The 72,089-nt window shown below is 38.3% G+C and overlaps 1 protein-coding gene across 1 annotated transcript; it reads right to left on the reverse strand.

Annotated features, from left to right (window-relative positions):
• Positions 1 to 18,897: 18,897 nt before the first annotated feature.
• Positions 18,898 to 49,773, reverse strand: GAL3ST4 (galactose-3-O-sulfotransferase 4). Its single transcript, XM_053718264.1, has 4 exons — positions 48,967 to 49,773; positions 22,969 to 23,079; positions 22,244 to 22,553; positions 18,898 to 21,122 (listed from the first exon to the last, which is right to left on the reverse strand). Exons 2-4 carry the CDS (start codon positions 23,073 to 23,075, stop codon positions 20,295 to 20,297), a joined length of 1,245 nt encoding a protein of 414 aa, XP_053574239.1. The 5' UTR covers positions 23,076 to 23,079; positions 48,967 to 49,773; the 3' UTR covers positions 18,898 to 20,294.
• Positions 49,774 to 72,089: the final 22,316 nt, after the last annotated feature.

The raw sequence follows: 72,089 nt of genomic DNA on the forward strand, positions 1-72,089 counted from the left end.
TCCGTACGCTTGCCGCAGAGGTAGGTTGGAACAATGAAGCCCTTGTTGCCGCCTTCTTTCATGGGCTCTATGATGTGATTAAAGACGAAGTTGCTACCAGAGATTTACCAGAGGATCTGGTGTCTTTTTTGATCCTAATTGACATTAGACTCAGAGAGATGCTCTCTTTCAAGGAGCGCTTGCGGAAGCCTCCTGTTCCGTTGTCTCCTATGTGTTCATTCCCACCCATGCCTCCCTCTCCTTCCATGCCTCCTGGTCCCGAGTCACCAAGTACTGCTGAGCCAATGCAGCTGGGATTCCGTGGCGGAGAGGGCCTTTAGGAGGAGGGAGGGGCTCTGCCTCTATTGTGGGTTACAGGGCCACCTTTTGAAGTCTTGTCCTACACGGCCGGGAAACGCTCACACCTAAGATCCTGTCGGGGTCAGACCTTGGGTGGTTTATCCTCGTCCCCGGAACCGCTTAAGGAGAAACCTTTGGTCATGGTTTTCCTTTCCTGGGTGGACTCCTCCATAGTTACTCAGGCTCTTGTTGACTCCGGTGCTGCGGGCAATTTCATTAACAGTGCTTTTGTATCAAAGCACTCCATTCCTGTTTTGCCTTGGTCCGTTCCACTTGCTAGTGAGGCCATTGATGGCAGGCCCCTTCAGCCCACACTCGTTACTCACGAAACTGCTCTGTTGTCCATGGCTGTTGGGGCTCTCCATTTTGAAACCCTTCAGTTCCAGGTGATAAACTCTCCACATTTTCCTGTTGTTCTGGGTTATCCCTGGCTCCAAAAGCACAATCCCAGTCTCGACTGGCGCAGGTCCAAAATTTTGTCGTGGTCCCTGCAATGTATTTCCACTTGTCTTCGGAAACCAGTTAAAGTCTTGTGCACGGGGCCATGTGTACCCTCTGTCTATTGCAGAGAATTGTGCTATGGAGGAGTATGTTGCTGATGCTCTGTCGCAGGAGATCATCCGCAAATCCTGCTCTCCTGCAGGGGCTGGCTTCTTCTTTGTGAAGAAAAAGGGTGGCGAGTTAAGACCATGTATCGATTATAGGGGTCTTAATCTTCTTACCATTAAGAATGCTTACCCTATTCCACTTATTACGGAACTCTTTGACCGCCTCAAGGGAGCTACGGTCTTTACTAAACTTGATTTGAGAGGAGCGTACAATCTCGTTAGGATTAAGGAGAGCCACAAATGGAAAACAGCATTTAACACCAGGAGCGGACATTATGAGTATCTTGTAATGCCCTTTGGCCTATGTAATGCTCCTGCTGTTTTTCAGGAATTTATTAATGATGTCCTACGAGATATGTTGCAGCAGTGTGTTGTGGTGTACTTAGACGACATCCTCATACACTCACCCACACTTGAGGCTCATTGTTCTGATGTTACACGGGTTCTTCAGAGACTACGTGAGAACGGCCTGTTTTGTAAATTCAAGAAATGTGAGTTCCATCAGACTCAAGTAACCTTCCTAGGTTATGTTATCTCTGTTGCAGGGTTCTCCATGGATCCTGACAAGTTATCTGCAGTTCTGCAGTGGCCTCACCCTGTTGGTCTTCGGTCTATTCAACGTTTTTTGAGGTTCGCCAATTACTATAGAAAGTTTATTAAAAACTTTTCTTCCTTGGTCAAACCTATCACAGACATGACCTGTAAAGAGAATGATCCACTCCATTGGTCTCCTACCTGCCTGGTAGTAAGAATGTTAGGGCTGATGCCCACTCTTGACAATTTTCGCCTCTGTCCAAGGAGGAGTCTGTACCTACTCCTGTTATACCTTCTGACCATATTTTGGCTACCATACGTACTAACTTGACTTCTCCCTTGGGGGAGGAGATCCTGGCTGCACAAACCAATGCACCTCCTGAGAAACCTAGTGGTAAGTGTTTTGTTCCTGAGAATCTTCGAACTAAACGTTTGCACACTTACCACTATCCTAAAGCCGCAGGTCACCCAGGCAAGAACCAAATGATTTGGTCTGTCACTCAACAATTCTGGTGGCCAGCTCTTCGTTCTGATGTTGCTGCATATGTTTCCTCCTGCTCAGCTTGTGCACAGAATAAGACTCCTCGACGTCTTCCTGTGGGTCTTCTTCAACCTATTGCTAATGGTGAGCATCCTTGGACACATCTTTCCATGGACTTCATTGTCGAGCTCCCTGTTTCCAATGGCAATACTGTTATCCTTATGGTGGTTGACCGGTTTTCTAAAATGTCACATTGCATTCCCTTGATGAAGCTGCCGTCCGCTCAGGAGCTTGCTTCAATTTTTGCCTGGGAGGTCTTCCGTTTACATGGGTTACCCAAGGAGATAGTGTCGGACCTGGGTAGCCAGTTTGTCTCCAGATTTTGGCGTTCCTTTTTTGCTCAAATGGGGATCCAGCTTTCCTTCTCCTCGGCATATCACCCTCAATCCAATGGGGCTGCGGAACGGTCTAATCAAGCTCTGGAACAGTTCCTCCGTTGCTATGTCTCAGATCACCACAATAATTGGTCTGAACTGTTACCTTGGGCAGAGTTTGCTCGTAATAGTGCTATTAATGCTTCCTCCAAGTTATCCCCGTTCATGGCGAATTATGGGTTTCAACCATCCTTGTTGCCCGATTCATTCATGTCTCAGGGTATTCCAGCTTTGGAGGAGCATCTCCGGCAACTCCGTTCCATGTGGGTGCAGATTCAGGATTGCCTTCATCGTTCTATGCAGCGCCAAAAGTTCCAGGCTGATCGTAGGCGTCTGCCCGCACCTTCCTACCAGGTTGGTGAGAGAGTTTGGCTGTCCTCCCCTCCAACTTGAACCTTCGTGTGCCTTCCAATAAGTTGGCTCCCCGTTATGTTGGTCCTTTTTGAATACTCCGACAGGTTAATCCTGTGGCCTACGCTCTTGACCTTTCTCCTGCTATGCGCATCTCCAATGTTTTTCATGTCTCCCTCTTGAAACCATTGGTTTGTAATCGGTTTACCACTGTGTTGCCTCATCCCCGTCCTATCTTTGTTGACAACCATGAGGAGTATGAGGTGAGCAGCATTATTGACCCTCGTATGTCCAGGGGCCGTGTACAGTATTTGGTTCACTGGAGGGGCTACGGTCCGGAGGAGCGTTCTTGGGTTGCCTCCTCTGATGTTCATGCTCCCGCCCTCCTCTGTGCCTTCCATGTCCGTTTCCACAATAAGCCCTTTGTCCTCCCACGGGGGAGGGGTCGTTGAGGGGAGGGTACTGTCAGGGTTTTTTCCCTGTTGTGTTTGCCATGTGCTGCTGGCAGCCATTTTACTCACCTCTCTTTCTGACTATGGTGCATTGTGGGGGATGCTGCTCATTTCCTGCACTTCCTTTTATGGCCAGACTGGTGTGCTTCATCCATGTGAGACAGGATGCAGTCTCAGAATTGTGATGTCATCACTTATTATTTAAAGGGCCTCTGTTCAGTATGCTTTGCCTTTGCGTTGTCTCAGACCTGTTTGTGAGTGTTCCTGTGTATTACCTGGCTGCCTGACGTCCTTCCTGGTTCCTGATCCCTGGCTTGTTCCTGACTCTGCTGTTTTTCTTGTTCCTGATTCCGGCTCGTCTGACTATTCGCTTTGGCTCCTGACTCGGCTCGTCTGACTACCAGCTCTGGTTTTGACTCCTGGCTTTTTATTTGACTTGTGGACTTTTTATTATTTTTTGCTATTAATAAAGGTGTGATCATTTTTGCACTTCTCATCTCAGTCTGATTCCTGGCACCCTGACAGGTACTCTGGGCTATATTATATTAGGGATCCTATCACTCCATATAAGCACTAAAATTAGACAAGTGACCCTACTTTTGAAAGAGGAAAGGCTCCTCTTTCAAAAGATGGGGTCTCATGTTCAGGTGATCACAACAAGAAAGAACCATAAACTTGTATAACAAAACCAGACGGTTGGGTAGTCTCTCACTTGCCTCCACAATACGTAGAGGACCATGAGAACCCTTATTTGAAGGCAACAATTCTCCTCTTTCAAAAAGTTGGTAATGTGTCTATCCAGCTGTCAGGATATTGTCATAATAATTACTAATACCTCACAGCATTAGTCCTATTTTTGTGGGTCCAGCAACTCAAAGAAATCCCTTATCTCCATCTTCTCCATAGAAATATTTTACTAGATCCCTCATTTTAAAGATGATTTTTCTTCAGATTTTCACTTTAAAATAAGAGGTTTCACCTAGCAACAATCACTAGCCACATTCTTTGTTGTTTTTTGATTCTCTGAGCTATTGAAAATGCACGTTTACAAATAAGAGCGATAATTGGGTAAGCACAAGAATAGTTGGCATTTTGTAAAATTATGCATAGGTATGATTTTTGCTGCAAGTATTTTATATTTGGAATCTTTAAAACATTTATGGCCTTTAACTTCCGCCCCCCCCCTTTTTTTTTTCTTGGCCAGGCGTTATGCTACCGCCTGGCAAACCCCCTCCCCTACACTCACCCTAACTCCCTTATTTGTCCCCCTTCCTTGCCTCAACATTATTTCCCCACCTCAATGCCCCAGGCTAGGCCTTATACCCCGGCCTTTCTTTTCTCAGGGCTGGCAGCGGTGGGTCCCGGACCTTCAATGGCACCGGCCACCACAGGTGAGGTGCCTGAAAAATGTTGATATGTCTGGAGTGAGTGGACGAGTGGATGCGGGGCAGGTGTCCATCTTGGAGGGGCTTAGGGTGCTTATAGCCCAGGTGGAAAAACAAGGGTCAGCACCGGGAGGTGGAACAGCGGCAAGGGCCTGGTTGGGAGAGCCAAGTGGGGCGGGAATGCCGGGGGCCACCCCAGTAGGGGGTGCAGGCCAAGGGAGCCTGAAAGTCTCGGAAGAGGCATTTCGAAGTCCTTGCCTTTGCTCCATAGGGCCACTTGGACTGCAATTGGCGGCAGAGATAAAGGAGAAGATATGGAAGAGGGAGTTTTTGGAAATTTTCTCCCTCTTACCGTTGGACCAGTTTGTGGAGATTAAGGAGGATCCCAAGGCCGAGCCGGGGAAAAAGGAGGAGGAGGAGGAGAGGAAGAAGAGGTATAGGAAGCTGCCCAAAACATTTGCTAATTGGTCAAGGGCTTTTTGTATCCTGGCCAGTGTCACGGCTGAAAAGTTTCCAGACCAAGGATCACCTATTTTTTGCTACTATGACGAGATTGCTTTGGCATACAGAACCTATGGTGGGATGGCGTGGTGGCGGTATGACGAGCAGTTTCGTCAGCGTATTGCAGTCCAGCCTGACCTGCGGTGGGACGACCGCGACATGGGGATCTGGCTGGAAATTATGACCCCACTTCAAGGGAGCCAGTCCTTTCGGGGAACAAGTAGAAGTTATGGAAGGGGCCAGGCCAGCGGAACCGCAGTGACAATCAGAAAAGGATTATGTTTCCAATTCAATGAAGGGGCATGCAGATTCAGAGCGACATGTAAGTACAAGCATGAGTGTTCCAATTGTGGGGGCCAGCATTCCCAGAGTAGGTGCTTCCGCAGGGGGAAATATGGGGGACAGGCCAGTGAGTTGGCCATTCAGGGCGCGGACCCCGGTGAGGGTAGAAGGGATGGCCCCGTGGCTAAAGCGGTATGGTGAGAGTGGAAAAAGGGCAGAGGCGGAATTATTGTTAGAAGGTTTCAGTTTTAGTTTCGTTATTCCTTTTGTGCCCAGGCCAGAGACGCAAGTAGTTAGAAACTTGAAGTCGGCCAGGGATTTTCCGCGGGTGGTGCAGAATAAATTGTTGAAGGAAGTTCAGTTGGGACGGATGGCTGGGCCGTTTTGTGACAGGCCGTTAGACAACTTAAGGGTGTCCCCGTTGGGGGTGGTACCAAAGAAGGCGCCGGGCCAGTTTTGGATGATACATCACCTGTCTCACCCGAAGGGGGAGTCGGTTAATGATGGAATTGACCCAGAATTGACGGCGGTCAAGTATGCGTCTTTTGATAAGGTGGCGGACTTGGTTTACAAGGCAGGAAAGGGGGCCTTGTTGGCAAAACTGGACGTGGAGGCTGCCTTTCGCCTGCTCCCGGTACACCCGAGTTGCCACCATCTGTTGGGTTGTTTTTTTGAAGGGGCTTATTTTGTTGATTTGACTTTGCCAATGGGCTGTTTCATCTCCTGTTCCTATTTCGAGAAATTTAGTTGGTTCATTGAGTGGGTAGTGGCGCGACGGGCGCAGTGTCGGTCGATAGTCCATTACCTAGATGATTTTTTGTTTGTGGGTCGCGAGGGTGGGGAAGAGTGCAAAAAACTGCTGGAAGTGTTTGGACAGGTGGCGGCAGAGTTTGGCATCCCGTAGCGGAAGAGAAGACGGAAAGGCCGTGTACGTCCTTGAATTTCTTGGGGATAGCCATTGATTCGGTCAAGATGGAATGCAGCTTGCCGCCGGATAAGTTAGATGACCTGAAGGGAACCTTGGCGGCTTTGATGGCAAAAAAAAGGCGATGCTGAGGGAATTGGAATCGCTTCTCAGGAAGCTGAATTTTGCGTGCCGCATCATTCCAGTAGGTAGAGTGTTTTCCAGGAGCCTTTCCTTGGCATTGGCAGGGGTGAAAGAACCGCATCATCATGTGCGCCTTTCCAGGCAGCATAGGGAAGACTTCAAGGTGTGGATGGAATTCCTGGACGGTTTCAACGGTAGGGTGTTGATACCGCAGCCTAGGGTGTTGGCGTCTGACCTGGAGCTGTTCACGGATTTGGCTGGGGTTATTGGTTTTGGGGCATACCTCGGGGGGGCGCTGGTGCGTAGGGCAATGGCCAGAGGACTGGGTGGAGGTTGGCCTTACAAAGAACATAACTTTCATGGAGTTGGTCCCATTGTGGGTCGCGCTGAAGGTGTGGCCCCGGGAGCTGGCAGATAAGAGAGTTACTTTCCATTCTGATAACATGGGAGTAGTTCTGGCAATCAACCGGTTAACAGCTAGTTCCCCTCCAGTTATCCACCTGTTGAGGATGTTTGTGCTGGAGTGCTTGAAGAACAATGTGTGCTTTAGAGCTGTTCATGTAGCAGGGGTGAACAATGAGATAGCTGATGCTCTTTCACGTTTGCAGTGGGATCACTTCCGAACACTTGCCCCAGCCGCAGAGGTCGGAGGTAGGAGACCCGTGCCCGAGGAGACTGTGGTCGATGGCGTTTCCAACTTAGCAGGTTTGGTGAGGGGAGCATTAGCTCGGAACACTTGGAAGGCCTACTGGCAGGTATGGAAGCAATGGTGGGGTCTTATGAATGAGAGTGAAGAGAGGGGAGAGGTGATGAGCAGGCTGGATCTCTTAATCAAGTGGATGATGGTTTGGAAAAGGGGGGGGCTCTAATGCCATGGTACAGAGGAGGTTGTCTGCATTGGCTTTCCTGTTTCGGCTTCTGGGTTGGGAGGACGTTACCAAATCCTTCATTGTCCGGCTGGCGACCATGGGTTGGGCAAGAGGCAAGGTGGTTACAGATGCTAGAAGGCCGGTGGTTTTCTCAGTTTTGCAGGCAGTGGTTCAGCGGTTGCAGGGGATATGTGAGTCCCATTATGAGTGCTTACTTTTCAGGGCAGTGTTTATTTTGGCCTTTTTTGGGGCTTTCAGGCTTTCGGAGCTGGTGAGTGGTAGTAGAAGGGTAGCAGGGGGGATTCATCTTGATGACGTCTGGCTGGAGGGGTGCAGAGTGCATGTATGGTTGCGCAGATCTAAGACAGATCAGCAAGGAAAGGGCAAGCTGGTTAGCCTAGGCGCGATTGGCGGGGACTGTTGCCCGGTCTCGGCGGTAGCCAGGTTCTTGGAAGCAAGGGGTAAGGTGAGAGGGCCCCTGCTGGTGCATGCAAACGGGGCATTCTTATCCCATTACCAATTTGTAGTGGTGTTTAAGAAAGCACTGAAGGAGGCGGGTTTAGCGGCAGCTGAGTTTGGATCTCATTCATTCCAGATAGGGGCAGCTACCGAAGATAGCTTATTGGGTTTGGGGGACCAGGTTATAAAGAGTATTGGGAGGTGGGAATCTAGTAGTTTTAAATCGTATGTTCGCCCAGCTTTAGTGCTGTGATAAGTAATGCAAACTTTTTCTGTTACAGGTCCCATTTCATGTTGGATAATCGGGCACTCTTACATTGCAAGGGTCAGAGCGGCTGCAATGAAGAAGGAGAAGGGGAGCCAGTTGGGAATCGACCCGAATATGGCTGTGTAAAGGTGGTTTGGCTTTGGAGGGATGAAATGGGACTAGGTTTTGATTAGAGTGGTGGAGTACGCCAGGCTTTTCCAGCCGCCAGGTATGTTACTGATACATGCAGGGGGCAATGACCTGGGCTACCTTCCTCAAAAGACATTAATGGAGATGATTCGGAGGGACATGGAAAGACTTTTAGAATTGTTCCTGGGGCTGTTGTTGATATGGTCAGAAATAGAACCTAGGTGTTCATGGAGAGTAGCATGGGACGAGGGGAAGCTGGACACTTCTAGGCGTAAGATTAATAGGTCATTAAGTGGCTTTGTGGCTAAAGTCGGGGGAACTTCGATCAGGCATGTAGAGTTTGAAGGGGAGTCGGCAGATGTTTTTTCTCAAAGGATTTGGTGCATCTGAACGAGGTGGGGGTGCATCTTTTTAACTTCAATTTATGTGAGGGGGTTCTAAAGGCCTTGCAGCTTGGTGGTGGGCTGAGGCATTGAGTGCCTAGCTTGTGGTGGGGGGTGCTTGCTGGGTGGATTACGTGGTTGGTTAAAGAGGTACCCCCTGGGGGCAGGGGAGGCTAATTGTTTAGAAGGTGGACAAAGCCTGAGGGCTTGGGGAGGCAAGCACCGCCTGAGGTTCTGGGGTTTCAGTTTAATTGGGTTAATAATTGTTTGAGATATTTATGGTTATTTATATGTTTTCTAATAAATGTGGAGCTGCGGCCTTTACAACCCATCTTCTGTGTCTGTGTGGTTCATTTATTAGTCTTGCAGAATAATACATATGAGGGTCAAGCGTGACTTCAGAGACCTGGTTAACTGTTATGCTTGAATAAAAAGTGGAAAAACCCCATCAAAACTGTATTCAAATGCACAGTTACAATAATAATAACTGTCGGATAAAAAAATATTTAAACAAATATTGGATGAAAAAGTTATAACGTCTCAAAGATATGAGGTCTTAGGTGTTGGGGGAAAAATTGCTGCAAGGGGCTTTAACATAGCGAGACATAATTATACATCTCTAAATTTGTATGTATATGTATGTATATACAGTGTATATATATATATATATATATATATATATATATATATATATATATATATATATATATATATATATATATATACAGTATATATATATATATATATGTCTGTACATATGTATTATATGTGCATATATGTATTTACAGACATATATACACATAAACACATGTATACATATATAGACATATAAATAAAATGCATTGCAGCCCTTTGCAGTCAAGTAGCTGAAAACATGTAAAATCACATTTATGCAATCATATTTGTTAAAGTGCTTAACTATCGGCCAGATTACGAGTTTTGCGGTAAGAGGGGTGCGGTATTAAATTTTACATTATTGTCACCACTCACTTTCCTACAGCGCTGGTATTACAGGTTTTTATAAACCCGGCGTTAAAAGGCAAGAAGTGAGCGTAGAGCAAAATTGAGCTCCATACCGCACTGCAATACCAGCGCTGCTTAAGTCAGCGGTGAGCTGGTTGTACGTGCTTGTGCATGATTTCCCCATAGACATCAATGGGGAGAGCCGGTTGAGAAAAAGTCTAACACCTGCAAAAAAGCAGCATAAAGCTCAGTAACGCAGCCCCTTTGATTCCTATGGGGAAACAAAATTTATGTTTACACCTAACACCCTAACATCAACCCTGAGTCTAAACACCCCTAATCTTACACTAATTAACCCCTAATCTGCTGCCCCCGACATTGCCGACACTTACATTATACTTATTAACCCCTAATCTGCCGCTCCGGACATCGCCGCCACTATAATAAACATATTAACCCCTAAACCGCCGCACTGCCGCCTCGCAAACACTAGTTAAATATTATTAACCCCTAATTTGCCACCCCCAGCATCGCCACCACCTACCTACATTTATTAACCCCTAATCTGCCGTCCCCAACGTCGTTGCCACTATACTAAAGTTATTAACCCCTAACCCTAAGTCTAACCCTAACCCCCCTAACTTAAATATAATTAAAATAAATCTAAATAAAACCTACTATTAATAACTATATAATTCCTATTTAAAAATAAATACTTACCTGTAAAATAAACCCTAAGCGAGCTACAATATACAGGCAAGTTTGTATTTATTTTAACTAGGTAGAATAGTTACTAAATAGTTATTAACTATTTACTAACTACCTAGCTAAAATAAATACAAATTTACCTGTAAAATAAAACCTAACCTGCCTTACAATAAAACCTAACCTAACCCTACAATTAAATAAATTCCCTAAATTAAATACAATTAACTAAATTCAATACAATTAGCTAAATTACAAAAAAACAACAACACTAAATTACAGAAAATAAAAAACAAATTACAAGATCTTTAAACTAATTACACCTAATCTAATAAGCCATATCAAAATAAAAAAGCCAACCCAAAATAAAAAAAAACCTAGCCTAAACTAAACTATCAATAGCCCTTAAAAGGGCCTTTTGCGGGGCATTGTGGGAAATCAGCTCTTTTACCTGTAAAAACAATTACAAACAGCCACCCCAACAGTAAAACCCACCACCCACACAACCAACTCCCCAAATAAAAGCCTAACTAAAAAAAAACCTAATCTCCCCATTGCCCTGAAAAGGGCATTTGGATGGGCATTGCCCTTAAAATGGCATTTAGCTATTTTGCAGCCCAAACCCCTAATCTAAAAATAAAACACCCAATACACCCTTAAAAAATCCTAACACTAACCCACGAAGATCCACTTACAGTTTTGAAGAGCCGACATCCATCCTTAATGAAGCCGGAAGAAGTCTTCATCCAAGCGTCAAGAAGTCCTCAACGAACCTGGGAGAAATCTTCATCCAAGCCAGCAGAAGTGGTCCTCCAGATGGGCAGAAGTGTTCACCCAGACGGCATCTTCTATATTAATCCTTTCGACCCGGAGCGACTCCATCTTTTAGACATTCTGCGCGGAGCATCCTCTTCAATCGACGGCTTCTTCTACAATGAAGTTTCCTTTAAATGACGTCATCCAAGATGGCGTCCCTTAGATTCTGATTGGCTGATAGAATTCTATCAGCCAATCGGAATTAAGGTTGAAAAAATCCTATTGGCTGATGCAATCAGAAAATAGGATTGAACTTCAATCCTATTGGTTGATCAAATCAGCCAATAGGATTGAGTTCGCATTCTATTGGCTGTTCCAATCAGCCAATAGAATGCGAGCTCAATCCTATTGGCTGATTGCATCAGCCAATAGGATTTTTTCAACCTTAATTCTAATTGGCTGATAGAATTCTATCAGCCAATCGGAATCTAAGGGACGCCATCTTGGATGACGTCATTTAAAGGAACCTTCATTGTAGAAGAAGCCGTTGATTGAAGAGGATGCTCCGCGCCGGATGTCTTGAAGATGGAGACACTCCGCGTCAGAAGGATGAAGATAGAAGATGCCGTCTGGGTGAAGACTTCTGCCCATTTGGAGGACCACTTCTGCCGGCTTGGATGAAGACTTCTCCCGGCTTCATTGAGGACTTCTTGCCGCTTGGATGAAGACTTCTCCCGGCTTCGTTGAGGATGGATGTCGGCTCTTCAAAACTGTAAGTGGATCTTCAGGGGTTAGTGTTAGGATTTTTTAAGAGTGTATTGGGTGGGTTTTATTTTTAGATTAGGGGTTTGGGTTGCAAAATAGCTAAATGCCCTTTTAAGGGCAATGCCCATCCAAATGCCCTTTTCAGGGCAATGGGGAGATTAGGTTTTTTTAGTTAGGCTTTTATTTGGGGGGTTGGTTGTGTGGGTGGTGGGTTTTACTGTTGGGGTGGTTGTTTGTTTGTTTTTACAGGTAAAAGAGCTGATTTCTTTGGGGCAATGCCCCGTAAAAGGCCCTTTTAAGGGCTATTGGTAGTTTAGTTTAGGCTAGGGTTTTTATTTTATTTTGGGTGGGCTTTTTTATTTTGATAGGGCTATTAGATTAGGTGTAATTAGTTTAAAGATCTTGTAATTTGTTTTTTATTTTCTGTAATTTAGTGTTTGTTTTTTTTGTAATTTAGCTAATTGAATTGAATTTAGTTAATTGTATTTAATTTAGGGAATTTATTTAGTTGTAGGGTTAAGTTAGGTTTTATTGTAAGGCAGGTTAGGTTTTATTTTACAGGTAAATTTGTATTTATTTTAGCTAGGTAGTTACTAAATAGTTAATAACTATTTAGTAACTATTCTGCCTAGTTAAAATAAATACAAACTTGCTTGTAAAATAAAAATAAACCCTAAGCTAGATACAATGTAACTATTAGTTATATTGTAGCTCGCTTAGGGTTTATTTTACAGGTAAGTATTTAGTTTTAAATAGGAATTATTTAGGTAATGATAGTAGGTTTTATTTAGATTTATTTTAATTATATTTAAGTTAGGGGGGTTAGGGTTAGACTTAGGGTTAGGGGTTAATAACTTTAGTATGTGGCGGCGACATTGGGGGCGGCAGATTAGGGGTTAATAAATGTAGATATGTGACGGCGATGTTAGGGACAGCAGATTAGGGGTTAATAAATGTAGATAGGTGGCGGCGATGTTAGGGACAGCAGATTAGGGGTTAATAATATTTAACTAGTGTTTGCGATGCAGGAGTGCGGCGGTTTAGGGGTTAATATGTTTATTCTAGTGGCGGCGATGTCGGGAGCGGCAGATTAGGGGTTAATAATTTTATTTTTAGTGTTTGCAATGCGGGAGGGCCTCGGTTTAGGGGTTAATAGGTAGTTTATGGGTGTTAGTATACTTTGTGACAGTTTAGTTATGAGTTTTATGCTACAGCTTTGTAGTGTAAAACTCATAACTACTGACTTTAGAATGAGTTACAAATCTTGACGGGATAGGGTGTACCACTCACTTTTTGGCCTCCCAGGTAAAGCTTGTAATACCGGCGCTATGGAAGTCCCATTGAAAAAAGACTATACGCAATTTGCGGTGCCCCTAAACCTGCAAGACTCGTAATACCAGCGGTAGTGAAAAAGCAGCGTTATAACCTGATAATGCTGCTTTTTCACAATAACGCAAAACTCGTAATGTAGCCGTATGTATTTAATATGTTCTGAGTATTTATGAATAAATATTCATATATATATCTGTATTTATCTATATACTGTATAATCATATATAAATATAGGTATAGATATATATTTTACATAAAAACCATCATACATATATAGAAATATGTATTTATGAATAATTAGAACATATTCTTCTATGCTAAGAACATTGGAATGTGAAATATTAATATTTCATGTCGAGTTAGCTCACTTGGTTAAACGTGATCTGGTTTGCGTGCGAGTAAGTAAGGGTGTCAGTTTTTTTTCCACATTTCACTCTCCACTGAAGTCTATGTAGGAATATGTTAACGCAGTCGCGATATTTGAAATTCAGCTTTTTGCGCATGTCGCTATTGTGCTCATGCAAAAACGTTTCACTTTCAACTTTTAATATGCATGCTACAAGATACACGCAAAAAGCCTCCGTCTAGCAGAGTTGACATGCAAGTGCAAAGTACCGTTCCGCTCATAATCTAGCCCTTCATATTTTTACGTTTGTGTGTGCATATATATATATATATATATATATATATATATATATATATATTATAAAAAAAAAAATATATATATATATATATATATAGTCATGGCTAAAAATATTAGCACTTCTGTCAGATAATACACCACTTCGCCCAGAAAATTGTTGCAATTACAAATATTTAGGCATATTGGTATAACACAAAAAAGTGGAGAAAAAAAAGCTAAATCTGACACAAAAATGAACTGGACAAAATTATTGGTACCCTCAATTTAATATTTGGTCGCACACCCCTTGATAAAAAATAACTGAAATCAATCGCTTCCTGTAACCATCAATGAGTTTCTTACACCTCTCTACTGGAATTCTGGACCACTTTTCTTTCACCAACTGCTCCAAGTCTCTCAGATTGGAGGGGCTCCTTTTCCCAACTGCTTTTTTGAGATCTCTCCACAGGAGCTATATGGGATTGAGATCTGGGGGTCAATTTATCAAGCTCCGTACGGAGCTTGATGCTCCGTGTTTCTAAAGACCGCTGCTCCATAACTTGTCCGCCTGCTCTGAGACGGCGGACAGAATTCAAACCGATCGAATACGATCGGGTTGATTGGCATCCCCTGCTAGCGGCCGATTGGCCGTGAATCTGCAAGGGGCAGCATTGCACCAGCAGTTCACAAGAACTGCTGGTGCAATGATAAATGCTGTCAGCATTTATCATTTATCAATGTGCGGCGGACATGATACGCTACATCGTATCATGTCTGTCCGCACTTTAATAAATATACCGCCTGGACTCATTGATGGCCAGTTCAGTACTCTCCACTGCTTTGTCTTAAACCATTTCTGGGTGCTTTTTGACGTGTGCTTTGGGTCATTGTCCTGCTGTAAGACCCATGACCTCTGACGGAGACTCAACTTTCTGACACTGGGCCCTACATTGCACCACAGAATTCTTTGGTAGTCTTCAGATTTCAAAATGGCATGCACACAGTCAAGACATCCAGTGCCGGAAGCAGCAAAGCAACTGCAAAACATCAGTGAACCCCCACCATGTTTGACTGTAGGAACTGTATTCTTTTCTTTAAAAGCCACAATTCTTTTTCTGAAAACAGTAGAATGAGGGACTTTACCAAAAATGCTGTAATTGTGTTTTGTCTATCCACAGCACATTCTCCCAAAAGGATTTTGGCTTCCTCAGATAAGTTTTGGCAAACTTACATCTGGCTTTTTTATGTTTCTGTGTCAGCATTGGGGTCCTCCTGGGTCTCCTATCATAGCATCCCTTTTCATTCAGATGGCGATGTATAGTACGAGCTGAATTTGTTTGGAAGTTGATCGAGGTTCTTTATCCAACATTCGAACAATCCTTCGTTGCAATCTTTGATAATTTTTTTTTCTTTCGTCCACGTCCAGGGAGATTATCTACAGTGCCATGGGCTGTAAACTTCTTGACAATGTTGCGCACAATGGACACAGTATCAATTAAGATCTCTGGAGATGGACTTGTAACCTTGAGATTGTCCATGCTTTTCCACAATTTTTGTTCTCAAATCCTCAGCCAATGCTTTGCTGCTCTTTCTCTTCTCCATGCTCAGTGTGGCACACAGAGACACACAACAGAAAGGTTGAGCAAATTTTTCACCATTTTAGCTGGTTGCCGGTGTGATTTCTATATTGTCAGCACCTGTTAATTGTTACAGGTGAGTTTAATTACAAATTACAGGAGCATCACAGACTTGGAAAACAATTATTTCTTACAATTTTGAGAAGGTGCCAATCATTTTGTCCAGTCCATTTTTTGAGTTTTGAATGGAATGTGTCAGATTTGGCTTTTTTCTCCACTTTTTGTGTCATACCAATACAAACAAAATAAATAAACATGATAATGCCTAAACATTTGTAATTGCAACAATTTTCTGGTTGAAGTGATGCATTATCTGACAGAAATGCAGGGGTGCCAATATTTTTGGCCATGACTGTATGTATATATATATATATATATATATATATATATATATATATATATATATATATATATATATATATATATATATATATATATATATATATATATAGAGAGAGAGAGAGAGAGAGAGAGAGAGAGAGAGAGAGAGAGAGAGAGAGAGAGAGAGACTCAAGCATGTACGCACATGCTTGCAAACACATACACATGTACACACATACAAAAACAAACACAGCATGCCCACACATGCACAAACATATACACACATGCTTGCAAACACATACACACACACACACACACAAACAAACACAGCATGCCCACACATGCACAAACATATACACACATGCTTGCAAACACATACACATGTACACACACACACACACACAAACAAACACAGCATGCCCACACATGCACAAACATATACACACATGCTTGCAAACACATACACATGTACACACACACACACACACAAACAAACACAGCATGCCCACACATGCACAAACATATACACACATGCTTGCAAACACATACACATGTACACACACACACACACAAACAAACACAGCATGCCCACACATGCACAAACATATACACACATGCTTGCAAACACATACACATGTACACACACACACACACACACACACACAAACAAACACAGCATGCCCACACATGCACAAACATATACACACATGCTTGCAAACACATACACATGTACACACACACACACACACAAACAAACACAGCATGCCCACACATGCACAAACATATACACACATGCTTGCAAACACATACACATGTACACACACACACACACACACAAACACAGCATGCCCACACATGCACAAACATATACACACATGCTTGCAAACACATACACATGTACACACACACACACACACAAACAAACACAGCATGCCCACACATGCACAAACATATACACACATGCTTGCAAACACATACACATGTACACACACACACACACACACACAAACAAACACAGCATGCCCACACATGCACAAACATATACACACATGCTTGCAAACACATACACATGTACACACACACAAAAACAAACACAGCATGCCCACACATGCACAAACATATACACCCATGCAAACATACACACATGCATGCACATACACACAAACATGTACACACAACTACACAAGCACAAACATGCACACAAATGCACAGACACCCACAAACACATTTACACACACAAATACACAAATGCACACACATGCACATATGGTACATACACAAATAAACACACACAAAATCACACACACACTTGTGCAACACATGCAATCATACACACACAGACACAAACACATGCATACAAACACACATACACAAAACAACACACACACTAACACATACAAACACACAATGCACACATACATTCAAAATACACATATTTGACTGGAAAAAAAGAAGAAAATAGCACAGCAGAAGTGCAAGTTGGAATGGTAGGTTCGTGTAGTGGAAAAAAGCATGAGCTCTGTGTAATGGAATGCACTCTAGTTAGAACTGAAAAGGAGACAAGAGCAATGAAGTACATCCAAACCACTGAGGGCGTAAGTAAATATTACCTAGCAACAAGCCTTGCACTGTGATAGACCATATCTTTACACTGACAGCTAACCTAATAGTCTATGATACAGCAAATGAGGGCTGAAAATATGAACAAGAAGAAGATTTACCCACAGTTGCAAAGAAAGTAATAAATTGTTTCTAAGCAAGACAGCTGATTAGTCTCCAAGTAGTGATTCCACCCAGAGAAACAGCTGGGTTTACTTAAACCACAGGGACACAGTAATGTAAATCATATGTATTTACTGCAAAACTAATGTACAAATATTTATAAATATAAGAAAATTTACACAAGAAAATACATTAATTCATTAAAAAAAAACATTTGCTATTTGTGAACTTTTTCTGGAGGCCTCGTTCAATGAAAGTCGATATCTTAAATATTTGGAAGAGACTTAGTTATTGGAAGGCAATCTAATTCTTTTGACGTTAGACTCATGTATTGGAAGAAAGTCTTACATTACGGAAGACAAATCCTGCTTACTGCAGACAGGAAAGCAGTTTCACATACTGAGAAGCAATTTAAATGTATCAAATGATCTGTCTCGGCTGGAGTTGCCAATTCTGGTCTGAAAACACTTCCAACAACTTTCTTAGTCTTCAAACTTGTTAAAATAATTGTCTAAATGGTCTTTATTATTAAATATTATTAATACGCTTCAGTTTATATTAGCCAGATTACTGTTTACTGGAGGCAAACGATATATATATATATATATATATATATATATATATATATATATATATATATATATATATATATATATATATATATAGTATATAGCTCTGCACTCACAATCAGCAACTGCCCAGGGTGCATTCAAAGTGTATTGATAAAAAAGGTATAGGGTAAGCACTTACCAGGTCTTATATTATAAGAATGAAATGCATTAAATCAGTGGCGTTTCAGAGCTATTAAAGGGAAACTGAACCCAATTTTTTTCTTTTGTGATTCAGATAGAGCATGCAATTTTAAGCAACTTTCTAATTTACTCCTATTATCAATTTTTCTTCGTTCTCTTGCTATCTGTATTTGAAATAAAAGCCATCTAAGCTTTTTTGCATTAAGAACTCTGGACAGCACTTTTTGATTGGTGGATTAATTTTTTCCACCAATCAGCAAGGACAACCAAGGTTGTTCACCAAAAATGGGCCGGCATCTAAACTTAGATTCTTGCATTTCAAATAAAAATACCAAGAGAATAAAGAAAATTTGATAATAGGAGTAAATTAGAAAGTTGCTTAAAATTTCATGATCTATCTGAATCACAAAAGAAAATTTTTGGGTACAGTGTCCCTTTAACTCCATCCTCAGACCATGTTGTTATAATATAAGACCTGGCAATTGCTTCCCTTATACCTTTATATATATATATAAACTTCGGTGAAAGAAGAGGCACTCACAAGTCTTAATAGTTTCATAAAATTACAAACTTTATTGTTAGTTATTCATCTATTAGTTCAGGCATCAAGACTTCAATTGCATTTAAGATAGTCTTGACGACTGAACTAATTGATGAATAACTAACAACAATAAAGTTTGTAATTTTATGAAACTATTAAGACTTGTGAGTGCCTCTTATTTCACCGAAGTTTCTACATAATCTACATAGAGAGCACCCAGGCGAGTCACCATTACAGTGAGTGCTTGTAACACTGAACTTCACAATGTATATATATTTATATAAATCAGCAGGTGAAGAACATGCCTGTTGGAAATGGGATAGTATTTGATTCATATTCATAGTACTGTTTGTAAGAAATTAACATTTGCTACAAAACTCTTGAAAGGTACATTGTAGTCAAACCTTTTCTATCCCTTCTATAAAAGAGCCGTTTAAATTGTTTTTATGCCTGAAAACATAGAGTAAAATGTTTTTATGCATAAACAAATGTGAAAGGGACATGAAACCCAATTTTTCTTTCCTTTCCTGATTCTGATAGAGCAAGTGATTTTAAAAAACTTTGCAATTTACTTTTATCTAATATGTTTTGTTCTCTTGATATTCTTTGTTGAAAATGATACCTAGGCAGACTCAGGAGCTGTTGATTGGTTGCTGCAAATGTATCTTGTAATTGGCTGACCAATGTGTTCAGATAACTCCCAGTACTGCATTGCTGCTCCTTCAACAAGGGATACTTAGAGAATTAAGCAAATTATATCATATAAGTAAATTGAAACGTTGTTTAAAATTGTATGCTCTATCTGAATACTGAAAGAGAAATTTTGGGTTTAATGTCCTTTTAAGTAAAAAAAAAAAATTTGCCTAAAAAATGTGAACTAAAACCATTTTTTTGAAACTGAAACTAATATGACAGTGCAAACTTTTTCTACTATTTTTCTACTGATATTTATTGGGTGGTAAGAACTTCCTACAATTGCTCACTGCCTGGCAGTTCCCCATGTGTAAATTATGGGGCTTTTTTCATAATAGTGATAGAAAAAGTTTAAGTACCATGTCATCTTAAGCTGAAAATGTAGTACAAAGTCCAATAAATTGTTGTTAAGTTTTACAATGGTGCACAGATTGCTTATTATCAAATGTATTCCGGGGTTTTCCAGTCTGGTTAATACTGCTACATCTGTCTTCCTGCTTACACGCCTCAATGTTTTTTGAGCTCTGTGAAGATAGGTATACAACGCAGGTGTGTAGTGCACATTATCATCATCACATCATCTTTAACCAATTGGGACTCTTGGGAGAGTAGCTGACCATTGAAAAGTTTGTTTGTTTTTCACAAATTGTATATCCAAAAAAAATGGAAGACTGATTTTCTCTTTAGGAGGTCAGCTTCTGTTAATGTCTGCTTTTCTCACTGGAGCTCAATCTTTATTTAACATGAAATGGTTTTTAGTCATTGTAGTAACCGTTATTAAATGGCAGCTCTATTCAAGAAGAACCTGCTTACATTCACAGGAAAAAGGTGGCCCTGCTAAAAAAAGTATTACTCACAAGCTTGTCATTTTTTTAAATGTCTCAGGTTCTCACACACAAAATCATCCCTTTTCATGCCTGTCCCCTCTCATTTGATTTCCTGTCATCATAATTTATTCCACCTCATCCACCAAGGTTCTGTTTTGGAGTTACTGTTATTTCTGACCTGTTGTGAGTTTTAGATATAAATTGTCTTGCATCTATTAAGTCCTTGTACTGCAACTCTGGAGTTACCATCTGGACACACCAAGATCTGATGCTGGGTTTAAGATCCTTTCTTATCACCCACCCTAGTATTTTCTCCTGTCCAAACTGAAAGGGTTTGATGCCTTGTTCTTTGATATTCTCAGCCACAACAGGCTCAGAGCTCTCAAGACAAAGTTCAGCTAATTTCTGTCTTCTTTCCCTCAATATTTTCAATTCTCTGTCCATCCTTATCCTTCCAAAGCGCTCCACTTTTTCCCAGAATGTGTGGTTAAAGTAATTATATAGATACCAGTCCAGGGCATTCCATGATCGTAACCTCTCTATTTCTACATTCTGCAGTGGGATAGAAGCACCACGTGTGTTGAGTTTAAAGCTTACAACGTCATCAAGCTCCCAGCACAATTCCTCTTTCAGTAGCACCATTGATTCATCAAAGTACTCTGCAATTAGGACAAGGTTGAAAGATCCCTCAACAGCCCGTGATCCTGCCCTGGCTAGAGCTTCAGAGAATTCTGCATCTGGGTTGAACCCTAGATCAAACCACAGTAAGTTGCGTGCATAGTGGTTGGACCTCTCACCTGGTCGATAGTACTGTGAAGGATTGTAGATGAATGCTTTGAAACTAGGTGACTTTTTGAAGGCAGAAGACACAGAGCGGTAGTATGAGAAAGAGGATTCTGCCATGGTAGCAGGATCCCGAATGATTGTGAAGTAAAAGGAGTCTTTAGGCATAACCTTTTGAACCTGAAAAAGAGAACACAACTTTGTTTTAAATTAATATTTACTTTGTAATGTAAAAATGACTACTATCCTATGTATTATCACATGGTGGGATAGCAGGAGTTAAAAGCATGAGAGATGGGCAGTAAACCATTTTTATATTGAACTCTTCTCCCCCCTTAAGTAGCTCTACACATCTACTTTTAACATACAAAAATGAATATTTTACCAGTAATCTAAAATATAAAAATATTAATTGACTAATAATTGCTTACTTATTTAAAAAAAAAAAAAAAAGTTTTGGAATATTTCAGCAGTCTAGGGTGAAGTTGTATAGAGCCTACGGCAGGGATTTGGGGTATGGCCATTACATTTACATAGATTTTAAGCCTCTGGTCTTTTTGCAACCTTGCAACGCTATTTAATGTTAAAAAAAGAAAAAAATAACATACTGATAAAGAAGTATACTCTTGTATATACACACCGGGATAAATATAGGAAATTCGCCATGATAAGCATGCATATGATTTTAAGCACTCAATGAAACCCACTGGAACCCCAACATAGGACTAAATTACAAGTGGAGCACAAATATATTAGTTTCAGCGATAGTCTAGTGGTGCTGGTATCTTCATGTTGCATAGCATGAGTGCACTAAATCCCTCACGTAATAGACTTCTTTGGGGGAGTGCAGTAAAATGTCTGTTGAGCGCTAAACCCGTTAAGCACTAAGCTGATGGTGCATAAGTAGTGGAGTTCTTCATGTAGTTATATGATATTCTGCTAATAATAATGGTTTACTTCAGGTCTCAAAAAGCCCTACATCTAACAGCGGTATTGTGGATTGCACTCATATGCAACCTTAACTCACCATTTCTAATACGAGCGCAATGAGAGAGCTAATTGTGCTTTCTGTGCAATCCATTAAAAGTATAGGGCACATTAAAAAAAGTTTCATCCATGTTAAGATACTATGGTTACAATTTTTAACCACCCACTTGTAATACCAGTTTGTGTGTTATTCTTAGCACAAGGCCAAGCACAAGATAACACACCCAGCACTATTGATTGTGCTCCTCTTGTAATCTAGTTTGTAATATCTTAACATTCATACATTCACAAAACATATATATATATTGCAATACCTCTGGAAGATTAAAACGCATGTGATGGCACAGAATGTCATACTGTGGTCTGTTGGGGGCATTATACCCCTTCACCCTGCGAGAGTGGAAGAGGTTGGGATAGTTGAACTGATACTTGAAGGGTAAAGCAAAATTGAGTCTGTTCCGATCACCATACCGATGAAGAATGTTTAGGATTGTGCTTCCAGCTGTCTTGTGAGTCTTTAAAAACACTATGTGATGTTTTGGTACACATTTCCCCTGTAATGGTGTAGACATAGGCTGCAATTCATAGATGATCGGAGAAGACCTGGCATCCTCAGAATCAAAACTGTATAACCAGATATAGATATGTATAAGCATATGAACTACTTACACTGGATATGCAAAGTACACAATAAATAATAATGATATGGTATGGCAAAGTCAAGTGCTCAGTGCTCTTAGAAGACTAAATTATGGACACTAGACCACAGTGTGATCTGGTAATACTTTTTCACTAACTTGCTTAAGAGCTGCTAACAATATTTTGAATAATTTTTGTTGAAATATCTTCTTGATTTCTACATGATTATGTCTTTAGATAGTGTAGAACTGCTATGGTGGAACCTATAGGTCATAAAAGTTGTTTTTTTATTATGTCTATATGACATATTTTAGAACAAAGCTTCGTTTGTTTATCCTATATTAATATTATAAAATATTTGTGTTTTGTTGATAGCATAGTATGGCCTGAAATCAATTACCTCTTTTGAAAGTGAATTCCAAGGAGCTGAATGGTGAAGCCAATAGTCATAAGAACAGCAAGTCCTAACCCCAAGACTTGTATCCTACAAAACTGAAATAGCCTCATTCTCCTGCAGGGAAAACAAAGAGGTCAGTACACCATTAATCTGAAATTCCAGAGATTTATATGCCACTAGCAATTTACGTTCAGGTGTGTCTTCATCTCCCAACCAGTTGAGTTCCTCATCAAAATAAAAATAAATGTTGATTAATGAGTAAGTTAGCAAGCAGTACTTGCTTCTTTACAATATTTCAGAAAGCCTTTCTTGTTACCACTACATATAGGGCCATATTACAAGTGGTGTGCTATTGTTAGATTACAAGAGGCATGATATTTGCACACATATTGCAAGTTGAAAGTATGAGTGCATTATGTTGAAAACATTTGCTTATGTAAGAGATTTGAGGACTATGGGGAGAAGAAATTAGCGGTTGAAATATATTAAGTCTTGAAGTCTACTTTCAACTTGTAATATTCACACTAACCTGCGCGTGTTAACAGGTTACTTCCAGCCGTGTTTGCGAGTAGGCACAAGTGCTAAATAGCATTCCACTTGTAATCTGGCCCATAATGTAATGAAGATTTGCAATAGTTTAAAGGGAAATGAAATCCAACATTTTTCTTTCTCTTATTTTTCAAACAACTTTCCAATTTACTTCTTTTATCCAATTTACTTTATTATCTGGGTATCTTATTTTGAAGGAGCAGCAATGCACTACTGGGAGCTATCTGAAGACATTTGGTCAACCAATGAAAAGAGGCATTTTTGTGCAGCCACCAATCAGCATCTAGCTCCCAGTAACATATTGCTGCTCCTTAGCCTACCTAGATATGCTCTTCAAGGATATCAAGAGAATTAAGCAATTTAGATAATGAAAGCAAATTGGAAAGTTGTTTGAAATCACATGTTCTGTCTGAATCATGAAATAAAAAAATTGGGTTTCATGTTCCTTTTAGGGCCTGCTAGGATATTGCCCAACAAGTTTTTAACTCTTTTTCTTAGGGTTTATTGTTGTCCTTTTAGGCCTTTCAGTAATATTGGTTGCTTATATAATGACATGCCCCAAATATATTGAGTTAACTTTTTCTATAGTGAGTCAGTTTCCTTATATTATACAATCAAATAGACCATTCTTCAACCAGTGAAACTGTCTCTAGTCACAAGAAACAGCATAAGAATAAAGAGAATTGTACTGTGAATCTGGTTTCCTCTTCATTAGTTTTAAATGATTTTTTTATACTAGCTGTAGACAAATAGGTTATTTGTTTGTATTTTAAGAAGCTGGTTTTGCTCACTGAAACCTCAACCCATTGTTCTCAAGAACACGTCTGTTCAAATGGGCTGTGCCTGACCTCCTTTACTTATCTCTCTATACACAAAGGCCCCTCTATTTCTCTCTATCTCCCTCTCTCTTCCCCTCTCTCTCTCTCTCTCTCTCTCTCTCTCTCTCTCTCTCTCACTCTCTCACTCCATCTTTCTCTCACTCATACTGACATTTTTATGTGTAGCTATTACAGAAGTCATTGGGAAAACGTTAAAGGGCCAGTGTACTCTGGAAGGTTGAGTTTTGCTGCTGCCTCTTGGTTACATAGCTTTTTAAAGAGCTATGACATTTTCAGTATAGATGTTGGTTTCAACAGGCAAAAACGAATATCTCAAATGGACAAAATAAAGGTAAAGGATCTGTTTGTAAATAATTTAATATACTCCTGCAGGTAAAATAGATCATTGTGAACTCACTTAAAGGGACAGTCTACACAAAAATGTTATTGTTTAAAAAGATAGATAATGCCTTTACTACCCATTCCCCAGCTTTGCACAACCAACATTGTTAGATTAAAATACTTTATAACATTAAAACTTCTAAATTTCTTCCTGTTTCAAAGGCTCTATTGCCAGCCTCTTAATCGCATGCTTTTGGATTTGCTTTTCACATCAGGAGACTGATAGTTCATGTGGGCCATATAGATAACATTGTATTCATGACCGAGAAGTTATTTAAGAGTTACCACAACACAGTACTAAATGCAACTCAATAGATTTTAAATAGTCACAGTCATTTGATCAGAAGACATGGCCGGACTGTTATCCGACGGACATTTGTCAGACTGACGGATAATATTCCGACAGAAAAATGGCCATCGGATAACAGTCTGGCCCCGAGATGGATAGATAGATAAGGATAGATACAGATCGAAAGATAGACAGGTAGATAGATAAAGATAAAAAAATAAACAGATAGATAGACTGACAGATAGTTAAAAGCACGTCGCTGGGAGATGGGAACCATGGCTAGGTTCCCAGAGGCGGTTGCAGCGCCCAAGGCTCTTATTAGAACAAAGCACTCTAGAGCGTATCTGCCCTCAGCCGACGTTGGAACACAGTCTCTTGGACATATGTCTGACGGAAAAATGTACTTTGGCATTCTTTCGGTCTGCATTTTGTCCGAGCACCGTCAGAACATACTTAGATACAAGGTAATCACAGAGGTAAAAAGTATATTAATGCAACTGTGTTGGTTGTGTAAAATTGGGGAATGGGTAATAAAGGGATTATCTATCCTTTAAAAAAATAAACATTCTATTGTAGACTGTCCCTTTAAGAGCAGAAAAAAAATATGATACACTGTCTCTTTAATGTAAAAGTATCACTGTAGTTTATGCTGATGGAATGAGCTATTTTTGTATTTTCACAACCCCTCATCCTTTTCTTTTTACCATTTTCCTCTCTGTTAATTTCCTATCTTCCTAAATCTGTCATCTCCCTCACATATAACATTCTCATCCTTCCTTCAATGTCTGCTTCCCATTTTTTGGCGGTTTTCCCCCCTCATACTACTGTTACACCATTTTTTCATCATTTCATTCCTTCCTTTTCAATATAATATCTAATTCATTGTGCCTCTCTTTTGGTTTTCTTTGCTATTTTTTTTTTGTTTCATACCATTTCTCAAGGGAATAAACACAATGTAAGTTGCAAAACGTACCTTAGTATGACAACAGCTAACTACAAATACTGGATAACCATTAAAGTAAATATGCTCCATCCCTAAAATCTCTAGTCACATGCACAGCAAATGTGGTGTTTATATAAATGTGGTCAGAATGTAAAACTAAATTAAATGGCAAAAAGGTTACATTCATGCCAGAATTTAAATGCTGGTGTCTGCTGGGGCTTGAGATTTGTATCTGAAATGTTTAGTTGTTCTTGTGCATAATGAAACAGCTTTGCAATATACAATCATTACTTATTTTGCCCCTTTTTCATGTAATTTAGCTCTGAAAATTGAACAATTTCTAATTTCCGGAACTGAAACGGCACCCTGCTGACTTCTCATGACTAACTCTACTATATCTCTCTCCCTAACAATTGCAAAACAATGCACTCTATACTTACATTAGAACTGGGGTTAGCCTTGTTGTCTGTGGACTAAAGCCCAGATTGGCTCCCCCAAATAAAGGAAATGGAGGGTGGAGTTTGGCTATTGATAAATAATTGCAGTAAAAAAGCATTTTAATGTGTTTTTAAAATGTTAAGACTTGGTTTTTATGTTATTCTATAGCAAAACACCAGTAATGTCTTGTAATTACAAGGTGTTTACTGTCCCTTTAAATGGACCTTAAACTCATAAATTAAAGGGACATTGTACTGGATTTAAAAAAGTAAAATAAAATGATATTAGAAGTTATGCAACCAACTAATTTGTTTTCATTAAATTCTGATTATCCTTCCTTTGTGATGGTATAATATCAATTTTATTAAAGACACAGAGATTAAACGGATACTAAACCAAATTGTTTTCTTTCATGATTCAGATATAGCAGGTAATATTAAGCATCTTTCTAATTTACAACTATTATCAATTTTTCTTTGTTATCTTGCTATCTTTATTTGAAAAGCAGGAATGCAAAGCTTGGGAGCCGGCCCATTTGTGTTTCAGCACCTGGGTTGCGCTTGCTGATTGCTGGCTAAATGTAGCCACCAATAAGCAAGCACTGTCCAGGGGTCTGAACCTAAAATGGGCTGCCTCCTAAGCTTTACATTCCTGCTTTTCAAATGAAGATAGAAAGAGAACGAAGATAAATTGATAATAGGAGAAAATCAGAAAGTTGTTTAAAATTGCATGCTCTATCTTAAAGGGCCATAATACCCAAATGTTTAAACACTTGAAAGTGATGCAGCATAGCTGTAAAAAGCTGATTAGAAAATATCACCTGAACATCTCTATGTAAAAAAGAAAGATATTTTACCTCAAAAGTTCCTCAGTAGCCACCTCCCATTGTAAAGGATTTCTAAGCAGCATTTTAGTGTGTTTGTCCTGGGACATCTGAAGGGACTAGCATCGTGCACTCTCATATTATTTCACCAATCAGGTAAAGGAAGCTTACTATGAAATCTCATGAGAGTTAAGTCAAATCTCATGAGATCACAGTAAGAGTTCATGACCTCAGCACTGCTGATGCTGATTGGCTGCTGTTCATTTCTTCATTTTTTTAAATTTTTTTACCTGTAGCTGGGAGCAGCTGAGTATAACTTTTTACACAGAACTTACTCTGCTGAGCTGAGGAAATTGTGAGGTAAAATATCTTCCTTTTTTACATAGAGATGCTCAGGTGATATTTTCCTGTCAGCTTTTTACAGTTATACTGCATCAGTTTCAAGTGATTTAGCATATGAGTATTATGTCCCTTTAATCAAGAAAGAAACAAATTGGGTTTAGTGTCCCTTTAATATTTTTCTTAACCTTTCTTTTACTACTTTAAACAGAGTTAAAAAAGTCAATACAGAAAACTTTTTAATGAATGAAAACAATTCGAATAAGGTAACCAATGAAAATGGGAAACAAACTGAAGCTGATGAAATCAACCAATAGGAGGTGTCAAAATACCAGTATATTGACCAAAGAGCACACCAACTTCCTTTTCGTAGCTAATGCCAAGAGGAAGAAAAATTAACCAAAATGGAAAGGTAAAAACAAAACATCCGAGAAAGAAGGAAGAAAAAATCCAAGTGAAAAGAAGACACAATGGGCGAGATTACAAGTGGAGCGTGAACGTTTGCTCGTGAGCGATAAGAGGTTTATCGCGAATGTTTACGTGCGTCGGGTTTATCGTTCATATTACAAGTTAAAAGTAAACTTAATCGCTTGAGCGCAATTCACGTTAAAGGTCGTCGGGTTAGCGAGTCCTCAGAGCTCTGGTTAACTGTTTCGGAAAATAAAAAAGTTGCACAAAACACATCAAAAATACATTACAAAGTACACTAACACTCATAATAACACTATCTGATCGAAATTATTAAAAAAATATTGCACAAAAAAGTTATAAGGGCTCAAAGATAGGAGATCTTAGGTGTTAGAAAAAAAGGCAAGCAAAGGGCTTTGACAGTGAGATTCATGTTCTAAGTATTTATAAATAGATATCCATATATATCTGTATATATCTGTACCTATATATAATCATGTGTATATATATATATATATAGTAAGGAAAGCGCACTCTCACTTAAAAAGCATCTACCAGGGTGCAGGCACGAATTAATACAGTACAGATGAAGCTTGCACTCTCTGGATTTTCAAAAAGGTGCTTTATTCAGCAAAAAATGTTCCTGCTTCAGCCAGAGGATGAGGATTGTGAAGAAGCTCCAAAAAAAGGGGGAGAAAAATGGGGTGTTGGAAGGATAGTTATAGGATGGACGGTTACCATGGCTGAGCAGGTTATTAAGAGAAAGTCACTCTGGTACTTGCGAACCACCAAAATGATTCTGGAAATCATTGAGTAGGGGTGGAAAGCATAGCTTCCTTGAAGGGCCCTGACCTGGTTAAATTAATCTGTCGCTGCTGTGTTTGGGTCTGGACCTAACTGAAATATGTAGCAACTTAGAATCCAAGACAAGGACCAAGAAGCAAAGAGGTCTAATCTTGCAGATGTCAAGAACCCCAATCCACAGCTGAGTTGGAGAGTCCTAGAATGTATTCCACCAAAATCAAAATGTTGTGATCCAAACAGTGGTTAATGAAGTCGGACGTGAAGTTTGTGAGGTCTTTTAATTTTATGTCTCCAAGAAATTTCCAATATTTGATAGCAGAAATATTGTCCATTCTCAGGAAATGGACATAGGTTGAAGAGTTTACACAAACTCTTTGCCACAAAAGAACCTGCAAGAATGTGATTGCAATTTATAAGGTGATTCTGAGGCGGTACATTTGCTGCTGGTAATAAAAGGACCACAGCAATCCCTCCAGTGCACTGTACCTTAAATTCCCTGTAATTTTGTATACATATGTTTTTCTTTCAGAGTAATTAGTGTTTTGAGTATTTTGGTTAAAATTTGCCACATTTTAACTGGCGGGAAAAAACAGTGAGAACAGTATCGTGAAAATGTTTATAGAATCACGCTGGGATTTGAGAGAAAACTTCATATATGTCCATTAAATTTCAGCCCATTTTACTGAAAAAAAAACAATTACGCTTTGTATTTTGTACTTAAAGGGACATTAAACCCAAACATTTTTTTTTTTCGTGATTCAGATAGAGCATGCAATTTTAAGCAACTTCCTAATTTACTTCTATTATCTATTTTGCTTCATTCTCTTGATATTCTTTGCTGAAAAGCATATCTAGATAGCTGCTGATTGATCGCTGCACATAGATGCCTCATGTGATTGGCTCACCAATGTCTATTTCTTTTTACTCAACAAACGATATCTAAAGAATGAAGCAAATTAGATAATAGAAGTAAATGTGAATGCTGTTTAAAATTGTATTCTCTATCTGAATCATGAAAGAACATTTTTGTGTTTAATGTCCGTTTAAAACTAGAAATCCTGCATATTTTTGTGTAAATGGATCGATTATAAATTTTGTACGATTTTAAATTACAAATTTAACTGTGCCCTTTTGTAATGCATGCATCTCCTGCCCTTACGAAAATGCAGTATACGCCCCTTAGTAAGACACCCTGTTTTCAGGGTAAATAGTGACTTTATAGAATTTCACCAGGGAAATAGAAAGGCTGGTGAGTATTCTTTAGAATCTCACCAGCCCAGAGTACTTTAGAGAATTTTCCCCCAAGTTCAGAGTGTTTATAACAAAACCCAGAAAGGTAATTTCTTGACAAGAGCTTAAAACAGATAAATCATCTTTAGGATTAATTAAAAACTAAATTTGTTTTCTAGAGTTTATGAGGGGAAGGGAAGATAAACAAAAAAATGTCTTAAAAGAGTTTGTAGTAACTGCCATTACAAGGTAATTTTCATTAAAGGAATTGGAAAGTCAAAATTAAACTTGCATGATTCCGATAGAGCAAGTAATTTTAAGACACTTTTAAGTTTTCAAATGTGCTTTGTTCTTTTGGTATCCCTTGTTGAAAACAAATACACACATATCCTACACTAGTGGGAGCTGCAGCTAATTAGTGCCTGCACAAATCATGAAATAAATTTGTCTTTTGTGATTGGCTGACTAGATGTGTTCATCTTGCTGCCAGGAGTGCAATGCTGTTCCTTCAGCAAAGAATAACAAGAGAACAAAGCAAATTTGATAATGGAAGTAAATTAGAATGTTGTTTAAAATTGTATGTTCTATCCAAATCATGAAAGAAATGTTTGGGGTTTCCTGTTCCTTTATTTTTTTTCCAAACCTATATGCTTTTCAAACATAATCAATAGATGCACAATACAAAGAAAATGCAATAGCTCCTACTCTGAATTGCAAACAAGCAGACTATTTTTTTCTGTCACATTTCACTGCACCTGTATCATGTGACAGCCATCAGTGAATTTACATATATATATATATATATATATATATATATATATATATATATATATATATATATATATATATACACTGTGAACTCTAGCACATGCTCAGTAGAAGCTGTTGTTTCAGAAAGTGTGCATATACAAAAATTTGCCAATTTTAATGATGGAAGTAAATTGGGAAATGTAAAAAATTCCATGCTCTGAATCATGAAAGTTTATTTTTTACTTTAGTGGCCCTTTAACATTGAAAGCACATTCTCACTTTAAATGTAATGAAATAGCCAATTATGGCAATTTATAATAGAACTCCTGACAAGAAAATGTTGGGTCACTTCACAGGGAGAAAGGGGTTAAGGGAGGGACCATCCGACACAACAATTTAATGAGGTGACTGATGAGGGAGTTTGTTACTCATTGACTAGTTTAATTACAGAATTACTTTATGTACGCGTCAGAGCAGCTGCACTGCAGCTCGTTTTATAAAATCTACCTAGTAAAAAGGAATTTATTCACATATGACCGGAAAAAGAATCTGAGTGAATGGTATAAGATTGCAACCCTTTAAGTGGTGATTTCAAAGTTAAAGTGTTTTATTTAACTTTCATTTTTAAAAAATATTATTATCTCCTGAATGTATTTGTTTAAGGGAATTAAAAAAAAAAAAGACTTGTAATCTCCTGGCTCTTAAAGTAACACTCAAGTCAAAATAAATGTTTGATTCAGATAGAGGGCGAGATTACATATTCGGCATAGGCTTCAGTGTAACTGCTGAAACCCGCGTCGCCCGTAATTTCCCCTCACACATCAGGGAATCACATATACGGTGCAGTTCATAAAGTGCCGTAAGTCGGATAAACTAGCGATGTCCAGAAATGTGCGTAAATACAAATTTCTGGAGTCGCCAGTCACTGACGGCACGTTAGAAACTGCCAGGCACCTAAGAAAAAAAAAGTTAAATCTCCCTTAAAAGTCTAACAATCCTCCCAAAAATAAACCCGACACGTCAACACCCCTATATCCGCCTTCACCCCCATATCGGAACTAATAATAAATGTCTTAACCTCTAAATCCGCCAACCCCAACATTACAAACTACCTAATAAATTTATTAACCCATAATCTGCCATTCACCCACATCGTGATCAACCTAATAAATGTATTAACCCCTAATCTGCCATTCACCCAGATCGTAATCTACCAAATAAAAGTATTAACCCCTAATCAGCCAACCCTCCACAACGCAAAGTACCTATTAAAACGATTAACCCCTATTCTGCCATTAACCCACATTGCAACAAACCTTATAAATCTATTAATCCCTAATCCGCCAAACCCACTTTGCAACAAACCTAATATATCTATTAACCCTTAATCTGCCAAACCCCCCACAAAGCAAATAACTAATTAAATTACTAAACCCCCTAACCTAACACCCCCTAAGTTAACCCCAATTACCTAAATATAAAAATATTAAGTTACAATTAAAATAAAAAAGCTAACATTACTTAAAAATAAAAAACCTAAAATTAAATTAATCTAAGATTACAAAAATAAAAAAGTCTAACATTACATAAAATAATAAACCAAATTATCAAAAATTAAAAAAATTAAACCTATGAAAAAAAAAGCCCCCCATCAAATAAAAACACCTCCTAATCTAATACTAAACTATCAATAGCCCTTAAAAGGGCCTTTTGTAGGGAATTGCCCTAAGTTAAGCAGCTCTTTTACCTTAAAAAATACTAAGTCCCCCCTCTAACAGTAAAACCCCCCACCCACCAAAATAAAAAAAACTATCACTAAAAAATCCTAAACTACCCATTGCCCCTAAAGGGACATTTGTATGGGCATTGCTATTAAAAGGGCATTCAGCTCTTTTAAGAGTGCCCAATAAATCCCTAATCTAAAAAAAACAACCCCCCCAAAAATAAAAAAAGCCTAAATCTAACCCCCAAATAGGTACTCACAGTTCCTGAAATCTGGCTGAGAAGGTCCTGTTCCAGGCGGTGAAGTCTTCTTCCAAGCGGCCGACATCTTCTTCCAAGTGGGGACCTCCTCCTTCTTCATCCAGGACCAAGCCGGAGCAGAGCGGAGATGAGCGCAGATGAGCAGGACGGGCGACGGCGGAGCCATGGAGCGTGGAGGATCCTCTTCGTACGATTGCCACTGTACACTGAATAGTGAATTCAAGGTAAGCGTTTAAATATGGCATCCCTTGCATTCCTATTGACGGATTTGATTTTTCAAATTCAAATCAGCCAGTAGGATGAGAGCTACTGAAATCCTATTGGCTGTTTAAATCAAATAGTTTTGTTTACTACATAGAATTAAACATTTTATTTTAGAGTCTTACGCCAAGATTTCATTGCTGTTGTAAATTATTTTAATTGGTGGTGACAAGTATCTCCATTAAAGTATGGAGACTTCAACTGCAAGAATTAGGAATGCGCATTCAGAAGGAAACAAATGCAGAAGATGGTGGTGCCAGTGGCATTTGGCTATTTTCAGAGCCAGATTTCTTCTTGTGAAATTATAACAAACTAAGGTCTGGATTTGCATAAATCTTAGTAAGTTGCAATTTCACAAAAATAAATCTGTCTTAGCCGAATACTGCTGGCGGCCTCCATCTTTGGCATTCGTTTCCTTCTGACTACACTGAATCACATGCTTAGCAAGAATAAACCTAAAGGAGCAATTTCCAAAACATTTAAAATACTGTGCAACTGGTGTAACAGGACATTAGTAACAGATTAACTTAAATATCAATTTTGCTTAACACTCATGGTTTTCTTTGTTAAAAAGGCTATATAGGTAGAAAGAGTGCAAGTGTCACTAGGGCACTGTATGTCAGTAGTGATGTCGCGAATAGTTCGCCTGCGAATAGTTCCCGGCGAACATAGCATGTTCGTGTTCGCCGCGGACGGCGAACATATGCGATGTTCGGTCCGCCCCCTATTCTTTATCATTGAGTAAACTTTGACCCTGTACCTCACAGTCAGAAGACACATTACAGCCAATCAGCAGCAGACCCTCCCTCCCAGACCCTCCCACCTCCTGGACAGCATACATTTTAGATTCATTTGGAAGCTGCATTCTTAGTGAGAGGAGGGACAGTGTAGCTGCTGCTGATTTAATAGTGAAATCGATAGCTAGGCTAGTGTATTCAGTGTCCACTACAGTCCTGAAGGACTCATCTGATCTCTGCTGTAAGGACAGCACCCCAAAAAGCCCTTTTTAGGGCTAGAACATCAGTCTGCTTTTTTTTTTTTTTTTCCTGTGTAATCTAATTGCAGTTGCCTCTCTGCCAGCGTGTGTGTCAGGCTCACAGCGTATACTGTGCCCACTTGCCCAGTGCCACCACTCATATCTGGTGTAACAGTAGTGTACATTTAAAAAAACAACACTTTTTTGACTGTGAAATAATAGCAGACAGCTGCCAGTACCCAAGATGGCGGCCAATAAGGCAGATGGGGAGGGTTAGAGAGCTGTTTTGGGAGGGATCAGGGAGGTTGGGGGCTAAGGGGGGATGCTACACCACAGCATATGTAAAGCTAAAAAAAAAAAACTTTTTTAAAAAAAAACTTTTATTTTAGTACTGGCAGCCTTTCTGCCAGTACTTAAGATGGCGGTGACAATTGTGAGGTGGGGGAGGGAAGGGAGCTGTTTGGGAGGGATCAGGGGGTCTGATGTGTCAGGTGGGAGGCTGATCTCTACACTAAAGCTAAAATTAACCCTGCAAGCTCCCTACAAACTACCTAATTAACCCCTTCACTGCTAGCCATAATACACGTGGGATGCGCAGCAGCATTTAGCGGCCCTCTAATTACCAGAAAGCAACGCCAAAGTCATATATGTATGCTATTTCTGAACAAAGGGGATCCCAGAGAGGCATTTACAACCATTTGTGCCATAATTGCACAAGCTGTTTGTAAATAATTTCAGTGAGAAACCAAAAATTTGATCGCATTTGGCGGTGAAATGGTGGCATGAAATATACCAAAATGGGCCTAGATCAATACTTTGGTTTGTCTACTACACTTAAACTAAAATTAACTCTACAAGCTCCCTACATACTCCCTAATTAACCCCTTCACAGCTGGGCATAAAACATGTGTGGTGCGCAGTGGCATTTAGCAGACTTCTAATTACCAAAAAGCAACGCCAACGCCATATAAGTCTGCTATTTCTGAACAAAGGGGATCCCAGAGAAGCATTTACAACCATTTATGCCATAATTGCATAAGTTGTTTGTAAATAATTTCTGTGAGAAACCTAAAGTTTGTGAAAAAGTGAACAATTTTTCTAATTTGATCGCATTTGGCGGTGAAATGGTGGCATTAAATATACCAAAATGGGCCTAGATCAATACTTTGGGTTGTCTACTACACTACACTTAAGCTAAAATTAACTCTACAAGCTGCCTACATGCTCCCTAATTAAGCCGTTCACTGCTGGGCATAAAACACGTGTGGTGCGCAGTGGCATTTAGCAGCCTTCTAATTACCAAAAAGCAACGCCAAAGCCATATAAGTCTGCTATAATGGCATGTCTGGCACACAGTGTTGGGGCAAGGGTCCATCTGACCACTGATACCTGGTTTGCAAAGCATGGTCAGGGCAGGTATATCACCTACACTGCGCACTGTGAAGCGGGCGTAACCCTTACACTACCTGATCGATACAACATCATACCTGATGTTTTAAAGCACGTTATTCCAAACAATTTAGGAATGTTAGGTGATTTATGCCCTTTATGGATTAAAACCAGACTCTGCATCAACTATGTAATTTTCCATGGGAGTTTTGCCATGGATCCCCCTCCGGCATGCCACAGTCCAGGTGTTAGTCCCCTTGAAACAACTTTTCCATCACTATTGTGGCCAGAAAGAGTCCCTGTGGGTTTTAAAATTCGCCTGCCTATTGAAGTCTATGGCGGTTCGCCCGGTTCGCGAACTTTTGCGGAAGTTCGCGTTCGCCATTCGCGAACCCAAATTTTTAGGTTCGCGACATCACTATATGTCAGCAGACACTATTGCCATTTAGTGCTCAGCTCTTGCAAATGTATAACATTGTTAAAGCATTCTTGAAAAATTGCTGTCATATAGTGCTCCAGACATGTGCACGTTACTAAGCCTACCTACCTGGTTTGCAACAAATTGAAATTCTTTTACTTTTTTTTAAATTTTTCAATCTAAATCAGGAACAAACAAATTTCGGGTTATGTCCCTTTAAGGGGAACAATTACAGTATGGTGTCCCTTTGAACAGGGTTAAAAGCATTTTAGATAAAATAAATCAATTTCTTAGTATTTTAAAAATAATACCTCTTTGTAAGCAATGTCTTAATGAACCACTTACAGGGACAGTCAACACCAACATTTTTGTTGTTTAAAAAGATAGATAATCCCTTTATTACCCATTCCCCAGTTTTGCATAACCAACACATTTATAATAATACACTTTTTACATCTGTGATTATCTTGTATCTAAGCCTCTGCAAACTGCCCCCTTATTTCAGTTCTTTTGAGAGACTTGCATTTTAGACAATCAGTGCTTATAACTTCCCGTGTGTGAGCTCAATGTTATCTATATGACACACATAAACTAACTCCCTCTAATGGTTAAAAACTGTCAAAATGCATTCACATAAGAGGCAGCCTTCAAGGTCTAAGAAATTAGCATATGAGCCTACCTAGGTTTAGTTTTCAACTAAGACTACCAAAAGAACAAAGCAAAATTGGTGATAAAAGTAAATTGGAAAGTTGTTTAGAATGACATGCCCTATTTGAATCATGAAAGTTTATTTTGGACTTGACTGTCCCTTTAAAGGGACATTTTATTTCAAATTGTTTCCAAAGAAAAAACACAAAAATATGGAATTAATACAATCTAAATGTTTATGAGCGGTATTTGTATTTACATTTTCAAAATAACTTCCCAGGTTGGCATCTAGTATTAAAATAGCAGTAAACACCTTGAGATTTTAAAGGGACAGTCTAGTCAAAATGTAACTTTTATTAATCAGTTTGGGCAATTTTAAACAACTTTTGATTTCTTCTCTTGGTATTCAATGTTGAAAGCTAAACCTAGGTAGGCTCATATGCTAATTTCTAAACCCTTGCAGAATGCCTCTTATCGCAGTGAATTTTAACAGTTTTTTCACAGCGCTAGTTTATGTGTGCAATATAGATAACATTGTGCTCACTCCCATAGAGTTATTTATGAGTCAGCACTGATTGACTAAAATGAAAAAAACTCACAACTTTTATTTTATGATTCAGATAGAGCATACAATTGTTAACAACTTTCCAATGTACTTCTATTATCAAATTGTATTCCTTTTCTTGTTATCCTTTGTTGAAAGCAGGAAAGTAAGCTCAGGAGCGTGCACGTGTCTCCAGCACTATATGGCAGCAGTTTGGCAACAATGTTATGCATTAGCAAGAGCACTAGATGGCAGCACTATTTCCTGTCATGTAGTGCTCCAGACATGTGAACGTCTATCTAGATATCTCTTCAACAAAGAATAACACAATAATAAAGTTTGATAATAGTAGTAAATAGCAAACTTTTTTAAAATGTATTCTCTATCATGAAAGAAACATTTGGGATTCATGTCCCTTTAACAAAAACAAAAATGATTCTGTATAAACATGCTTCAAATACGGAATTCTTCAGCAAGATGTATGGCATTGTTTATGCCTGTGAGAAGTAAAGAGCAACAAAATGGGAGCACCAGGCTATGTACGTAATTAAAATTCCATTTTATTACAAAAAGTTAAAATATACAAAAATGTTAGCCAAACTGGGAGGGTGGATGGCGGTTCCAGCTAACGCGTTTCTGCCTTGTTGCTCTTTACTTCTCACAGCTATTGGGGAAGGTGAGCACAGGCACTTTATCTAAAGGATCTAGACTCAGGAGACTTAGGAACCAAGAGGCAGGAGACTGGGTAAGATCGAGTGGGTGTGACATAATCAGAAATCACCAGAGGTCGAGGAAGGCAGAGGAAGCGGCTCATTTACAGCAGGACAGAAGCATGTTCCGGGAGAGCGTCCTAAGCGAGGTAACTTAAAGGGACACTGAACCCAAATTTTTTCTTTCGTGATTCAGATAGAGCATGCAATTTTAAACAACTTTCTAATTTATTCCTATTATCAATTTTTATTCATTCTCTTGCTATTTTTATTTGAAAAAGAAATCTAAGCTTTTTTTGGTTCAGTACTCTGGACAGCATTTTTTAATTGGTGGATGAATTTATCCTCCAATCAGCAAGGACAACCCAGGTTGTTCACCAAAAATGGGACGGCATCTAAACTTACATTCTTGCATTTCAAATAAAGATACCAAGAGAATAAAGAAAATTTGATAATAGGAGTAAATTAAAAAGTTGCTTAAAATGTCATGCTCTATCTAAATCACAAAAGAAAAAAATGTGGGTTCAGTGTCCCTTTAACGAAAGGGGTTTTTCCTTTCCCTGCTCCTGTGGACCGACCTAGCTGGTAAAAGAGGGGATGAGCGCACACAGAATCTGAACAGACCGGTAAGCCTCAGACACACTGCAGCATTACTTTATACACACAGTGGTGTGGAACGCAGATGCTACACACACAGATGAGATATTAGTGCACAAGCATCAGCCCACTTTTTTGTAACCTCAAGTCTCCTCAGTATAAACACATAAACTGTGATACGTATATATTCATTCTGAAGTCAGTCATACCGGTTAGGTGCTGAGACTCACACTGACTTTCCTTATTGTTTATGCTTGCACAATAAGCAGGCATGGAGGAAACATTACGTCTGTTTCAGACGTGAGCACTGTAGTTGTATGATATTTTCCTTTACTTACATTAATAGGTTAAATTATAACCATACTATTCAGAAGCTATTGCTTGTTTATAATGTATATAACAGAGCTTAACAAACCTATTAGCCAGGGAGCAACTGGTTCTTATAATTTTACTACCTGCTCCTACGTTTTTGTGGTATTCTCCATATAAAATAATAATAATAATTTGTGATTTTATATAGCGCTTTTCTCCCTGTGAGACTCAAAGCACTTTACAAATATACCAACATAAAGACATAAAAGTTAGGAGTTTCTGAAGGTCAGATAAGCGGACTGAATGCCTGATGGAAGAGGTGGGTCTTTAGCTTTTTTTAAGTCTGTAAGGACAGTGCCTCTCTGATTGCGCACGGTAAAGAGTTCCAGAGAGTAGGGGCAGCGTGGCCGAATGCTCTGGAACCTGAGTTTGTCCTTATTCTTGGCACTGAGAGGAGGGATGTGTTGACTGACCTAAGTAAGCGGGATGAGATGTAGGGTGTTAGGAGCTCTTTCAGGTACTGTGGGCCTTGGTTGTTTAAGGCTTTGAAGGTCAGCAGGCCAATTTTAAAATATGTTCGTTATTTAATTGGAAACCAATGCAGGGAGTGGAGAACAGGTGTTATGTGGCAGGAGCGAGTTTGATTGGTCAGTAGTCTGGCTGCTGCGTTTTGTACCGTCTGAAGGCGATGGAGTTCTTTTTTTGGGAGGCCCAAGTAGAGTGCATTGCAGTAATCTAGCCTAGAGGATACAAATGCATGGATTAGCGTTGGCATATCATCTGGTGTAATTAAGTGTTGTATCCTAGCTATGTTTTTCAGATGAAAGTAGGCAGATTTTATTACGGAGGAAATCTACTGTTTAATAGATAGTCCAGCGTCAATCAGCACTCCGGGGTTTCGTACCTTTGCTGAACTAACAGGTTCAGAGCCTCCAAGCTCCAGGCCAGTTGGGTGATCGTGGGATATTTTTGATGCCCGGGTCCCCTCACCAAGAGTAACTCTGTTTTGTCCGGGTTCACTTTGAGACACCTAGCATTCATCCATTCTGAGGTCTGTTAAGCAACTGTTTATGCGGCATGCTGGGTCTGTAGTATCTGCAAATACCTCCGTCTGGCTCCTAAACATATGTCTTGCTCCTAAATGTTCTTCCAAAAACAGATTTGTTGACCTCTGAATAATCTTTGCAGTATGTGGGAAAAACATTTAAACAGATGAATGGAAAAATATAGCAATATTTGGGCAGAATTTCCATTTTTTTTTTCTATTTATACAGAAATGATTTACTCCATGGTGAAAGATCTGCATACAAAAACTGTAATTTTGTTAGAAAAAAAACTCATGGGGGTATTGGAAACACTACCCTTTTTGAAAGTTAAATTACAGTAAAGTCAGGCAAAATAGATTATTTATGCATTATTGTACATTTTATGAGAAGTTTAATGTTTACTTAAGCTCAAATGAATGCTCCATAAATCTCCATAACTAAAAGTAAAAAAAAACTATTCAAAATACTTTTATTATTTGTTTTGCCTTCTTTACTGCAATTTATTTCTGAAATTGATTTTTTTTCACCTGCCCCACAGAAAGGCTGGAGAGCATATTACATATTATTACAGGATAATGAATAAACTAGTATTAACCTTAAATATGCACCACAAAGATTGCATCTGTGCAAGAGCTCATTTATATCTGACATGAATTAAACACAAGAAAAGATTTAAGATAAACATACTCAAGAGGCTTTCAAAGGGTGTAGCTCTGGAATGCTCAGAAATTGCCAAACCCTGCAAAGGTTACTTAAAAAAGACCATTTTAAATAGCTATAAGCCATTTTTTTTTATTGTGGCTATTTTGCAGTGTATTGCATAATTGCTGAATTCTACTACTTCTCATATATTCTAAAACTGTGATGTCCATTTATGCAAGATAATGTTCATATAATGTCTGCCTTGTTGGAACTGCACTATAGAAAACATTGTTAAAGTCTTCCTCCGCACCTACCATTTGTTCATCCATCTCTCTCTCTCTCTCTCTCTCTCTTTCTTTCTCTCTCTCTTTCTCTCTCTCTCTTTTTCTCTCTTCTCTATCTCTTTCTCTCTCTTCTCTCTCTCTTCTCTCGCTCTCTTTCTCTCTGTTCTCGCTCTCTCGTCTCTTTTTCTCTCTGTCTCTCTTTCTTTTTTCTCTCTCTCTCTTTTTCTCTCTCTTCTCTTTTCTCTCTCTCTTCTCACTCTCTCGTCTCTTTTTCTCTCTCTCCCTTTCTCCCTCTCTCTCTCTCTCTCTCTCTCTCTCTCTCTCTCTCTTTCTCTTTCCCTTTCTCTCTTTCTATCTTCCTCTCTCTTTCTTTCTTTCTTTCTTTTGTTCTTTCTCACTTTCTTTCTCTCTCTCTCTCCCTTTTTCTCTCGTTCTCTCTCTTTCTCTCTCTTGCGCTCCCTTTCTCTCTCTCTCTCTCTCTCTCTCTCTCCCTTTTTCTCTCGTTCTCTCTCTTTCTCTTTCTCTCTCTTGCACTCCCTTTCTCTCTCTCTCGCTCCTTTTCTCTCTCTGTCTCTCTTACTCTCTCTCTTTTTATCTATCTCTCTCTTTCTTTCTCCCTCCTGCTCACTCTTTATTTCTCTCTCTCCTTTTTTTCTATCTCTCTGATTATTCTGAGTATCTATTTCAGCAACTATATCTATAAACCTCATCTCTCTCTCTATATATACTTTTTTTCTCTTGCTTTCTCACTCTGCATTTTTCCTATACTACTTCCCCCTCTCTTTATTCTCTCTTTTTTTCTTCTAAAACCATTTCTGATCATTTCCAGATGTGAGTATAGAGCAGACATCTGGCGCACAGTGTGTTTGCTGCCTAAGGCCATGCTGAGATTCAGAGGCAGTACTGTAATTTTGGCAGAGAGCAGACGACAAAGATCAAAAGATACAAAAGATACTAGTTATTGTATAAATTGTGACAACATATAGGTAGATAGATATGAATTTTTCAGTTTCCTGGGGGGGGGGGAGGCAAAAGGGGAAAATGCTTCCCTTGGAATTTTATCAAAGTCTAAAACCCACTTAAGACCATAATACGCCACCAGTTTTAAAATGATGCACCACACTAGCAACAATGTACTCTCTTCTGTTGCATGTTTTGTCGCTGATATTATTATATTAAGGTATCTTTTTATTTTATTTTAGGTTAATGCAAACACCCATATGTGTTTGAATAGAAAAATATAAAGGGATATAAATGTTTATAAAGAAATTGTACTTATGTGTTTTATTAGCATTTTATTACTGCATTCTTGCTTGCTATAACTATGTATTTAACCCATGCTAAAACCGTCTCCAGAGCAGCAATGCCCTACTGGGAGCTAGCTGAGCACATCAGGTGAGCCAGTGAGAAGATGAACATTGCTAAAACTGTATCTAGAGCAGCAATGTCTTGCTGGGAGCTAGCTGAACACATCAAATGAGCCAATGACAAGAGGCATATTGCTAAAACTGTCTCTAGCGTAACAATGTGCCCCACTGGGAGCTAGCTGAAAGCATCCAGTGAGCCAATGACAAGAGGAATATGTGTAGCCTCTAATCTTCCAGCTAGCTCCTAGTAAATAATTGCTACTACCTAGGTATGCTTTTTAATACTATACCAAGAGAATTAAGTATATCTGATGACAGACGTAAATTGAAATGTCTATTAAAATATGCACTCTATCTGAATTTTTCAGATTTAGCTGAACCTGAATTTTAATTTAATGTAATTTAATATAATTGAAAACTTTCATTTATTGTCACACTTTTCAACCAATGATATCCGCCTGTACATATAAATTACAGTTGGTTTATAAATCTCTTCCCTTATTTAAATGGTCTATAACATGTCCATACATAATCATTTTAGTGTGAATGGCACCTTTATCAAACATAATATGGCACTGTCCTGACCATGGTTATTCACAGAGAATGGAAAACAAGTGCTACCATTTATTGCAGTGGCAGTCAATTAAAGAGAGATTAAATGGAACATTTAATCACTCCATAGAATGTTTAATTAGGAAAAATAAAACAACATTTCAATATACATTCATTACATCTTTAACATGTTTTTGCCTGTTACACTCCTGGAGAGGATGGAGCATCTAAATTAATTCACAAGCGAATGACAAATATGGCCAACAGCAACTGCATTTTCGGAGTCGGATACATTGGTGTGAAAGTGCAACACACAAAGATCTGGATTTGTACACTGATTTCGGATGTACACTCCAAAAATAGCTGAATGCCATTGCTGGCGGACATATATTCATCATTCGTTTTGCAAACGAATGCTGAATCTGAATATTCTCCCATGCCTAACATTTACATCTATAAGTAATAAGGGCACATCAAAGGTGACCAGGAACATCCATTCCCCAGGGCTTTGCAAGGGGTGTATCCCTGAACTACTTTTGATTTGTAAATGTTGCTAAATATTGTTTTAAAACATATTTTGTATATTGATGGATTTTTCTTTTTATGTAAAATTTATGTTCCTGAAAGGAAAAAACATTTTTTTATTTTTATTCTTGTGAGACGTACCACTGCCAATTAATAAAACAGTGGATGTTCTACTTATAAACCAGTGAACAATCAAAGGGGCACTAAACCCCAAATTTTTCTTTTATGATTCAGATACAGCATGCAATTTATAGCAACTTTTTAATTTACTCCTATTATCAAATTTTCTTCGTTCTCTTGCTATCTTTATTTAAAAAGCAGGAATGTGATGCATAGGAGCCGGCCCATTTTTGGTTGAGAACCTGGGTTATGCTTGCTTATTGGTGAGTAAATGTAAGCCTCCAATAAGCAAGCACTATCCATGGTGCTGAATCTAAAATGGGCTGACTGCTAAGATTTACATTCCTGCTTTTAAAATAAAGATAGCAAGAGAACAAAGAAAAATTGATAATGGGAGTAAATTAGAAAGTTGCTTAAAATGTCATGCTCTATATAAATCATGAAAGAAAACAAATTTGGGTTCAGTGTCCCTTTAAGGACCAGTTATGCACACATGCATTTCATGGTAACTTTAAAATCAAAATAATGTAAAAAAAAAAAAAAACTAAAATATTTAAATAGTGTTTTTTCATATGCGTCACAGAGATATTTAGGATTTACTGTCCCTGTTACTTTTTTTAACAGCCCTGGAATCGTATTCTGCAATTTGATTCCTCTCCTGCTGCCAAAAAATATTTTTTTTGCTTCTATTACGACCATGTAAAAATATCCTATTTGTTCACAGAAAAACATGTTTCTTCCATTTTATCCCACAAAACAATTGTACTCTGTCCCTCTTGCCCCTGTAATCCCCTCTGGTGCATTACATTGGTTTCATATCACAGATTTATTAGGGCAGTTTCTATCATTTTAGGGATAGATTAATTTGTAACAAGCAAGTAACATTACCAATTAAAGAGGTTTACTCATTAATTGTAGGCCCACTGATTGAGATGTTAGAATAACCCTACTTAATAAAGGGTCAGATCACTAATTGTTATGCAGAGCCAGTCAGTAGTGAGCAGTCTCTCTAATTGCAGAACAATCTCACTAATTGCACTGCACTCTCATTAATTGCTAAGCAGTTTGTGGAATTGCTAAGTAGTATATAACCATTTTAGAACACTATGTCTCAGTGGGCTGCCCTAGAAATTTTTAATTTACAAACCCTTTAACTTTGACTACTATATTTGCTAATTTTTCCCTCATATATAGACCTCAGAATTGGAGCCCATCAATGCTTGGATGAGCCATGTGATCTGACTAGATAACCAAGCATCATTAAAGGGACATTAAACACCTCAATATATTAATATAAATGGTTTAATTACATGTAGTAAAATAACTTTGCAATATACTTTATTATTTATTTTGTTCTACTTTCCTGTAATTGAATTCTGAATATTGTGAGCTTTCCAATACATGTTAAACACGGAAGTGCAGACACAGCTATATTACACACAGTCATTGGCTGCACACTCTAGTAAGCCATTTATAAACATTCCTGATTGGCCTCAGCAGATAAGGTAACCTAAGTTCCAATATGGCGGCATCCATTGCTTTATGAACGTTAACTTTATCCTTATTTTTTTCAATATTTAAACTACTAATGTAATTTTTAAAAATACATGTACCAATTATTCTCAGGTTAATCTTTGCACTGAATACATAACTCAAACAAAAATGTATTTAGGGCTAGATTACAAGCGGAGCCCTAAATTATTCCCTCTCCCACAAACAGCCAGACAGGAGCGAGATAATTAACCATATATTACAAGTGGCTGGTTATACTTATTAGCACTTATAAAATTAACCAGAGATCAGATCTCTGGTTAATTTTATAAATATGCTCCAAATGGCCTCAAAATACTGTCTAGTGTAGTTTATTAAAAAAATAAAAATGGCAGCATCTTTATTTCTTAATAAAATTACTGCACTAGGCAGTATTTTGGGGTTAAAGGTGATGGGAGTGGGGTGTTAGAAACAAAAACTGCACTAAAAATTGCCTTTACATTGCGGTCAATGGGAACAGTGTGTTCCCAGTAAATATATATGTAATTCTTATAACATATATATCTATATGCTAGTGTATATGTATATTTCTTACCCCCTTTGCTGGTGCTGAAGTGCTGATGCTGCCTCTGATGGAAATCTATGGAAGCGCGCATTGCTGTAAACTTGTAATACCGGCGCACAATATTGTGTGCTGGTATTACACAGTGGAGCGCAAATATCGCTTTCATCAAATCGATATTTAGCTCTCCACTTGTAATCTGGCCCTTAGTGTTTAATGTCCCTTTAAATTGTACTAAAAGTAATAAATAAAACATTTTGAGATTATAGGAGTGGGAAGAAATTATGTCAAAGAAACACCCGTTACCATCTGCTCTCTCCAAAATCTGTTGTCCTAGACACATGCCTAAATGTCTTAGGCTAAAATATGCCCTTTGTATGTTGTAGTAGTTCTATTAATTGGAGAATGGAACTTCTATAATTGCTAAACATAGACTCCTTTTCAGTCCATAAGAATTCCCCTATATCTCACATAAGGACAATAGCAGAATTCTAGTTAATCAGAAAACACCTATTCAGCATTTTTTGTGAGTTTTTTTTTTAACTTCTTTTAAACTTTCAAAAACCCACTTTGGCCTATTTTGTATAACATATCTTGACTTTTCACAAAGCTCTTTTCAATTGTTAACATTCTGAGCACGAGCTGTTCTCATGTCCATAAAATAACTTAGTTTCTTTTTTTTTAATTATTGATCAGATTACACATATCAACTCATCCGGATATTAATTTATGATTGCAGTTAACTAGTCCAAACACATTACACAGTTATTAACAGAATTAATTTTAATTTAATTTTGCTTTGAACATGAAACTTTGGCCTCCGTGAAGGTCTATAAAAATTTCAGAGAAACCTGCTTGATAATCCTGTGATATTCTGTTTCTTGTAGTTTTTTTTTTTGTCTATTTAACTAAAGTTTCTTGTTATATTACTTTTTCAAGCAGTTTCTCTTAATCAAATGTCAGTTCTTTTGATGGATTTGAATAATGTAGAAAAAAAAAATATATATATAATGCTTTTGCCATAGAATGATTATAATATGAATTTTGATGTCTTAAATGGGAGCCAATGGTGGTTATTGTTTGGTAGTTTAATTAACTGTAGTGTAGTGTCACTTATTGGATATAATGTTTTTTCACTGGTGGTCAACTGGTCATTCTCTCTAACTGGAGACCAATCACACTCATTTATTTTAGATAAGGTTGCCCCATTAAAAAAAGGATACTTGTGAAAAATACATATGTCAGGGTTCTTTCAATGGAACATTATTTTATTAAACAGCTCCTGACATATATATATATATCATAAGTGTCCTCCTTAAAAGTGGCAATATGGCCACCCAAGTAAACAATAGAGAACAATGCTAAACAAAACAGAGAAATCGGTGGCACTCATTATTGGGCAATTGTAAATCCTAGAAAGCAATAATTTTAAATCTATCTATCTAATTATCTACATGTAAACAGAAATGAAAACCAATTTTTTTTTTCATGATTCAGATAGAGAATACAATGCTAAACAGCATTCAAATTTACTTATCTAATTGCTTCATTCTTTAGATATCCTTTGTTGAAGAAATATCAATTCACATGAGTGAGCCAATCACACAAAACATCTATGTGCAGCCACCAATCAGCAGCTACTGAGCCTATTTAGATATGCTTTTCAACAAAGGATTTCAAGAGAATGAAGATAATTAGATAATAGAAGTAAATTGGAAAGTTGTTTAAAATCGCATGCTCTTTCTAAATCACAAAAGAAAAAAAATGTGGGTTTCATGTCCCTTTAATGGGATATGTACAACAATATCCAAGGTAATTTTTAAAGAACATTATTGTTTAAGTATAACAGTCTTAGTTACCTTGGTGAAATCCTCTTTGTTGCTTACTTATTGATGCTGTATTGGCCATGTGTATATTTACAGTAAATCCAGAGCTGATAAATATTGTACATGATTTAGAGGGCAAGAAGAAGCATTGGGGCAGAGGTACCTTTGCCGCTTTCAAATATAGGTAAAAAGAGGACCTGTAACCCTAAAATGTTCTTTCATGATTCAGATGCACTTTTAACCCTTTGGCTGCTAAGACAATGTTTTGTTTTTTGTTTTTTTCCAGATATCCAAGACTTATACTGGGTCTTGGGGGTCTGTAGCTGCTTAGATGCCTGAGATACAGGCTTGTAAGCTGCATGCCCCCATTTCCCTATATTGTCCATTATTAATTTTAAATAAAGTTGAGCAGTTACGTCTCCACTTAATTGCGCGTGATGTCACCACACGAATCGTGAAGTCCCGGCGATGTCTCTCACTATTCAGGCAAGATCGCCGAGGTGGGAGTAGGTGGGAGCCCACAGATTGCCCTCAAGTTGGGAGAGTGCTAGCGATGGCTCTGTGCCGTCGTCAGCACCTCACTGGGACAATTTGCGACTGCTCAGAGTCATTGTTAGCACTCAAAGGGTTAAACAACGTTCCAATTTACTTCTATTATCTAATTTGCTTAATTCTCTTGGTATCCTGTGTTGAAGAAGCAGCAATGCACTACTGGGAGCTCGCTGTATGCATTGGGTGAGCCAATAGCATGAGGCAGCTACTAGTCAGCAGCGTCTGAGTCTTACCAGGTATTCTTTTCAACAAAGGATATCAAGAGAACAAAACAAATTAGATAGAAGTAAATTGGAAAGTTGTTTAAAAATACAGGCTCCATCTGAATTATCAAAGAAACAGGTTTAATACCCCTTTAATCTGTAGACTGTAAACTCATTAGTGCATGACCTTCCTCTTCCTGAATAAATATATTTGTTTTCTATGAAATATGTATTTTTTATTTATTTATTTTGTATTATTTTTTTTAACTTTATATCAGCATTACAGTTTTACCCCTGCTCATGTACCCTAGGAATTAGGTGTCAATTTACAAATACATGATATTATTATTATTATTAATAATAGTATTATTATTAGTAGTAGTATTAATAATAATAATAATAATAATAATGGTATTTGAGTTTAAACACTTACATGTTTAGAAATTACCTTTGTTAAAATGTTTCCCTTTATGTTTACAACTGGAATGTCAGCTACCTTTGTGAGTCTTTATAAATGTAGTTTTATTTATTGCAAATAAATAATATGGTAAAAATTCTAAAAACAAAAACAAAAAAAAAAACTACTTATTTTAACAAAGTACTAAATCTTACATTTTTTGGCTTTAAGCATGTCTTAAAAACATGGATTTAGCTACATTTTTATTTGATTACTGATGACACCATTTATACATTTTAAAAGTTGTTCATTTTTTTTTAAACTTACTTTTATTTATTGATTTTGAATCATGCTGTCTGGACTTCTAATAAAACTTTCTCTAAGTTTCCTTATAATTAAAATTGATTAAGGTATTAAGATATGAATGTACTGACATGCTATTTGATTAAACTGTTAATACATTTGAGATAGAATGCAATCAAACCATTAGCCTGATAATAATATGTAGACATTTTTTTTTAAATTATATTGCATATATAAGTGTTAAGGTTAATGGGCACCACCATGTTGTAACCTAGGTTTTCCCCCCTCTATTTCTTCTGCTTAGGGTGCATTTGGAGACGGACGTAAAACAGGTAATAAAAGAGAGAGTGTGCAAACAGGGCTGCATGCAAACCCTGGTAACTACTTTACCAATCCTATATTCCACACAGCCTTTTGCACACTCCTTTTTTAGCCTGTTTTATATATAAGCACACACATACATACATATATTGCTTTACTAATTGTAGAGATATGCTTACCTGCTTTGGTGCAGTCCTTAACAATTTTTTTCTAAGTCTCTTATGTTCCTTGAGTCATGTCCTCTTCTTTCTGCTTCAAATGTACAAAACTTTATCCCTGTACTACTTATATCAAACTGTCAATCTCTCCTGATTCAGGCCTTTCTCATTCTATCCCTTTTATTTTTTTTATATTTTCTTTAACACTTTTATCATTCACTCTCCTCTCTAACTCCAGTTCTCATTTCTTTTTTCTCTGTATCCTATTCCTCATTGCCTCTCAACATTTGTCACTTATTCTGTCGGTCAGCTTTTTAATTAAAACTTAAATCTCTCATATCTATTTGCCATCTCCCCTCCTGTTCAGTCTTGTTCGCTCTGACTAAGCATTCTTGTCTCCCTTTTTTTTCCACTTTTAATAATTCTCCTTTCACCGTGCTCTCCTGTGTTTCTTCCTGTATCCTCTGCGTTTTATATACTAACTTTTTTCTCCTCTTTTCTGTTTATTTATACTCCTCTGCGTGCCCTTCTAGAAACTTTTCTTTGTCTTTCTTTTGCTCCCTCGTTTTTTCTTTCTTTGGTATCTATATCTCCCTCTTCCCTATCCCTTTCCCCAGCACTTTATTACCACAAGCTCTTGGTTTTTTCCATCTCTGTTAATTCTGTCTAAAGTTATCCTCTGCCCCCTCTTTCCTTTTTCCCTTTTTCAGTCTCTCAGTTTCTCTCCTCTTCTTACTTCCCCATCTGTCCTCTGAATTCTTTCCTAACAAAAGTACTATTTAGTGATCCTGCTGTTATTCACCAGGAGAGAGGGAGGGAGAGAGGGTGGAGGAGAGAGGGAGAGGGGGGGGGGGAATATCATCCCTGGACACAGAAAACTTCCTGACTTTTAATTTAACCTGAGGCAAGTAATTGAGACGTAGTAAGTGAAGAAAGGTTCAAGCAGACAGGGGGCAATAAGTAGAAGAATAAAACAGAGAAATGGACTGGTAAACATCTAAATTATTTCAGCTTAAAAAAAAAAGCCCTTTCAAGTTTTTTAACGCTTTACCTGCTAAAGATTAGCATAACACTTCCCACCACATACAAACATGCATGTACTTGCACAAAACAGCCCCCCCCCCCCCCCAGGGCATTGTTAAGTTTAATCCTTTCTATCCATAATGGTGCAGACCATTTTAACCCTTTTGTTGCCTGGGATAAACAATCTCTTCTATTTTAAGATACTTTGTTGGAAATCAGATTAAAATCCTTATCCTTCAACTGACCATCTGCGCTAAGTGCTCTGTAATAAGAGAGTCTAGGGTATTGTGCATGTGATAGACGGGTGGTTTATATTTATCACTAAGTGGTCACAGTGTGTGTAACAGCAGCAACATTTATGTAGTAAAGTGTAAAAGCACTCAGTGGAATGAGTCACCCCTGTTAATGAAAGGCTGAGGGGCCACTGTGTGTGACATTAACAGAAAAAGATGTCACTGTGCAATCGACAGTGACAGTCTGATGAGTCACTGCATGTGAAGACTATAAGATACAGGGGGATGTGACAGTTACAGACTAAATCATGTCTGTGTTTGCAACAGTTACACAGTGAGAGATGTCCCTGGTTATTTGACAGAGACTGACTAGGAAGTCATTTACATATGTAGGACACTTAAAGGCTGAGTTTTACCATGTGTGTGACATTTGTATCTGAGAAAGATTAAAGTGAGTGTGTGTCAGTGACATCTTGTGTGCATTTGACAGTAACATACTGATAAGTCAAAGCAAATATAAAACTGAAGATATAGAATGACCAATCCATCAAAATTCCTGTGCAAAATTATTACATGGCAGCTCAGGTGATTTCTTTTTTTATCTGATGTTCCAATTCTTCTAAAGATCTGTATTATATATATATATATATATTTTAAAAAAAATTCAAATGAGTGAATTTATGGTTTCTCACAGACATCCATGGAAGAAAATAGAAAATAAAACATAGCATCTAACTGGTTAAATCCAGATGATGAATCTATGGACGTTTAATATCAATTCATGATGTTGTTATAATACCAAAACACATCATTAAATAAACATTCTCATGATCGCATTCCATATGAGTACAAGTTTTATAAGCAGGATTTAAATTTGTTTTCAGTAAAAAAAAATACTGTGTTATTAATGTGCAAAAGATTTAAAGGGACATTGTAACTCATAGATAACATGTTCTAATTTACTTAAACATGTTTGCTTTTTACTTTGTATTACAGACCATAGATAAATAAGTTCAACACAAAAAAATGTAGGTAAACACTAAGGGGCCGATTTATCATATGTCTGTCCGACATGATCCGTTCAGCGTACGCTGTCGGCATTTAGCATTGCACAAGCAGTTCTGGTGAACTGCTTGTGCAATGTTGCCCCCTGCAGAATCGCAGACAATCGTCCGCTAGCAGGAGGTGTCAATCAACCCAATCGTATCTGATCGGGTTGATTGCTGTCCGCCACTCAAAGGTGGCGGATGAGTTAAGGAGCAGCGGTCTTAAGACTGCTGCTTCTTAACTGCTGTTTACGGCGAGCATGAAGGCTCGCGTGGAAACAGATGTATTAGGCACCATACGATGCTTAATAATTCGGCCCCTAATCACACTAAAAATTAGGAAAAACAATATTAAAAATTCAGTCCAATAAATTGCACAAATTTAGCTATAAGGCAATAGTCCCAATTAGTCCAATGCCGGTATTCTAAAGCAGTCCCCTTCTTTAGAATCAATGGCACCTTCATAGAGAAATAAGAGATAAAAATGAAGCATTGCAAGGTGAGGAATAATACTTCAAACAGATAAGTTGTAGTCACATTTGTTTAGTCAAGAAGCAATAGCACTTACTCTGAATTTGAAATGAGCAGTAGATTTATTTTTGACAAATTTCAAAATTTGCTTCAATTTGCTGACCCCTGTATCATTTGACACCCATCAGACTAACAGCTACAGGTGTGCAGGACTAAGGCACATTAAAGGGACAGTATACACCAATTTTTAAATAACTGCATGTAATAGACACTATTATAAAAAAATAATATGCACAGATACTGATATAAAAATCCAGTATAAAACCGTTTAAAAACTTACTTAGAAGCTTCCAGTTTAGCTCTGTTTAAAAGGTTACTGGAACACCCACTGCATGTGGGAAATAGCAGTCAATCCCCCCTCCCCTTTCCTTTGCATATGAAAAGACCCTTTGCACAAACAGAAGCAAGCTGGAGTAGGTATACGTCGGTATACGTCGGTATTCTCCTAAAACTTTGGGGCTTGGTTAGGAGTCTGAAAATCAGAGCAATGTTATTTAAAAATAAGCAAAACTATACATTTTTTTTAAAAACAACATTTATGCAAAGAAAAATCTAGTGTATAATGTCCCTTTAAAAGGCTGTACACTACAATTCAAAAGCGGAGTAACCTCTGTATGTTCATCGTTACAGTTGTGGTATTGCACAGTTATACCCTCTTTGTGACGTAATTACCCACAATATCCAAAATCTCATGTACATTTCACTAGGTAAGCACAGCTTTTTCAAGAATGAGTACTGAATGTGGAAATGATTTAGAGCTAGGTGTTTAAAGGGACATGAATCCCAATATTTTTCTTCCATAAATCAGATAGAGATTACAATTTTAAGCAACATTCCAATTTACTTCTATTATTGAATTCGCTTCATTCTTTAGCTATACTTTGTTGAAGAAATAGCAATGCACATGGGTGAGCCAATCACATGAGGCATCTATGTGCAGCCACCAATCAGCAGCTACTGAGCCTATTTAGATATGCTTTAAAAAATGATATCAAGAGAATGAAACAAATTAGACAATAGAAGAAAATTAGAAAATTGTTTAAAATTGCATGCTTTTTCTAAACCATGAAATATTTTCTTGTTTGTTTCATGTCCCTTTAATCCCAGAGTTTGAATCCCACAAGTTTGATGTATTATTCCTCACCTTGCAGTGCATTACAATTGGCTCTAAAGTTTAATTTTGACTTTAGTGTGTTACAATTTTTTTAGCATTTAGCATTTTAGCATTTTTAGCAAAGCCCCTTGTTATATAGAAGCACAGCCAGATTCTGAAAACAAATCTATTAATATACTATAAAAGCGTAAAAACAGACTTCTGTTGTACAAGACTAAGAGGCCGAATTATCAAGTGTCTGTCGGACCTGATCTGACAGTGCGGATCAGGTCCTACAGACATCGCTGAATGCGGAGAGCAATACGCACTCCATATTCAGCATTGCACCAGCAGCTCACAAGATCGGGTTGAATTGTGGCGATTCCTGTCCGCCTCATCAGAGCAGGCGGACAGGGTTATGGAGCAGCGGTCTTTAGACCGCTGCTTCATAACTGCTGTTTCTGGCGAGTCTGAAGACTCGCCAGAAACACGTGCCCTCAAGCTCCGTACGGAGCTTGATAAATGGGCCTCTAAGGCAAATAAAAAGACACTAGAATTTGCAGTCGAGTAAACTCAGCATCTCCATGTGTTTCAGATGCGGTAATGCACAAACAGTTATACCCTCTTTGTGATGTAATGGCCCACAAAATCCAATATCCGACATGCGTTTCACCAGGTAAGCCTGTTTTTTTCTAGAATGTGTACCAAATGCTAAAATATTTTAGAGATAGGTCTTTAACTCCAAAGAGTGTGAGTCTCACTTACCAGTTTGCAGTATTATTCCTCACCTTGCAGTGCTTCACAATTGGCCCTTATTTCTCTTTGGAGGTGCCAAGAAGGGGACTGCTTTGTAATACTAGCACTGGATTAATTGGGACTATAGTCTTATGTCCACGGTTTTATACAATGTTTGAAATATTGTTTCTCCTAGATAAATAAGTGTTTAACCCCCACAAAAGGGATTAAACACAAAGGCAAAGCCTCATTTTAAAGCCACAAGCATTGAAAAACATTACTGGTTAAACAACAGACAGCAGCAGTTGTACATCCTTTCAATCACAAAAAAAGACAGTCTCTAATGAATAAGAGTATGCCATGTTTGCTTTAGAATGTCCTTTAATATTGACCAAACAGACAAGGTAAACTAAACAAAAAGGTTAAATAAATGCTGTGCACAAAAGGATATAAAGTGTTAACGTCAAAGATGATTGTGGCAGCAATTGCAAAAGTTCCTTTCTTCAAAATAAATTGGTCCTCAGAAAGTGAAGAAAAAAGCAGTACAATTGTGAAATCCCATTAAACAACCAGATTAGAACAGGTCAAGGAATTATACTCCCATTTCTTTGAGCTATAACTTAGTCAGATCAACTGCTGTTTGTTTCCAGAATAGAGCAAGACATCACAAAAGATAGGGGATTCCATGCCGTTTTAAAGTAGTTTAAGCCCCAGTGCTTTTAGGATGGCATGGAATGTCCTAACGGTGTCTAGGGTTTAACATAGAAAACTAAATGTTGGTAAAGTTGAAATCTCATTTGGGCATTTGAACTTACGATTTAGAAATAGAAAAATGTATGGGTGATAAGTTTATAATTACATAGTTGGAAGGAAAAAAGTTAACAATGTTTCCAATAAAATATCACATATAAACAGAATCAAACCGTATATTCAAGATATAGTCATAATATATTAATAAAATAATATAACATATGCTCTAAGGGGCCTATTTATTTTTGTGCGAGCAGACATGATCTGATATTGCGGATCATGTCCGCTGCATTCAACTAAGAATACCAAGAGAACAAAGCAAAATTGGTGATAAAAGTAAATTGGAAAATTGTTTAAAATTACATGCTCTATCTGAATCATGAAGTTTTTTTGGCCTAGACTGTCCCTTTAATCTCATAAATTGTATTTCCCCATTAAGAGGAAAATTACGATTATGTTATATTTCTATTTTGATTGGAAAAGTGCCCTCACGTGTGTGTTCAGGTTGCACACTCGCAGACATGAATATCTTGAGTTTTCATTAATTCTATGTGTTTCTCGTAATCTAAATACCAATTTTCATGTCTGTAACATCTTTTGTTTTTGAGATATAGGTGTACTCATAAATCACCCCCCCCCCCCCTTTGACCCCCCTTAAGTGGATTTCGGGAAATGGTAAAACATGTGTTTCTTTATTTTTGAAGGATAATCTAAATACCAATTTTCACATCTGTAACATTGTCGTTTTTTGAGATATATGTTTTCCCATAAATCAGCCCCCCCCCTTTTTGAACTACCTTAAGTGAATTTTTGGGAAATGGTAAAACATGTGTTTCTTTATTTTACAAGGAGAATCTAAATACCAATTTTCACGTCTGTAACATCGTCGGTTTTTGAGATATAGGTAGTCTCATAAATCAGCCCCCCCCTCTTTTGACCCCCTTTAAGTGGATTTTGGGGAAATGGTAAAACACATCTTTTTTGTTTTTTTCAAGGAGAATCTAAATACCAATGTTCACGTCTGTAACATTGTCGGTTTTTGAGATATAGGTATCCTCATAAATCAGCCCCCCTCTTTTTTTGCCCCCCTTAAGTGGATTTTGGGGAAATGGTAAAACAAATATTTCTTTATTTTTCAAGGAGAATCTACATACCAATTTTCACGCCTGTAACATTGTCGGTTTTTTAGATATAGGTATCCTCATAAATCAGCCCCCACTCTTTTGACCCCCTTAAGTGGATTTTGGGGAAATGGTAAAACACCTGTTTCTTTGTTTTTCAAGGAGAATCTAAATACCAATTTTCACATCTGTAACATCGTCGGTTTGTGAACTATTGGTATCCTCATAAAAAAATTGCTCCCCTTTTTCACCCCCTTAGGGACGTAATTTCCAAAAATCCTTCCTTAGTGGGTACCTATGTCATAACAACAACATAACTTCCAATTTTTACATTCCTAGGTTAAGCGGTTTGAGCTGGGCATTGATGAGTAAGTCAGTCAATCCGTCAGTCAGTCAGGACTTCTTCTTTTATATATATAGATTATGACTATATCATGAATATATGGTTTAATTCCTTTTATATGTGATATTTCATTGGAAACATTTTCTAGCTTTTTTCCTTCTAACAATGTACAGTATTTATACATTTAGAATAGTGGTAACTTCTAAACCACATATACATTTTTCTAAATCTTAGGTTCAAATCCCCAACACAAGACTTAAACCATGACAATAATTAATTTTCTATGTTAAAGGGGCAGTAAAGTCAAAATTAAACATTTGATGATTCTGATAGAACATGCAATTTTAAACAACATTCCAATTTAAATCTGTTATCAAATATGCTTTGTTCTCTTATTATCTTTTATTAAAGAGTAAAACCAGGTAGGCTCAGGAGTGTGCACGTGTCTTTGTACTCTATGGCAGCAGTGTTTGGCAGAATTATTTGTAGCTTTGTTATACAATGTTGCAAAACACTGCTGCCATAGAGTTACTAAAGACACGTGCACACTCCTGAGCTCTTATGAGCCTACCTAGTTTTACTCTTCAATAAAACATAAAGAGAGAATGATGCAAATTAGACAATATAATTACATTGGAAAGTTGTTTTAAATTGCATGCTTTATCAGAATCATGAAATTTTACTGTCCCTTGATCGCTTTTAAATTTTATGTAATTTTTTGAAATCTTTTAATATGGATTTTATTATAGAAGACAAATTTAGTTATTTTTAAATTGAGATGATTAATGATGTATATGTTAAATCTTATTTTCAGTATCTACTCATGAAAGAGTAGTGGTAAAATAATAGTTTATTACATTTTCGTTCAATCCCTCACTTGGAATTTCTCATTTCATATCTTTTGGTTTTTATTTTTATGTATGTATTTTAAACAGTTTTATAATGTCATTATAAAGTATAAGAATAATCTACAATTGTTTATAAGTTATATAAAAAATGTTTGCATACGTATTTGTTAAAATGTTTTGATCAATATTTTTAAATTGGTTAATTTCCGTGATAGTAACAGCAGAAACCTGTTTAAAAGATTGAAAGAGTTAAAGACGGCAGGTAATTGGAACAAACTTTACCAAAATAAGCACAGTTGAGTAGTAGACATTCTTGAAAAATCCAAAGGCATTGGTGAAACGTACGTTGGGCATTATTATTGGACTTGTCATCACTAGCAGGGAGGTAGCATACATAAACTGCCTTACTCAAACAGTTAGAGACGCCGGCGCTACAGTGTTTTATAATGTTAATCTGTGTATTGCATTCTTGTGTCTCGTAATGGCCTGACTGAATGTAAGTCCTATTTTATGAATGAAAATAATGTTAACTGAGCTCTGGTTTCAGTTGTATCCTTTACCCACAGATGGTCTCAATGACTTTTGCAGGTCAATGCTGATGGTCTCGGTCTCCAATGCACTTACATGTTTGTCTTATGTGTGTACATATATATTTATGTGTTTGTGTATATATGTTTGTAAATACATATATACACAAGCCCTTTGCCTGCCTTTTTTCTAACACCTGAGATCTCATATCTTTGAGCCTTTTGAACTTTTGTGTGCAATATATTTTTTAAATATTTTTTAATAGATGGTGTTATTATAAGTGTAAGTGTGCTTTGTAATGTATTTTAGATGTGTTTTGTGCAACTTTTATGTTTTGCAAAAGTTAACCAGAGCTCTGAAGTCACGGTAATCATTCTAGCATGATCACGTTTACTTTCAACTTGTATTACCAGCAGTAAGCCTGACGTGCGCAAGCACTCTGAAATAAACCCTTCATCGCTTGGGCACCAAAGTTTGCGCTCCACTCATAATCTGGCCCTGTGTGTTTGAATGGTGCAATTAATTAATAAATTGTGTTCATTATTACAACAGCTATTAAGATGCACAGGCCAGGTTTTTCATTAAGCAGCTTGTAAGTTGTTAGCCACAAGTGTGGCTCATGATTGCAGCCCTGAGGAAGCCTGACTTATGCCTAGCTGATTGTTACCCAGTCAGGACTTTGTTACTGAGGATAATTGTGAATAATTTGTAAACATAACACATATTTAGACCATCCATAAAAGAAGAGCATGGTCCATAGGTAACTTAAATTTCCTTCCAAACAAATAGTACTTAAAGGGACATGCCACCCACATTTTTTCTTTTATGATTTAGAAAGACAATGCAATGTTAAACATCTTTCTAATTTACTTATATTATCTAATTTGTTTTATTATCTTGATATTCTTTGATGAAAAGCATATCTAGATATGCTCACTAGCTGCTGATTGGTTGCTGCACATAGAAGCATCATGTGATTGGCTCAACATGTGCATTGCTTTTTCTTCAAATAAGGATATTTAAAAAATGAAGTAAAATAAATAATGGATGTAAATTGTAATGTTGTTTAAATTTCTATTCTCTATCTGAATCATGAAAGAAAGATTTTGGGTTTAGTGGCCCTTTAAGGGTCTCAAAACCCCATTAATAGCAAGGCATTCTTTCTCCACTATTGAGTAATTCTTCTCATCTCGGTTTAGTTTTCTGCTTAAGAAAAGAGCAAGGTGCTCTTCATCTTGATACTCTTGGGAAAGGATTGCTCCTAAACCAGCACCAGAAGCATCTGTCTGCACACAAAAAATCTTAAGAGGGGTTACCAAAACTGGATGGACACAGAGGGCATCTTTCAAATGCTTAAAAGCCTGTTCTTCTGTGGTTCATTTTGTCATAATTAAATAATTAATAAGAACTGAGATAGTCAGAGTGAATACGTTTACACGACTAAGTTATAGTTTTAAGGATGATTTAATATTCTAGAGACAAAGACTGTGAAAATAACTATTGTGCTTTATAGCATAATTTGTAATCATAGACTCTCATAAAAGGGGTAGTTGCTGTTGTAGAAAGTCAATCCTTTTATAAGTAATCATAGTAGAGAATGGTGGTATAAAGCACTGTCTTTTACATAAAGAAAACTGTAGGATAGATTACAGTTTTATCACCAGAATAAAAGAATAATACTTGTGGTCTTTCAGTTGGTTACTGGTGAATAAAGGCTTTGTAGCAGGAGAAGCACAGGTTTGGATAATAGTCAGCCAGAAAGTCGAATGCAGGTTAGCAGAAGAGAGGAACCGGTTTGTCACGATCCGCATGAGCTGTGGCAAACGCTGAGAGCGTGTGAGCGATGTCCTTGACAGATGACATCATGTGATCAGCGTGAATCCGTGGCTGCCGCCTAATGAGAGCAGTCTTTGTTTTACTCAGTGGAGGAGGCAGTTTTATATCCCAGACCAGGTTAGTGAAGGTAAACAATGAATCAGTTCAATCCAATAAGGCTGGGAGAGATGCTTGGAGATTTGTAGTGTCTCTAGAATAATTAGGCAAAGTTTCCCATAACAAAGTATGCTTAGGGAGAAACAGCTATCAGTCAAGTTTGCGTATATATTCAAGCAAGTTGGGAGTGTCTAAACTTTCCTTAAATAGGTATAGAGGGAGGAGGAGAACTAAGTTTAAAGGTACAGGTGGTTATGACAGATCCCCCTCCTCAAGGAATCCTCTACGAGGATTCTGGTTTAGGTTTACCAGGAAACATCTTATGAATGGATGAGATGAGTCGAGAGGCATGTAGATCATAGTGAGGCACCCAAGAATCCTCTTTGTTTCTGTAATCCGCCAGTGTACCAAATATTCCAATCTCCTCCATCTGACACGGGAATCCAAGATACTTTCCACCTCATATTCGGTATGGTCATCACATAAAACCGGAGGTATTGGAGTCTTTTGCCAGGAAGGATCAGTATCTTTGATGTAAGGCTTCAAGAGGGACACATGAAATGATGGGTGTATCTTGTAGGTAGAAGGAAAAGAAAGTACCACTGCATTGGAATTGATGATCTTCGAAATTGGGAATGGACCAATAAATTGTTAATTATAAGAAGGGCTCGGCCTATGTCTTTTATCAAAATAGTGTTTCAGTTTAGCTTCAATCAAATGTTTTTAGTAGATCTAGTATTTGTTTTATGTTAGTTGAGAAGTCATGGGTAGCTGTAAAATTGTCCATTAATTTTATCGTGGGCACGGTTGTCGGATAATAACCGTAATTTGCATAGAATGGGGATGTTTTCATTAATGAGTTGAGAGAATCATTGCAGGCAAATTCTGCCATGGGTAACCAATCAGACCAGTCTTCTTGTAAGTGTGAAATGTAACATCAAAGATATTGTTCCAATATCTGATTTACCCTCTCAGTAAGACCAGTTGTTTGGGGATGGTAAGCAGTTGAAAGTTTTGAGCTGATTTTAAGGATTCAATTCTCTCCAGAATTTCGAGGTGAACTGTGTACCTCTATCTGTAATGATTGAGGTTGGTAATCCATGTAATCTCACAATTTGTGAAAAAAGGTCTTTGCTGTTGTTAAAGCATTTAGTACTTGTCTGAGAGGAATAAAGTGTGCTAATTTGGTAAGATGATCTATGACTAGTATAGTATTAAAATGGTTTGATGGAGGTAAGTCCACAATGAAATCCATGAAAATCATGGTCCATGGTGGCTCCAGTATAGGTATTGGATTTAAATAACCAAAAGGTTTGTGATGATCCAATTTGTTTCTAGCACATACTTGGCAGGTATGAAGTATATACATCATTACCTAATTTTGGTCACCAGAAATATCTGTTCATTAATTCTTTTGTTTTTGTAATCCCAGGATGTCCAGATAAAGGAAAATCATGTGTTGGAGAAGCTGGTTTCTTATCGATGGGGGTGCGTATATTTGATTTTGGTGGAGGTATAGTCCAGAAGGAGCTTGTTTGAGTTGTATATGGTATTTCTGAATCGGTCTTTAAGGCTGAAAATATCTCAGATTGAAGAGAGGTCGTCACTCCAATGATTTTCTCTGGAGGGATCATGTAAGGATGTTACTCTTTTTCAGGAATTTATCTGAAGCTTTGTGATAAGGCATTGGCTTTGATATTTCTTGATCCACATATTGGGAGACATCACTTTGTATAGTCTTTTTAACTCTTTAATATTATATTGTTTTAGTAAAATTATTTTTTCATCGATTTGTGCATATGTAATTCTTTATTATTATTCATTATTATTAACTTTTTTCAAGGCATTGTTGACTATATAAATTTAGGAGATAAATTCTGTCATTTTAAGAATCACCAGAATTTTCTGCAAATAATTTTATATATAACACGGTTAATATAATCAGAAATTCTGTAGAGGAATTTATATTATTCACTATATAATAACAAAATATATCTATGTACTTACGGCTTTATTTTTAAGCACCACCTTCTTCTTTTTAGTAATTTTTATCTTTCTGCTTATCCTAACATGGAGGTTTTAGGACATTTTTAAGGAAGGCTAGGGAGTTCTTTTAGCATTAGCGCAATCCCTATACCCCACTGTTTGTGTATACTTAATTTATTTTCTTGATTCGTTTTGTTTTATTTTATTTCATTTTATTTTTTATTTTTATCATATCTTTTTTTACTTTATCTTATCTTTTTTGATTTTTTCGGTTTATTGTATTTTTTTTATCGAAATTTGTTTATAGTTCTATAACTGTAAGTTGTATCATGCCTAGCAATATCCTGAGTAATTGGAGGGAGAAAAGGAAAGTTAAATATGACTCAAGATTTTCTGATAATCAGAGTAAAGATGGGGATTTTGACAGCATTTTATCTGATTTAGAAAAACTTTATAGGAAAGAAACCAAATGTTGGTGGGAAGTTACATTTTTGAGCAGAAATTTGAATGAGGATCTGGTTCCTAGAGGCCTCAGGGTCAGTAAAACTTCAGCATTTGGTCAGGATAAGAAGTATTTCATGAAAAAATGGAATGCTGCTTTACGTAAGTGTTCTACTGAACTAGTCAGTATGTTATATGAATTACAAGATATGAACCTTAAAGAAATAGAGGGTAAAATTGGTGATTTAGAATCTAAATTACATCCTTTTTTGGAAATAAAGAAATGTAAAGATAGACTAGAGGAGATTCAGAAAAAAACAAATTATTGTAGGGATAAAGAAGATTTTAATGAAGGAAATGTATACATTACTGATAAACCGAAAAATATGTCTAATCAAGGTGGAATGAATGTTAATTATAACAGGCAAGCACACAATCACCAAGGTAGAATGAATGTTAATTATAACAGGCAAGCACACAATCACCAAGGTAGAATGAATGTTAATTACAAAAGGCAAACACATAATCACCAACAATCATACAGATTGAGATCCAAAGAGAGACATCAATCCTTTAACTATTCACATATTAGAGAGATATCCCATGAAAGGGATACAAGATACACTCATAAAGGGGAAACACCCAGAGAACATTTACACTCTGATCACTATCACTCTAATAATAGACACAAAGATAAAAGACACTAACACTAACTAGTATTAATAATGGCACTAGTTCAAAAAACTTAGAAGACCCCCACTACAATATCAAGAAAAAAACACTAACAGACCAACACTTCTCACCACCAAGGCAACATCACCCATCATCCAACAAACAAAAAGACAGAAGGGAATCACAGAAAAAGGACAATGCAACACAATCTCACACTTGGATCCACAGAAACAGATTTGCATCCCTCCAAACCCACACACCCAGAAAAAGGGAAAGATCCTGTAACGCTTGTGGGATACTCCTCTATCAGACTAAACTCAGCCAGTAGTCTTGTTATCCCGGCATTGAGCCAGAATGATAGGGAATATCCCAGAGCAGAGAATGTTAGTGAGATGACGAAGGCAGCACTCACCACAGGCAGGACAGTTCCTAGCGGCAACAGCTGAGCAGTCCAAGAATGAACCACTAGAATGGTCAGACAGACAAGGTCTGGCAACAGCAAAGCAGTCCAAGGATAAACCACTAGAATGGTCAGACAGGCAGGGTCTGGCAACAGTAAAGCAGTCCAAGGATAAACCACTAGAATGGTCAGGCAGACAGGGTTTGGCAACAGTATAGCAGTACAAGGGCACACCACTAGAATGGTCCGGCAGGCAGGGTTTGGCAACAGCAAAGCAGTCCAACAGATTACGGGTTAAGGCAGGTAGAGTAGTCAGACAGGCAGGTTCAGCAACAGTAATCAATTCAGCAGATTAAGGGTTAAGGTAGGTAGCGTAGTCAGACAGGCAGGTTCAGCAACAGAGATCAATAATAGGCAGTTCAAAAGAACGATCTGTCACACCCAGGAGCACATGAAGTAACACCTACACTTGGGCAGTGACAGATCTTTAGGGAAACATTTAAATAGGTGCAGGATTCGTGCCACTGAGTTCCGACCGGCATCAGGAGCGTGCAGCGATTACATCAGCACCGCATGCATCCTGATCCAACACTGCCCCTGGCAACGAGCAGGGAAGGAGACGTTGTGCCCCTAGCAACGGCTAGAGTGGTGCGGCATGACAGATCCTACACAAACTCAGAGGGAAAAGGGGAGGAAGAGTCCCACCACAGGAAAAAAAGATAAATAATTGCAATAATGGATGTGAAGGGGTCTTTAATATCTCAGGGAAAGAAATAACCAATAAAGAGTGCAATATTTTAAAAAAGGGGTTAAAATTTGCTCCCACAAGTAAAGCTAACTCTTTTTAATTGTTCCTGGATACCCAAAGATATAAGTCAATAACAGTTAAAAGATTTTTTCTAGGTGGCGGAGCCAAGCCACGCAGGCTGATGGCGGTGTTCTAGGAGAGCTCCTCAACCCTCAAGCAGTACAATATGCATTTTTAATATAATTTGAACTCCCCAACCTATATCAGTGTATACCTGGGAACATTAAACCCACTACCAACCCCTGGCATAGTTTAAGGCAGAACCGCAAAAGTTTCCAGCCGACCACAAGAGCGGACATTAGCGGGGCAGGCAACTCAGCCCCCATTCACACTGTGACGGAATACTTGGAGCAACGGAGCGGATACCCAATCTTCCCCAACTGAGCACACTACAGGGAACAGAAGTAAGAGACCGCCACCCGACCGTCAAACCAGATTCAAAGAGTATTCCAGCCACCAAGTTTTCTTAAAAGACCTTTATTTCACATAGGGTCCCAAACAAACAGTTACAATGTTTCAAGCCACACCAGGCTCTTAATCATGTATAATTAGATACACAGGAGTATGCCTTATATACCCTTACCTATTATTCTACATCCTGTGTTAGAATCCAACTGCACAACAGTGCCATCTTGTGGATGCAATAATTCAATGCAACTCCAAATTCAACACAGGAGGTGAATAAACACATAGATAAAATCACTTAAAAAGACATATACAACCAAGTACAAATTTAAAAAGAGGAACAATGCATAGCAAAATTATTTCAAACAGCTGATGTTATTTATGTTGTCAATAGAGAAAAATAATTTTATCTTAATACATTATCACAGATTTTATCAGAGAAAAAGACTCCAGTCAAAATCTTTGTTCATACCCTTTGGCTTCATGCACTCTAGTTTATATACCCAGAACATCTCTCTCATTTTTAATAGTCGTTCCCTATCTCCACCCCTTCTAGGCCTATCTACTTGTTCAATAATTTGAAACCTAAGTTGACTGATATTATGACCCATAGAGAGGAAGTGAGAGGAAACTGGCGCTTCTTTATTCTTACATCTGATATTAGATTTGTGTTCAGTTATCCTCTCCCGTACCTCTCTACAGGTCTCGCCAATATAAATTTGGCCACACGGACATTTAATAAGATAGATACAGTATGTAGCCCTGCATGTGAGATACTTATTTATTTTATATTTCTTCCCAGTAATGGGATGATAAAAAATTTCCCCTTTGATCATAGAGCTACAGTGGGAACAATTCAGACATGGGTAGCAGCCATATCTCTTAGGCCCAATAGTTTTCTGACTCTCTTGTTTACAGCTACCAATATCTGAATGTACCAACTCATCTTTGATACTTCTGTTTTTCTTATAAGCCACCATTAAATTTTCTTTAAATTCCAAAACTTCTGGATGGCAGTCTTTTATTATATGCCAATTTTTCTTCAAGATACCAGTAATTTTATTACTTAACCTATTAAATTGTGTGACAAAAATCATACGGGTTGACTTCGTTTTTTGTTTATTTATCTTATCTGAATTGTTCTCATTCATGATCGCATCTAATTGTTTAGAGATCAAAGATGGAGGATAGTTTCTATTTATAAATTTGTTCGCCATTTGTTCCAATCTATATTTACATTGTTCTTGATCTGATACTATTCTTTTCACACGAGTAAACTGACTTTTAGGGATTGCCTGAAAGACATTTTCTGGATGGTAACTCCCATATTTCAGCAAGTTGTTCCTGTCAGTACTCTTTGTGTAAAGATCAGTATATAGAAATCCCTCCTTATTATAGACAATAGTATCAAGATACTCAATCCTAACCTCATTCATATTCAGTGTAAACTTTAAACCTGTAACTGAATTATTAAGATCCTGTACAAATGACAGGAGGCTACCAACGTCGCCCCCCCCACACGCCAAACACATCATCGATATATCTCCACCAGGAGGCGCCATAACGTTGAAAAGATAGATGAGAATATACAAAATATTCTTCAAAATTATTCATGAAAATGTTGGCGTATGTGGGTGCGGCGTTGGAGCCCATTGCTGTTCCCTGTTTTTGTAAATAATATGTATCTCCAAACAAAAAATAATTCTGATATAATATGATAGACAACAATTCAACAAGGAACCCAATTTCTCTCTCAGTATAGTCACTATTAGATCTCAATGTATTCTCAACAGCTTCAACCCCACTAGTATGTTTTATTGACCGTCAAAGCCAGCAGCGGTAATCCCAGACACTTACCAAGCCACTCAGGGTAAGCCAGCAGACTCCATAACTTGCCGCATGGTGGCTACAGCTGCAGGGCCTTAGTGCGTAGCACCCCATCTTTGACCGCACACACACATCCGTGAGCTAACTGAACAAACCACCGGCTGTAACTTGGCCTTCACACAGAGGAGGTATTACGGTACCGCTCTTTAATTCACAGGGCGAACTAAGCAACAGCGGTATGCACACACTTAAATTGAAAAGTCTCACAGGGGAAATGAAAACCTCCCGGCCATCTTTGTAGTAAGACACACGAGGGAGAATCTAACAGCCGCAGACATCGAGCCCAAGGAGTTATTTAAGGACCAAAATATATTACAAAAACTAAAATAAAGATAAAAATATATAAAAGGAAAGAAAGAAAAAAATAAAAAAAAAATAAAGAAAAGAAGAGAGAAAGGGGAAAAAGAGGAGAAAAGGGGAGGGTGAAGAGACAGAAAAGGAAAATAGAGAGGCCCCTGGCATAATCTGGACTTCCTAAAACACTCAAATTTCACATCTGCACTGACTGCAAAAGAAGCTTGTTAATAAGCAGACCAAAAGGAACTCCATTAAATAGCCACAGAAATTAGAGGACTATATCCTAGCTCTATCAATATTACTGACATGAAACAGAGACCACTACATATTGGAAAGGGCTATCTGTAGAGACTGGCTTTTACTCTTTATTCAGCAGACAAAAAACAGCAGTTGCTTTTCTGGCACCTCACGGCGTGTTACTTTACATCCCTTTTCAAGCAATTATTTGTACACTGTGGTACATAGAAAGTAATGATCCCCCTGTTGGTCTGAATTCATCAAAGACTTACTGATACAGCGGTAAGAGGGCTGAGTGATGCCTTGCAAAAAACAAAACAAGTCTGACAAGAATACCCCAGTATGCACGCTCAGCAAATACTTAAAACAAGTTGAACAGTTACCCGCACACCCTACGAACAACATGGAAGCGCCTCAGCGTGACCATCACGCACAGACCATGGACCCAGATGCGCAGGGGCAACATATAATTACAAAAGAGGACCTTCGGCATCTTTCTTCTAAAGAAGATATCAAAAATGCTGCCCAGGAAATGCGCAACTTATTTAACGACTTGAGAAGGGACATTTCTGTTTTAGACTCTAGGGTCTCCCAAGTGGAAGCTAAGCAGCAAGAGCACTCCACTTCTGTAGAATTAATGAGCTCTGATATCAGGGGCAATTCAGAAATAATACAACAACTGTCAGACAAAATTGAAGATCTAGACAATAGGGGTCGACGTAACAACTTATGTTTCAGAGGAATATCAGAAACCATACACCCCCCTGCCATTGACGGGTACCTCCAGAGCCTGTTCCGTACCTTGAAAAACTCCCCTTCCTCACCAGATATAATATTGGAACGCGCTCACAGAGCGCTTAGGGCCAAACCTCCACCTAAGGCTCCCCCCAGAGACATCATTGTTCGCTTTTTAAACTATAAGGACAAGGAGGAAATTCTCAGATGTGCCCGACTCAAGCATCCAGTCCACCATGCGGGAGAGGAATTGCAAATTTTTTCTGACCTGTCACCTACCACTCTTCAGAAAAGAAGGGAACTAGGCCACATCACAGCCAAACTGAGGGCTCACAAAATTCAATACCGATGGGGCTTCCCGGTATCCATAATAGCCACATACCAGAACAAGACAGCGGTATTCCTTCCAGGATCAGATGAAAAGATGTTCCTTGCTGGACTTTCCATTGGCTCTGCTCAGTCACATCGGGATCCGGTCCACGAGACAGCTCGGTCAAGCACTTGAAACTTCAAACATAGACTCAGACCGCTGCAAGCTTAAGGACTCTGAGGCATTAAGCCTCGAACAAATGCTACTGTATCCTTTATAATTTTGAACGTTATACTGAAAATATTGGGGTCTAACAAAGATCCACAAATATATTTAACTCTGTGTTTATAGGTTACAGGAGAGGTAGAGATGCATATAAAACTGTGAGCCCACAAACTACAGTCTTCTAACAGGCTATAGCAAGAAGTAGGAGGCTGACCACCTATAGAACCATCTTAGGCCCGATATATCATGTCTCACCTACAGCCCGAGCTGGGGTACCCATTCGGAACCATAGCCACTCCCAACACTGTATAAATTATTTGATATGTAATAGGGCTCTTGTATAGACTTAAAGACCCAAAATATCACCCAAGTTAGCTCAGTCAATGGAAATGTTTTCTCTACTTGTGTATTTGCATTTTCCCTTCCAAATGCCTTCTCTAACCTTGTTTGTTTTTCTAATATGGTTGTTATAACATTGTTCTATCTACAGACCACCGATTAGAGGAACATAATCTATACACCCAAACAGCTTAATTACCTCACACGACCTCCCCCACTTCCCCATAAGACTGGCCTTTGCATCATATGTCAACCCCCCCACACCCTCCCCTTGTCCTTTCCCTACCCTCCTACTTCCTCCCAAACCTCCCTCCACCCCCTTCCCTCCCCAACCCTTCAAACCCACCCTCCCCACTGGACAAATGCTACTGGCCATTTCCCAACATTCCCAGGATAAAAGAGACTAACACCTTTAGGAGTTCAAAAACTACTCTACAATTATTTCTTTTTGTACTAGCTTGAGGGTTACTACCCCGTTTAAACTGTTTTTCTTGCACCTTATTGTTCTAAATTAGTTGATACATCTTTGTGAATCGAGGAGTTAACTTGCTATACATTGTGAACTTCTCGGTCCAAATATATACACCGGGACCTATTTCTAATCTGTTAATCTCCAACTCTCTTGTCTTTACTTTCTAGGCTTACCTAGCTACCTCCTCTTTATTTTTGCCCACACAACTCACTTCTCTTAACCCTTTCCTTAACCCCAAGGGTATTCCTCTCCAAACCCCCCCCCTTTTTTTTTTCTCAGAATGAATCAACAGCCTAGCAGGTTCGGCTCGCACACCCTGACGTTGACCACTGTCAACGCCAAAGGACTGAATAACCCAGGTAAGCGGTCCATTGCCTTTAGAGCTCTAAAAAATTTATACAGCCATGTGCTGTTTTTTCAGGAAACACATTTCCGGAGAGGGAGGGAACCGAAATGGTTCAACTCACAATATCCCACAGCTTATTTTGCTTCGGGGCAATCAAAAAAAGGAGGTGTGGGCATTCTGATTCATCACTCATTATCCTTAAAAATCACAAATGTCGTGAAAGACCCAGAAGGCAGATAACTGATCGTTGTAGGAACACTATATGAGCACCCAATCACCTTAGCTACCTTGTACTACCCAAGCACTGACCAACACATCTTGGTGACTAAAGTTTCAAAGCTTCTCCTGGATTTGTCGAGAGGTACGGTCTTCCTCTCTGGGGACTTTAATCTTACCATGGACGCCCAGCTAGACACATCAAACGGCATTACTAGTACTCCCTCCATGGTACTTAAATCTGTAAAAAACTCAATTTTGAATGACCAGCTTCACGACATTTGGCGCACACTACACCCAACGGAAAAAGACTTCACATATTTCTCGCCACCACATAGCAAGTACTCTGGTCAGACCACGCTCCAGTCACATGCACAGTACAATGGCCTGACTGTCCACCCACGTCCTACATCTGGAGATTAGACGACTCTTTACTGAATGACCCTATCATTAAACTAGACATCCAAAAAGCACTAGAAGAATATCTTACACATAACAATCCTCAGCACACATCACTTACAAATGTTTGGGAAGTGCACAAATGTGTCATAAGGGGCGAATTCCTTAAACATAAGGCATGTCTCACCAAGAAAAATAGATTAAAACATACACAATTATTACAAACTATAAAACACCTAGAAGAGTCGCATAAAAAACCCCCACTAGACACAGTCACCAAGAACAAATTAGACACTGCTAAAAAGGACCTTAACACGCACCTCATGGAAGCTTACCAACGCAAGTACCTACACATGAAACAACAATACTATGAAGGAGGCAATAAGCCTGGGAAATTGCTGGCTAGAGCAATACATAGAAAGCAATTAAAAACACACGTTCATCACATACAAACCCCAAACGGGACAGTGATAAAAGGCAGCAAACAGATAGCCAAATCTTTTCCCTCTTACTACCACTAACACTGTACAATCTAAGCCAGACCCCGGACGCATCAGACTCCATGGGAGACTTGCCTAACAAGGAACTTATGATAGATCAGTATATAGCCACTCTAAAACTACCCCAACTGGAACCAGAACAAAGAGACATCCTAGACTCCAACATTACTATAGCTGAGCTTAAGCAAGCCATTAAAGACTTCCCCAGCGGGAAAAGTCCAGGATACATTAGGGCCCCTGATGATTCAACTCTTTAATAATTTGATAGAAACACCATCACTCCCTAATACAATGCTTGAAGCACATATAGCTGTCATACCCAAACCAGGCAAAACCCCCGATTCCCCGGCGAATTTTAGACCCATATCTTTGCTAAATTTGGATATAAAATTTTTAGCTAAAATATTAGCGAACCGTCTTAACAAATACCTTGCAGGCCTTGTCTCAACTGACCAAGTAGGCTTTATACCGGGCAGGGAGGCACGGGATAATACCAATAAGGTAATCCAGATTCTGAATTTCGCTCAGGTCGAGGGAGTGCCTATGGCACTTTTTTAACGGACGCGGAGAAGGCCTTCGACTGGGTCGATTGGCTTTTTCTGCGTCGGGTCATGAAGGCCATGAACTTTGGAGACTCCTTTATTAATATGACCTTTGCTCTTTACTCGGCTCCCAATGCCCGGATCAGAGTCAATGGTACATTATCAAATACTTTCACTATATCAAACGGGACCCGACAGGGGTGCCCGTTATCTCCCTTGCTTTTTGCTCTCTCGATCGAAACATTAGCTCAGAAGGTACGACTTAACCCTAATATCAAAGGAGTCCGGATTGGAGATATGGAACACAAACAGGCGTTATACGCGGATGATGTTCTCTACACCCTTTCCAACATCGATTCGTCAATACCAGAGTTCCTAACGGAACTCGCGACATATGGAAAACTCTCTAACTTCCATCTAAATCTTTCAAAATCTGAACTCCTCAACATTAATTCTCCGACTGAACACATCCAATTCCTAGCAACAAACTATGAGGTCCCCATAGCAGTTAACAAACTGAAATATTTTGGTATCTATCTATCTGCAAAATCTTCCGATTTATTTAGAAACAATTATCTTACCCTCCGGAAAGAAATAATTAATAACCTATCCTCTTGGAGGAATAAAAAGTTATCTTGGCTAGGAAAGATAGGCCTAATTAAAATGAACATCTTACCTCAAATCCTATACATAATGCAAACCGTGCCAATCCACCTACCAACAGACTTTCTTCCCCATTTACAAAAATCACTAGAACAGTTTATCTGGACAGGTGTTAAACCGAGAATACCCAGAAAGACACTATACCTCCCTAGAGACAGGGGGGGGGACTGGGGTTTCCCGACTTGGTATTATACAGAAGGGACATATTTTGCAGAGGCTAACAGAGTGAGCGCATAACACTAATCAAAAACAGTGGGTCAAAATAGGCGGCCAAATTCTCTGTCACAATAATGTTGCCTCACTAGCCTGGATCCCAGCAACAAAACGTCCCAAATTGATAAATAAATATAATTTAATGACAGAAACACTCCTCGAATGGGATAGACTAATATCCACTAGTACACATATTTCCACTATCTCTTCACCAATGACGCAGATCCTAGAGAATCCTGAACTACCCTACTGTGATTTAAGCAGGCGCATGTGCTCTCCCCACAGCTTGAGACTGGGCATACTACACTTTGCACTAGTAGAGGGCAGACTACGTACACATCCAGATATGATAGAAATACATGGGAACATATTTTCATCTTGGCTAAGATATCATCAAATATCACATTTTCTAATGCACCATAAAAACAAAACTGAATTCCTTAGGGACCTCACTCCTTTTGAAATTTTATGTACAGGGATTACCCCACCAAAAAGATTGATATCAAAAATATATAAATTGCTACTCACCCCCCCAGACACACAATTACCGACATACACTAGAATATGGAACAGGGATCTCAACAACACAATAGAGGAGGAGGAATGGCTTAGATCGTTTAGACTGGTTTAGCGATCCTCAGTATCGGCCACTGTCCAAGAAATACAACTTAAGTTGTTAACTAGATGGTATTACACACCCGCTAGACTCCATCAGTTCTTCCCGGCGGCCTCTGCCTTATGCTGGAGGGGATGCGGCGAGATGGGTACGCTCATACACAAATGGTGGGTATGCCCCAAATTGACAAATTATTGGGCGACTGTTATAGGGGAAATGTCAAACAAGCTCAATACACACATTCCAGTCACA

Source organism: Bombina bombina, chromosome 6 (genome assembly GCF_027579735.1).
Source record: "Bombina bombina isolate aBomBom1 chromosome 6, aBomBom1.pri, whole genome shotgun sequence".
In the NCBI taxonomy this organism is placed as follows: Eukaryota; Metazoa; Chordata; class Amphibia; order Anura; family Bombinatoridae; genus Bombina; species Bombina bombina.

Bases quoted from the DNA above. Each gene is read 5' to 3' on its own strand.
- GAL3ST4 (XM_053718264.1), bottom strand. From the start codon at position 23,075: ATGAGGCTATTTCAGTTTTGTAGGATACAAGTCTTGGGGTTAGGACTT. The intron at 22,554-22,968 runs GTAATTGATTTC...CTGGTTATACAG, and splicing joins GGAATTCACTTTCAAAAGAG to TTTTGATTCTGAGGATGCCA. The intron at 21,123-22,243 runs GTATTGCAATAT...TCTCTTTTTCAG, and splicing joins TGCGTTTTAATCTTCCAGAG to GTTCAAAAGGTTATGCCTAA.